Source organism: Nicotiana sylvestris, chromosome 8 (assembly GCF_000393655.2).
Source record: "Nicotiana sylvestris chromosome 8, ASM39365v2, whole genome shotgun sequence".
In the NCBI taxonomy this organism is placed as follows: domain Eukaryota; kingdom Viridiplantae; phylum Streptophyta; class Magnoliopsida; order Solanales; family Solanaceae; genus Nicotiana; species Nicotiana sylvestris.
In genome coordinates, this window is record NC_091064.1 from 20,115,514 (window position 1) to 20,187,602 (window position 72,089).

At 34.6% G+C, this 72,089-nt stretch overlaps 5 protein-coding genes and 1 non-coding gene across 9 annotated transcripts in view; 2 read left to right on the forward strand and 4 right to left on the reverse strand.

Moving 5' to 3' along the window:
• The first annotated feature begins 161 nt into the window (after positions 1-161).
• Positions 162-5,280, forward strand: LOC104225430 (uncharacterized). Of its 3 annotated transcripts, none has more exons than XM_070153158.1 (5): positions 162-341; positions 545-754; positions 1,228-1,336; positions 4,244-4,472; positions 4,747-5,280. In XM_070153158.1, the coding sequence occupies exons 1-5, from the start codon at positions 252-254 to the stop codon at positions 4,826-4,828; spliced, it is 720 nt and encodes a 239-aa protein (XP_070009259.1). In that variant the 5' UTR covers positions 162-251; the 3' UTR covers positions 4,829-5,280. The 3 variants fall into 3 exon arrangements, with proteins under 3 accessions (XP_070009259.1, XP_070009258.1, XP_070009257.1); XM_070153157.1 differs by having other exon boundaries at positions 170-341; positions 1,234-1,336; positions 4,229-4,472; XM_070153156.1 differs by having other exon boundaries at positions 173-341; positions 4,229-4,472.
• A 4,867-nt stretch (positions 5,281-10,147) lies between these two features.
• Positions 10,148-18,580, reverse strand: LOC104225429 (probable pyruvate, phosphate dikinase regulatory protein, chloroplastic). The gene is made up of 3 exons (XM_009777213.2): positions 18,083-18,580; positions 10,676-11,315; positions 10,148-10,554 (listed from the first exon to the last, which is right to left on the reverse strand). The coding sequence occupies exons 1-3, from the start codon at positions 18,503-18,505 to the stop codon at positions 10,451-10,453; spliced, it is 1,167 nt and encodes a 388-aa protein (XP_009775515.1). The 5' UTR covers positions 18,506-18,580; the 3' UTR covers positions 10,148-10,450.
• A 2,911-nt stretch (positions 18,581-21,491) lies between these two features.
• On the reverse strand, positions 21,492-30,399 carry LOC138874762 (uncharacterized). Its single transcript, XM_070153543.1, has 10 exons — positions 29,737-30,399; positions 29,481-29,636; positions 29,080-29,358; positions 28,860-28,941; positions 28,257-28,349; positions 27,614-27,926; positions 27,002-27,281; positions 26,698-26,866; positions 26,300-26,358; positions 21,492-21,794 (listed from the first exon to the last, which is right to left on the reverse strand). The coding sequence occupies exons 1-10, from the start codon at positions 30,397-30,399 to the stop codon at positions 21,492-21,494; spliced, it is 2,397 nt and encodes a 798-aa protein (XP_070009644.1).
• Positions 30,400-30,922: 523 nt separating this feature from the next.
• LOC138876698 (small nucleolar RNA U31b) lies at positions 30,923-31,016 on the reverse strand. The gene has a single exon (XR_011402037.1). It is a non-coding gene; the product is annotated as a small nucleolar RNA U31b (small nucleolar RNA).
• A 31,534-nt stretch (positions 31,017-62,550) lies between these two features.
• On the forward strand, positions 62,551-70,019 carry LOC104225428 (gibberellin 2-beta-dioxygenase 8-like). 2 transcript variants are annotated; one of them, XM_009777212.2, is made up of 5 exons: positions 62,551-62,661; positions 63,120-63,211; positions 65,227-65,693; positions 68,635-68,956; positions 69,747-70,019. In XM_009777212.2, exons 2-5 carry the CDS (start codon positions 63,173-63,175, stop codon positions 69,984-69,986), a joined length of 1,068 nt encoding a protein of 355 aa, XP_009775514.1. In that variant the 5' UTR covers positions 62,551-62,661; positions 63,120-63,172; the 3' UTR covers positions 69,987-70,019. The 2 variants fall into 2 exon arrangements, with proteins under 2 accessions (XP_009775514.1, XP_070009456.1); XM_070153355.1 differs by having other exon boundaries at positions 62,586-62,661; positions 63,128-63,211.
• Positions 70,020-70,973: 954 nt separating this feature from the next.
• The window catches only part of LOC104225427 (probable xyloglucan endotransglucosylase/hydrolase protein 8), a 2,528-nt gene continuing 1,412 nt past the window's right edge, over positions 70,974-72,089 (reverse strand). Inside the window, exons 3-4 of the mRNA XM_009777210.2 lie at positions 71,940-72,089; positions 70,974-71,468 (exon numbers count right to left, since the gene is read on the reverse strand). The exon at positions 71,940-72,089 is cut by the window's right edge and continues 53 nt beyond it. Coding sequence (XP_009775512.1) covers positions 71,066-71,468; positions 71,940-72,089 — 553 coding nt within the window. The 3' untranslated portion in view covers positions 70,974-71,065. The remainder of the gene's footprint in view (positions 71,469-71,939) is intronic.

Consider the following 72,089-nt stretch of genomic DNA (forward strand, 5'->3'; position numbering starts at 1 on the left):
AATCAAATCATCACATAAAATGGAACAAGTAATACAATAAACTCTAAAACAATAATTTCAAAAGTGCTATGCATTCAGTGGTAAGAACTTAAAAGTATAGGCGCACGTACCTTACCCAATGGGAGTCAATTTATATTCCTGCACTAGAAAATTATATTGTATAGATAGATCAATACTTTTTATGAATATGATTATACCTGGAATCCCTTAACTTATTGATATATTTATTTCTTTATATTCGACACCCCTCAATGAAAATAGTTAAATTTAAATCTGGAACTCGACTCAAACTTCCAAACAGCTCCTTTATATCAGCCCTTGTTCCTTCAACTCCCCATTCAGTTAATATGCCTTGTTTTCTGGGTCAATCCTATTTTTCTTTTACAGGGATCAATTTGCTTTAAATTTTTTAATCCCTCTCAAAGTTTTGCTTTGACAACTGTTTTATTGAACTCCTAGAACTTTATTGTTAAATGTGGTTTCTGTTTTCTCTTTGGTAATATTCAATTTCCAACTAATTAGGACCAACCCTCCTCTTGTTTAGGCTGTGCATATTGAATTGCAAGAAAATATGGGTGCTGAAAACCAAAGCTTAAATAGAGAATTTGGAGAAAAGGGTGTTGAAAAGATCTCTATTTCTGATCATATTAATGGATTAAAGTGCACAAGCACAAAATCAGAGAGCTTTGTTGTGAATATGGAAAGCATATCTCATCTTGTGGAGAAAGAAATCAATGGAAATTCAAGAATTACTGTAAGTTAATTTCATCTTCCTTTCTCCTTTTAATGTTTTCATCTTCAGAACATCGAAGGGTGAGCGTTTGAGCAACGGTAAAGTTGTTTGACCTCTAAGTTACGAGCTAGAACGGTGGAATCAGCTACATCTCACCCCTCAGTGCGGCACTTTCTTGAACCCTGCGGGAACGCGAGATACTTCATGCACGAGTATTTTAAAAACATTATGTCAATACAAATTTTTCTTAACTACTAGATTCCTTTGACAATATTAAGGAAAGAACTCATTAGTTTTCCAACTTCGATCTTGGTCTAATTCCAAAATGAATTTCTTTTTTAAGCAAGAAAACTTGCAGAGGGAAAAAGGGTATTCTTCATTAATAAAGCGGTCATATTGCAAAAGCCAGAATTACTTGTTTGCTTTTTTTGTGTGTGTGTGGTTTTTTTTCTCTTTTTTCTTCTTCTTTAAACTAATGGTTTGAATGAAAAAAGTTGCAGAGAAACTTATCAAGAAAGGGTTCATTGCGAGGCGGCGAGAAAAGAACAAACTTCAACGCTATGAATGAGAAAGACACTAACCTAATGGCGATTTCACCAAGAGGTAATAGATTTTTTTCGTTTTCACTTTCTTCGAGTTGAAATATTTAACAATAGTTTGCTAAATTAATTACTCCCCTTTCCAAGTTATGTGAATTTTTTCGCTTTTAGGGAGTTAATTTGATTAATTTTTAAAGTTAAATTAAATTAGATTAACTTAATATCTTAAAATTAAAATTTAAATATTCAGAAACTAAATAGAAAGTACGATCGTTCTTGCAAATTTGAGTCCTAAATATAGCAATTTAATCTCCTCGTTGAAAATCTTGGTTTCATGGAAAAGAAGCACAATCGTTGCATCACTTTAATGTACCCTCCAACAAGCAGGAATGGTTCAACTTTTAAGATTTTCAGTATTGAACTAATTGTACTGTTAAAATTAGGGGTGTACAAACCTAACAGGAAAACCGCACCAAACCGAAAAGTCAAACTAAACCGATTAAAAAATCCGACTAGGTTTGATTTGGTTTGGTATTGAGTAAAAAAATCTGAACCAAACCGACATATAAATATATAATTTTTATATATACTTTTAAGATTTTTTATAGAAATTTCTTTAAAAATGTCTAGAAATATTTGAGACCAGCTTGCGGGATATAATATTTAATAGTATATAAAGTGCTTCGTATTTATTAACCTTAAAAATGGTTTATATGATCACTTTCTCATCAAGTGTTACTGAAATGCGTTAATCTCTTTGTTCTTCCATATTCATATCATATGTTAAGATCTACTAAATTGTTATATATTTTTCGAATGTGAAGTGGTTATTATTATTTAGGTATCATATTGATTTTTATATTTAATTACTAAATCCGGTTAGCCTTGAAAGTGTACATCAACGAAACATTATTATCAGACGACTAAAAAAATAATTATTATGTGTTACTAAGAAAATTCTCTCATAAGAATATTTTAATAGATAATATGTTTGTAAATTTTTTATATTTTTACTAAACATATATTTACTTATCAAAAGTTTAACAAAGTAAGATTGAAATAATATTTAAGTAACAAAAAATTCGAAAAACCCGAAAAATTCGACAAAACCAAACCAATCCAAACCGATATAGTTGGTTTGCTTTGATTTTGATAAAAATCGAACCAATCCGGTCCATGTACACCCCTAATTAAAATTATGGGTTCGAATCTAATATTTATTAAAATTTTAGTATATTTTAACATAAATATCTATACTCCGCGCGAAAGTTATGGGTTCAGATGAACCCATTGCAAAAAGGTTACATCCGCCCTGCCTCCGAGGAGAGATATAAATTAGAAGGATTGAGATTAATCTTTGTCAAGTTTAGCAGTTTTTGTCTATATTTCGTAATCACCGCTGTAGTTTTATTTAGTATCTTTTAATAAATATATGTACAGACGAGATAGAGGTCAATTACCTACCAAGCTAGGATAAAAAAACAACTGCATCATTTAATGATTGTTTGAATTTAATCAACCATCTTAATTTAATTCTATCAATGCTAAAATCACACACTGCAGAATGCATCCTGTTTTCAGAGTTTTGAGGTTTATTTATTCAGATTTTTTTCTCTGACGTAGATCCTAAATTTGCTTCTTTAATCGTAATATTCAGAGGCGGACCTGCCAACTTCGGAAAAATGTATGTCCATATGTGTATATATTTTAAATAACAAGTACTATATATTTTAATTAGCACCTTAAGATTCAAATCTTCAACAACTTCATTGGCCGATTTAAAGGGGCACACCTTGATTTTTAGTGAGCTACTTGGGTTCGATTCTGATTCCGACATTCGCTCAAATTTTTATTCGATAGTGGTGTTCTCCGCCACTTTCAAATGTTGGGTCCACCTCTGTATAATAATATACACAATTATGATAATAGCAACAATGATAATTATTATGAAGGATTTAGTTTGACCATCATAGATAGAGTTATTAAGTGACAATCGTGCCTAACCATGCACCATGCACTTGCACGACAAACATAGTTTCACTAAACAACTCACATCTTAAGTATTCCACGGTCTCGTTATTTTCATATGGTAGTACTTTACACGATCAAAACTATGTTTAAGTATTATTATTGTACTTAGCTCAGTTGTCTTGTAGTTTGTTTAAGGCAGTCCGGTGCAGGAATCATCCTGCATTCACACAGGATTCGGAGAAGGACCGCATCTCAAGAGGTGTGATGTAGACATCCTATATAACCTGATGCAATCATCACTGATATAAGCAATAGCAGTTGATTCCACGACTCGAATCTGTAACTTATAGGTTATACGAAAATAATTTTACCGTTGCTCTAAGACTCTCCTTCTTTGCCGTGTAGTTAGGTTAATTCCATTAAAAATCATGTTAGTGGATGAGGTGAATTACTCTGATCTTCAATCCTAGATATGCCAATTACGTACGCCATTAGTTTGTAATTTATATAATATAGGTGCACGTGAGCCCTCCTGTTTTAGAGACTACTAATCTTTTAATTATCTTATTAGATATTGTCCCTTTGTTAATGTTTTCTTTAAAGATTGCCAAGATTTTCTTGGTGAGCTATGATTTGATGACATGACTATGCCACTAACATTTTTTGGAATCAAAATGGATACAACCGAAAAATTACATTATCCAAGCTGTCCACTCAATAACATCCAAAAATGTTGAAGATAATAATGATTATAATATATATATAATATGCCAATGGGTTGGAATTTACAGAATGCATTCCTTTTTTATTCCCCTAATTTAGAAAAAAAGCACCACATTGCATTAGAATTATTAAGTGAAGCATAGTAAGCTAAGACATAATTATGGTGTAATCTTAATGGTATTAAATTTACGATTTAAGTTATATACAATGGCAATTTCTTTTATAAGTACAATTTTGTTTAAACTTATTTTTATAAGTGCAGCATCTTTGCTAGCAGCTAACACTCCTGAAAAGACGGCGGCAGTAACGGTGGGGACAGCCGATCACAGGACACCAGACATACATAATCAGATCACAGCAGCGGCCGCCACCAGCAGTGTGGTGGCCGCCAACGGTGTTACAGCCAACGAGAGCAAAGTTGGTGGCAGGAGATTCAGTTTCAGACGATCTTCTTCCCCTTCTTGGACCATTGATCCTAGGAGGATACTAATTTTCTTTGCCACCTTGTAAGTTCTTTTAGCCCTGTTAAACAATGTTCTAATTTATTATTCTCTTCGTTTCAATTTAGATGAGGTATTTTGACTCGGTACGGAGCCATGATATTTGTGTGGTTATAAAAGCTTCTCATTAAGGATAATTGAATAAAATGAAGAGTTTAAAGTTATTATTTTCAATTGTAGAAATATGTTATTCTATTTGGAATGGACTAGAGGGAGTAGTAGTCTTGTACAAACCAGTGGGCATTGTAAAAACAGCTGACTTTTGTTTTTTAATTGACAGGTCAAGTATTGGAACAATACTATTGATCTATTTCACTCTATCCATGACCAAAGTTACTGGAGAAGACAAAGCTTCTTATTGATCTATTTCATACTATCCATTGCCAGGCAAAATGGAGAAGACAACGTTTTCGTTAACAGAAGAGATGTGAGGAACTGTTTGTTCTCTTAAATAACAAAGTGATAAAGAGGTCAACCAACTAATTGTGTAAATTCCAACTCAGAAGTCTGATATAGAAGCAGAAGAGATATGGAGCATCATTAGTTTTTGAATAACAGATTTTTTGGTACAAAGAAAGGAGTTAGATGAATGGAGCCAAAAGAGATGGTAAAATTACAGCTTGGCCTAACAGTTGAAAGAATTCAAAGATATCATTTCAATCAGCTGCCTCTTGTTGTATGACTTTTAGGAGAAGAAAATAATAGAAATATTCAAATAATGAGTGGCAGGGTTTGGAATACATGTATATCTTCTTCTTTTTTTAATGTGTTTTTTGTTTTGGTATTAATTTATATAGACGTTTTTTGAGAACCAGGAGTAATATATTGCGATCCCATGCCATTTTCTTTTGTTGTTTGCAGCTTTAATGATGGCAAACAACAAAGCAACCAAAACTATGACCTTGATGTCCATGCCTGGAACTGTAAGCTCTTAATAGAATAAGACATACCTCTTTACTGAAGCATATAGGCACTAGTGGTTGTATAAACTTCTCAACTACAACGCAGCTATATGTGTAGTGCATATTTATCCAACTTACCCTGACATGATAAGCATAGCACTCCACATCGCAATAACTTGCCCATTTTGTCGCGCCATTGTATGAGCATGACCTGCGCGAGAGAGAGTCTTACGTGTGTGTGCGGGTAGCAACCGAACGAACTAGGTAGCACCACCCTTATCAGGGTGGGTTAGCACATGATAAAAGGGGCTACCAGCCATCACCCAATGATTGTGAAGGAGCAACACTGAGAGGAAAATCAGAACACCATACTACCAACATGGACCTATAAGCCAGTAACCACCACCCATAAGGACCGAGTAGCACGCAGGGAGTGTAACACAGTAACAGCCGATTATGGCACACACAACAGGAAGAAGCCATTCCAGCAGCGCGTATGGCCCTATTGTCCAACACAGCACTTGTACACATATGTGTCTTATGTAGTTTTGCTAGGAGTTGAGCATTGAATTGCAGAGCAAGTTTTGGCCTTAAAGGCACTGTATCAACCCTTTTGTCACAATATAGTTTATATTCCCCACACTGTCTCAACTTAGCTTCTTGCCTTTACATTGTGCTTAACACCCCAAAATCACCCACAAAGCAGCCAGCAACTTCAACTAGTAGGCCTCATATCTGCAGAACTTTTAGAGTGAAACCGAACTTGACATTGTCAAGGCGACATTTTGTGTCATGTGTCATACGTTGCTGCCTAGTTTGAGATAGGGCTATGACAATATTGATTGAAAAGAAGACAACTCGTTTGAGATTCAATCTCTGAAAGAGTATTACATGCTAATACATAACTTGATGCATCTGTGTACGATTCAACTCATGGTTGCAGGTAGTTCTTTGTTTATATGGACAACAATCTGCATTTTACTGGATCAGGACATATCGTCACACCAACTGAGAAAGAAAAAACAAGTACACCTTTGAATTGCATCAGACACAGAAAAGAGTTTTTTTATGGAGTGAGTCACAGGCAAAAATAGGCCACATCTGTCCACTCCATTCCCTGTAGGATCCAGTATCCACCCCAAAGCTACGTAGGCATAGAGACAGAATATCACTCATGTTGGGTTTTGTTAGTAATAACAAAAGAGGTATGAATGGAAAATGGTGGGAAAAGAAACGGAGGGAAATGAAATTTTGAACTAGTTCACTTTACTAATGCACTTTGTCCCTCATTGGAGGAATGACAAAAAATCTTTGTGCTTATATAAAGAAGCATATCTTCTAGCTCTTAAAGAGTTAAGAAGAAGTGGTGCATAATCTTATTAACGAACATGCACCTATGCACCTATTGGGACTATAGGTGTCTAACGGGCCGGGGTAGCCCGGTTCTGGACCGCCCTAGACCGGTTAAAATTGGAACCGGCCCGAACCGGTTTAACGGTAAAAAAAAAATTAAGGTGGGCTCAGATTTTGACCGTTGGCAACGGTCCATTTCACAATATGGTCGTTGCCCAACGGCTGAAAATGCATATTTAGCCCATTTTTGGGTTTTTTTTCTTTAAAATTAACCCCCTTTGAAAAACTATAGATACCCCCCCCCCTTCCTCATTTCTTCACTCATCTCTCAATTCTCATATTCTCTCATTCTTCAATCTTCATTCTTCACCTATTTAAGTGCAATCAACTATTTGGCTCTTTTTTTTTTGGAATTTAATTTATCGTAGTATTTATTATTTGAAGTTTGAACAATTGAACTTCAAAATTGGAACAATTGACGTTTCTTTGTGGTAACATTGGAGTTGAGAAATCATCAAGTGCTCAATTTATTGCCAAATTCGGTGCAATCCCTCCAAGTCTTTCTCTTATTTACTATTTTATTTGCATAATTATTTGTTGTTAGTAATTAAATTTTTACAATATGTTTAATGCTGCAAAAAGAGTTTGTAATAAGGTTACTAATCGGGGAAATAAAAAAAGAGGTAGTATTTTAGCTTCAGCATCTGGTAGTAATTTAAATATCTCTTCAAATATTCCTGAAACATTACCTGATAATAATATAGATTATGAACAATTCCAGGATGATTTTGGTATAGAAGATAATGAATTAGAAATGGAAGATGAGATACCACTTACACCTAGTAGTGTTGGACCTGCTAGCAGGGGTGGTGGTCGTGGTGCTAGTGGTAGACCACCTGTGGCCCCGACTAGTAATCGTAGAAAAAGAAGTAAGGTTTGAAATTTTTTTGAAGACATACCGAATAGTGATAGAGTTAAATGCAAATTTTGTAATGATACTTTTAAACATAAGACTAGAGGATAATTAGGGGGACTGGGACACTTAGTAGACATATGAGAATTGAGCATCCTATAGAATGGGGATCTGATGGAGATGGAAATCAATCAACTCTAAACCCTACTATTGGAGGTCTTGTGAAATATGATAAAATGAAGGATCGTGAGGAGTTAGCAAAAATGATTGCTTTGGGTTGTCTACCTTTTTCTTTTGCTTCTTCATCATATCTTATTATGTATATTAAAAGGATTTGCAATCCTTTATTTAAAGGTATCCCTAGAAGTACTTGTAGATCTGATAACTTTAGACTTCATGGACAATATCAAACATACATACGCTATTTGTTTAGCCACCTTCCTTGTACAGTTTCTCTAATTTCTGATATTGGTCATGCTGTTAATGGAAATGATTATTTGACAATTACATGTCATTGGATAAATGATACTACTTGTGTGCAAAAACGTATTATCGCTTTTAAATATGATAAAGATCAGAGTCATACTGCTGCGAATCTCAAGCAAAAAGTATTGTGTATGCCTTTTGATAATGCTTCTAACAATAATGCCGCAATTTCAATATTAAAACTGCATTTGAAATCACCTCTTGATGAATTTTTTCATGTTAGGTGTGCATGTCATGTTTAGAATTTAATTGTTAAAAGTGGCCTTGATTTATTTTCAACTGAGATTACTCATGTTAGAAGAGCAATTGGTGTTATTCAAGAAAATAACAGACAATCTAGAATAAAGGAATTTAAGAATAAGTGTGTCTAGTACAACCTTAAACCGAGATTCATGCCAGACGAAATTGTTACTAGATGGAATTATACATATATATATATTTAAAATGTTGCTACAAATATAGATTCACAATAAGTGAAGTTGCTAATGCGCATTGTATTGATCCAAACCGTATGTTAACAACTACTACTTGGGAGGTCATTAATGATAGTTGTTAATTTTCTACATAAATTTTATATAGCTACTGTTGAGTTTTCTGGAACATATTACCCTACTGTTACTATGGATTTAGTACATATAGCTGAAATTTCTTTTCTACTCTTTGAATTTAAGAAGAAAGAAAAATATAGGGATGTTGTTGAAAAAATGCAAGCAAAATTCAAAAAAATATTTCTTTCCAATTCCTCTGATTTACTTAATTGGTGCTGTTTTAAATCTTTCTATTAAGATGTCTGATTGTCACCAATTAATGAATGCTTTATATATTATATGGAGATTGGACCAACTAAAACCCCAGATTTATATACTTGTATGAACAAGCTAAATGAATATTTACAACAATTATATAATTATTATGCAAATGTAATTGATGATTCTGCTCTTAATGTAGGCAATGTTAATCCCACTATGTATTGTACCACTTCTGCTACTGTGGATGATAAAAAAGGCCTTGATAGTTTAATATTTTTTTCTATATTTTCTAACACTCAAACCAGTAGCAGGAACATTGATGAACTTCAATTCTACTTGCAGAAGCAAAAAGAGCCTCGCACAAAGGAATTTTCACCGTTGGGATGGTGGCATGAGAATGGAAAGCAATTTCCTGTTCTTTTCGCTATTGCTCGGGACGTGCTGAATGTGCCAATTTCAATTGTTGCATCAGAGAGTGCATTTAGCCAAGCAAGACAACAACTTGGAGACACTCGTCACTCATTGGGAAGCAATGGTTTGGAAGTTTTAATATGTTTCAGAGATTGGATTAGATCGGAACGAAGAAATCAAGGACGTGAAGATGTTGATAGCCTAGAAGACGAGGAACTTGGAGATATATTAACACATGGCAACCCATCCAAATTTAACACTCTAGAAGAAGGTCACTCAGTTCATATTGATTATGAAGAACTTACTAAGGCAATGCAAAACCTTTGAATTTACTCTTTTTTGGTTAATTTATTTGTTGTTAAATATAAACCTTTCAATTTGTAAGTTTGAATTTTGAAATAAATGTAGCACTTACAATTTATAAGTGTAATTTTTTCTCATCTTCCTTGTATTCTTTATATTTTTACTTTATATTAATATAACTTACAATAGTTATACAACATACAAAAAAAAAAATTAAAAGCTTAGCCTCATTTTCCACCACCGAAAAAATCAGAAATCGCTCCCCTCAATCTTCTGCATTCTGCATTGGTTTTCAAAAGCAAAACGTAAGCATTTTTTGTGTGATTTGCTCCACCATTTGAGTTCGCCGAAGTTTTGTGATTTGAAGTGCCGCTATCACAGAATAGTTATTCCGTTCTATCCTGGGAGGAATTAATCTGCAACTTTGGGCAACTGTGAGGGGATTAAATTACTTAAGGACACACAAGGAAGGAATTTTTTCTGTTTTGTTTTTTTAAACTAACGATTTTCTAGTTTTCTGATTTTGAATACAGTGTTCTAAGTTCCAACAACTCATTTACGAAATGTACATAAGATGCAACTGCATTAGCTATATTCAGAGTTCACATTGTTGCAATATTTACATGAGGTGCAACAGAGGTTTTATTGGAAGAGTTAACTTTTACCTATTAGCATATGAAAACTACGTAGAGCACTGTACGGTACATATAAAGCAAAACGTACGACACCTGTCATACAAAGTTGCTATCGTAGTAAGTTTATTGCTCCGGTGTTGCCAGCCAAAGATGATGTCTTGACTCTTGACTTTCAAGTATTGTCTTTTATTGAAACCCAAGATCTGATGCCTCAATGCTTGAGAACAATAGTTTAATAGCGTTTTGAAATTCTTGGCATTGAACACCTGTTCTTTCTGTCATGGTAAAGTCTTAGAACAATAACTGCCGTTTCTTCAATAGCTTTAGCTGTAACTTCTGCAACCAAATGGAAGAAAAAGAATCATCAAATTCTTGTGCTAATGTATCACACACAATATCAGAGTAACAGAAAACCTTCATCACATATATGCCATATGAAATTTGGGAGGCAAATTACCTATCACTGGCCAGACAGGGTTTTGCGCAAAAATCTTTCCAGCGAATTCCAAATCTTGTTTCACATAATCCATGTCACAATAGTTGGTCTTTATTTCTCCATTAAAACTGAGAGTCTTAGCTCTTGCTCTTCTGATGGATTGCAGAACAACAGGATTTATGGTCAAAGCAAAAACCTTTTCTGGATTAACTTCAAACAGAGTCTTGGGCAAGTCTACATTCATGACAATAGGCACATTAGCTACTTTATATCCTTTCTGTGCTAGATAAATAGACAGTGGTGTCTTCCCAGATCGTGAAACACCCGTTAGAATTATATCAGCCAAGTGCAGGTTTCGTGGCAAGGCGCCATCATCTTGCTTTATGGTAAATTCAATTGCTTCAATCCTTCGGAAGTATTCCTCGCTGAGAGCTTTTTCCCTCCCAGGAGCCCAGCGAGGGAGGCCAGAAGGTGAAACACCAAGATGGCCACCAATCGCCTCTGTAATTGGCCCCAGTACATCGGTAGACGCTACACCCCAGTGTTTACATGCTTGTCTGGCGGATTCAGACATAGAAGGATCAGCTAAAGTATAGACGACCATCGCCCCCTCTTTCGCTGCTTGTTTTATTATCTCCATTAATTGTTCAACATCATCAATCTAGAAGAACGTGATCCATCAAGCGAAAACAGTTCAACACAATAACCAGCAATCTATTTGTACTAGGAAATCTTATTCAACACTAAGCTTAACCATATCTGATGTCAGATCACATCAAATAGTTAGTTAGTCAAATACTTTCAGATAGTAAACATGTTCATTTAGATTTTAGATGGTACAAAAAGAAAACAAGATCATATTGCCTTTTTCACATGAATCTTTCATATCAAGTTTACTATTGTATAACTCAGGCAATACAAAAGAAAATACATATCAATAGCAGCTCCAAGAAAGAAAATAACTTGTATGCTCAAGTTGGGGTTGAGATCCCCTCCGGTAAAGTTTTGTCCAGTTTTTTTCAATAGGGCTTTAGATGGTTGCCATATGTACAATAAAAAATTTAATGGTGTTGATTTATTTAATCTACAATCAAAGAGACAAAGACTAACTAGAGTATAAGCCCTGGGTTAATTAGATACCGTCCCTGTCATTTTGAGTTCATGACCATTGTTTGTGTTGAAGTTTGGCAAAATGCCAAAGTCCCACATTGGTTGGGAGTTAAGTTTGGGGGGATTTTTCCCCTATAAAAGAAGGCCTAATGTTTAGGATTGAAATACACCTCTCATTTGCCTTCTCATCTGTTTAAGGCATTTGTATCTTCTCTCTTTAGTATTATTTCACTTGTATTTTTGGAGTGAAATAAAATATTGGTTGTGTCCGAGGAGTAGGCAAAATTAGCCGAACCTCGTAAATTCTGGTGTTCCCTTTATTGTTGTTTTATTGTCTTATTTATTATTTGGTGGCTGTCATAATTTTTGGTATAGTAGTTGTGACTTATTCACACTATATACATTTGGCTTCCGCAACAATTGGTATCAGAGCCAAGGTACTGTCTAAGTATGCTCTGTGGTTGCAGCATAGTCTGATCTTCCACATCAGAAAAGATTTATCTTGGTAACTGAGTCAAGGTTCTGTCTGAGTATGCTCTGTAGTTGCAGCTTAGTCTGATCTTCTACATCAGAAAGGAAATAATCTTGATTTGTGTCGTCAGCTATTAAATAATATTTGTGTCAAATATGGGGGACAATAAACAAGAAGAATCTACATCAAGTGTCAACAATACGTCATCATTGGCATCTTCGCTTATGACAAGAATTGTGTCAAATGCGAAATTTGCGGTAGAAATTTTTGACGGGTCCGGACATTTTGGGATGTGGCAAGGCGAGGTTCTAGATGTCCTTTTTCAACAAGGGCTAGATCTGGCCATTGAAGAAAAGAAACCAGATGTTATTGGAGAAGAAGATTGGAGAATTATCAACCGTGTTGCTTGCGGTACCATTCGATCCTACCTTGCTAGAGAGCAGAAATATCCATACACAAAGGAAACTTCTGCAAGTAAATTATGGAAAGCACTGGAGGATAAATTTTTGAAGAAAAACAGTCAAAATAAATTGTACATGAAGAAGAGACTGTTTCACTTCACCTATGTTCCTGGTACCACGATGAATGAACATATCACCAGTTTCAATAAGTTGGTCACAGATTTGCAAAATATGGATACAACTTATGATGATGGTGACTTGGCCTTAATGTTGTTGGCGTCACTTCCTGATGAGTACGAGCACCTTGAAACTACTCTACTCCATGGAAATGACGAAATTTCTCTCAGAGAAGTTTGTTCAGCTTTGTACAGCTATGAACAAAGAAAGCGAGAAAAACAGAAGGGCGGAGAAGGAGAAGCACTGTTTGTGAGGGGTCGTCCTCAAAATCAAACGAGGACAAAGAAGGGAAGATCCAAGTCAAGATCCAGACCCAGTAAAGATGAATGTGCCTTTTGTCGAGAAAAAGGGCACTGGAAGAAAGACTGTCCGAAGTTGAAGAATAAGGCCAAACATAACAATGGAAAGGCTATTATGGATTCAAATGTAGCTGATTGTGATGATTCAGACTTCTCATTAGTTACAACAGAGTCATCAACATCATCAGACATATGGTTGATGGACTCGGCTTGTAGCTATCATATGTGTCCCAACAGGGACTGGTTCATGGAATTTCAAGAAGGAGAATATGGAGTCATCCACACAGCGGATAACAGCCCTCTTACCTCATATGGCATTGGTTCAATACGATTAAGGAACCATGATGGAATGATCAGAACATTGATAGATGTTCGATATGTACCGGATTTGAAGAAGAATCTCATCTCTGTGGGAGCCCTAGAATCAAAAGGGTTCAAAATCATTGCAGAAAATGGAGTGATGAGAGTATGCTCCGGTGCACTAGTGGTAATGAAGGCTAATCGGAAGAATAATAATATGTACCGCTATCGTGGCAGTACAGTTATTGGGACAGCGACAGTAACATCCAGTGACGACAAAGAGGCAGAAGCAACCAAGCTATGGCACATGCGCTTGGGACATGCTGGAGGAAAATCCTTGAAAACTCTATCAGATCAAGGATTGTTAAAAGGAGTAAAGGCTTGCAACTTGGAGTTTTGTGAGCATTGTGTCAAAGGGAAACAGACAAGGGTTAAATTTGGTACAGCGATCCATAATACTAAAGGCATTTTGGATTATGTACACTCTGATGTTTGGGGTCCTTCCAAAACACCTTCATTGGGTGGGAAGCACTATTTTGTAACCTTTGTTGATGATTTTTCTCGAAGAGTGTGGGTGTATACAATGAAAAACAAGGATGAAGTGCTGGGAATTTTTCTCAAATGGAAGACGATGGTGGAGAATCAAACAGGCAGGAGGATCAAGTGTATTCGCACAGACAATGGAGGTGAATACAAAAATGATCATTTCAATAAGGTCTGTGAAAATGATGGCATCGTCCGACACTTCACTGTTAGACATACACCACAACAGAATGGAGTGGCAGAACGTATGAACCGGACCTTGCTGGAGAAGGTACGGTGTATGTTGTCCAATGCTGGCTTGGGCAAAGAATTTTGGGCTGAGGCAATTACATATGCATGTCACCTCATTAATCGTCTACCATCTGCTGCTATTGATGGCAAAACACCATTTGAAAAATGGTACGGAAAACCTGCTGTAGATTATAACTCTTTGCACGTGTTTGGCTCAACTGCATATTATCATGTGACGGAGTCAAAATTGGATCCAAGGGCAAAGAAGGCTATTTTTATGGGAATTACTTCTGGAGTCAAAGGATATCGCTTATGGTGCCCTATGACAAAGAAAGTAATATTCAGCAGAGATGTTACCTTTGATGAATTTGCTATGGTAAATAAGGTAACAGAAGATACCAAACAAAATGAAGGTGCTTCTAAGCAGGTGGAGTTTGAGGGAAAATTTATTTTTCCTACACAAGAAGCAGAGGAGGAAACAAATGAAGATTACCCTCTGGAAGGAGAGCCAGTAGAGGAGATTCCAACTCAGGAATCTCAACAACAACTTGAATCAATAGCAACCAGCAGGCCAAAAAGAACAATAACGAAACCTGTTCGTCTCATAGAGACGGTTGCTTGTGCAACCTCAATTGTAGCTGATGATGTTCCTACTACTTATAAAGACGCTGTCCAAAGTTCAGAAGAAGATAAGTGGAGGATTGCCATGAATGATGAAATACAGTCCCTTCATCAGAATCATACATGGAGATTGGCCAATCTCCCGAAGGGAAAGAAAGCAATTGGGTGCAAATGGGTATTTGCAAAGAAGGAAGGATTTCCTAACCAAGTAGATGTTCGCTACAAAGCAAGATTGGTGGCCAAAGGATATGCTCAAAAGGAGGGAATTGATTACAATGAAGTGTTTTCTCCAGTTGTAAAACATTCCTCCATTAGAATTATGTTGGCTTTGGTAGCACAATTGGATTTGGAACTAGTTCAGATGGATGTAAAAACTGCGTTTTTACATGGAAACTTGGAGGAGAAAATCTACATGACTCAGCCAGAAGGATTCAAAGTTGCTGGAAAAGAAAATATGGTGTGCAAACTTGAAAAATCGTTGTACGGATTGAAACAATCTTCTAGACAATGGTACAAGCGATTTGACGAGTTTATGTTGCGGCAAGGGTACAAGAGAAGCAAATACGATCATTGTGTGTATTTGCACAAGCTTAAAGATGGTTCCTTTGTATATCTTCTCCTATATGTTGATGATATGTTGATAGCTTCCAAGAATTCGGAAGAAATTGATAAGTTGAAGATTCAACTGAAGAAGGAGTTCGAGATGAAGGATTTGGGTGAGGCAAAGAAAATTCTTGGCATGGAGATAATTAGAGATAGACGTTCAAAAAAACTCTGTTTATCTCAAAAGGAATATTTGAAGAGAGTACTTCAACGTTTTGGCATAGATGACAAGACTAAGCCAGTTAGTACTCCACTTGCTTCCCATTTTAAGCTAAGTACTACTATGTCGCCAATGGATGAAGCTGAACGAGAGTATATGTCAAAGGTACCATACGCAAATGCTGTTGGTAGCTTGATGTATGCAATGGTTTGCACAAGGCCTGACATTTCACAAGCTGTTGGAGTTATTAGCAGATATATGCACAATCCAGGGCAGGAGCATTGGCAAGCTGTGAAGTGGATTCTACGGTATATTCATAATACTGTAGATGTCGGGTTAGTTTTTGAGCAGGAAGACAATCAGTTTGTAGTTGGATATTGTGACTCAGATTTTGCGGGTGATATGGACAAACGAAGATCAACTACTGGTTATGTGTTTACTTTTGCAAAGGCACCAGTTAGTTGGAAGTCTACTTTGCAGTCAACAGTTGCTTTGTCTACAACAGAGGCAGAGTACATGGCTATTACAGATGCTGTGAAAGAGGCAATTTGGCTTCAAGGATTGCTAAAGGAGCTTGGTGTTGAACAAAAAGGTATCACAATTTTTTGTGATAGTCAAAGTGCTATTCAATTAGCGAAGAACCAAGTTTATCATGCAAGGACGAAGCACATTGATGTTCGGTATCATTTCGTACGAGAAATCATAGAAGAAGGTGGAGTCACGGTGAAGAAAATTCATACTACAGAGAATCCTGCTGATATGCTGACAAAGGTGGTGACTGCGGTCAAGTTTCAACATTGTTTGGATTTGATCAACATTGTTGAACACTGAAGATTGAAGATGAAGACACAACCAAAATTTGTTATTGAGAGAGAATTGAAAATGTGGAATTTTGCCAAGGTGGAGATTTGTTGAAGTTTGGCAAAATGCCAAAGTCCCACATTGGTTGGGAGTTAAGTTTGGGGGGGATTTTTCCCCTATAAAAGAAGGCCTAATGTTTAGGATTGAAATACACCTCTCATTTGCCTTCTCATCTGTTTAAGGCATTTGTATCTTCTCTCTTTAGTATTATTTCACTTGTATTTTTGGAGTGAAATAAAATATTGGTTGTGTCCGAGGAGTAGGCAAAATTAGCCGAACCTCGTAAATTCTGGTGTTCCCTTTATTGTTGTTTTATTGTCTTATTTATTATTTGGTGGCTGTCATAATTTTTGGTATAGTAGTTGTGACTTATTCACACTATATACATTTGGCTTCCGCAACAGTTTGGCTCCCAGCTTTTTCCTTTTATTCTATTACGGGAACCCTCCAAAGACTCGCTATCACTTAAAAACAAAAGCTTGCAGTTCAAAAAAGTAATATAAGAAATGGGATTATACACCAGTGCTTGCAACCTAATCTTAGGTGTCGAATATCAACTTGTATCATCAGTTTGTCAACAAAGAATGCCAATTTATTGTGTTTTCAATTGCTTTCACTCAAAGAGGTCGCAACAAACCATACTTACCAAATACTCATTGCCAATTAAATTTATTAGTTGCAGAATTTTGATTTGCCACCTGAACTTGTAAATTTATGTGATATGTAGAAAGAAATTACTGACAGTTAATATATAAGTTCAGGAAAAAAGGAGAGGTATTAAGTGTGTCATTTTAGGTTTAGCAACCTTGCTAGAGTATTATAGTAGCTTGCTAATAAAGGAATACGTACAATAACATTTCTTGTGGAATGAAAGGTAGAAGCTGGGGGTTAGACAATGGTAACGATGATAGCTAGGCATTGTATATAATTGACCCACATCTTATACTCTAGTTACTCTTTGAGTAGGTTAAATAAATCAACACCATTAAAATTCTTATAGTACATGTGGCAACCATCTAAATCCCTATTGGAAAAAACTGGATAAAACTTTACTGGAGGGGATCTCAACCCCTCAAGTTGTAGCCATTCTCATGGAATCTTTCATATCAAGAGATATGCACCGATATTGAAAAGAGCAAAATTTTTGCTCTATCATTAAATCTTAACACGTGATAGTAGGTTAGTTATCATTTTTACCACACTACCAATTTATATTTGCCACTGTAATTACTTAATAAGTGACCTGATTATATAAGTATGTTGCACACCGTCATTACATAGATGTTAAGCTCTAATATAACGGATTTAAGTTATATGCATTGTCAGTGTAATGAGTAAATCTTAACCTGTCATATTAAGTTAGCTATTATTTTTACTAGATTACCAATAAATATTTATCAAGAGATTTACCTGTAATTACTTAATAAATTACTTGATTATATAAAATATTTTATTCAGTGCGTATAACTTATCGCTAATGCAAAATACAGAAGTATTTACGTTATACGCACGGATAATTACAGCGTAGTTTGCTTGTTTTCTTATTAAATAGAGTTACATGCAATATTCTTAACTGATGTAAATATTTTTTTACTCAATGCACAAAACTTAAAGTCAATTAATCCCAAGCAGATAAAAGGACAAACTTACCCCAGAGAACAAGTGAGTATTCACAGGACAAACCCGATCAACTAAGCAATAATCAAACTGTCCTAACGCCGCGTTAACGGCGTGTTCCGCCGTCCATCCAGTTCCATCAGACACCATAAATATCGACTTCCCTCCTCCGTTACCCTCCGTTTCACTCTCCGAACCGGACCCACTCCCACGTTTAGGAGACGTAGGCAACTCAAATTCCTCTTCACCCCGAACCGGCGAACCGGAGTTGGTGCGTAATTCAACAGACCGGTCTAATTTCCTTCCGGACCGGATGCTTCGAGCTCTGGACCACCGGTTTAGCTGAGGACTAGTTTTAAATTTTCGAACCTGTGGCTGAGTCAGTTCATCGGAAGCTTCAGAACTCGCCGGAGGAGATGGGCTACTGGACATGACTAAGCTAGAAGAACAAATCATTTTTTCGAATTTGATGTTTACTATCGCTGAATCTAAAGTCGGTGTTTTGTTGATCTTCTGATTCTGAATATGCAATATGAAAACGCCTTCACAGTTGAGATTTTTTTGGGGTTCCAGAAATCAAAATGGGCTGGGTCGGCCCAATATCTTTGCGATCTAACTATTCTAATTTGGCCCATGTTTTTATTTTATTTTCGTTTAGGAATTTTTACATTCCAATGTCATATAGTAAACTATATTACCCTCCATGCTTAATTTTTAATATAATTATCTTTTACATACCTAATTATCATATATGTACATTTTAGGGGATTTAATGGTATTAATTAATCTCCTAATTTAATTCTACCGTATATTCTCACTCCCCCCAAGTTTCTCTCCAAATCCCACCCCCTCACCCATGTATCAAACCACACCCCATAATTTCCTCTTCAATCACCCACTATTCCTCTTCTAAAACCAGCGAAACTCTGTAACATCTCCACCATTGACAACTATTAAAAAAATTTGAAATTTTGAATTCGAATTTGGGCTTTCAAAAGACATTGTTTGTTTGGATTGGATGTTGTTACAAAGAATTGAGAATTCTCTCTACGTCTCTCTCTATCTCTCAATCCCAAATTTCAGTAATATAAAGCAAAGGAAAAGAGAGCAGCAATTCCACCATTGACAACCATTAAAAAGCTTTGAAGATTTGAATTCGAATTTGGGTTATCAAAAATCATTATTTGTTTGGATTGGGTGTTGTTGCAAATAATTGGGAATATGGTTTGGAGTTTATAATCTTAATTTTGAGGGGTTTTGGTGAAGATTAGACTTAGTTTTGGCTTAATTTCAGATTGAAACTCGAAGAAGAAGAAGAAGAAGAAGAAGAAGAAGAAGAAGAAGAAGAAGAAGAAGAAGAAGAAGAAGAAGACATGACATACATTATATTGCAGAAATCATAGTAAAATTGTAGAAAAATTATAGAAAAATTGTATTCTATTGTTTATTTATTTTTCTTTTATTCATTTAACTATTGTATGAAAGTTGAACAACATTGTATAAAAATTATATTTAAGTTGTATAGTATTGTAGTTGTATATAACTGAGTAGAAATAATGTACGAAAATCGTAGATAAATTATATAATATATAATTAGTTGTATGAAATATGTTTTTACTATGTATAAATCAGATACAAAATATACAAAAGACATATTGTATAAAGTTTGTATTTAAGTTGTATGTTATTTGTAGTTGTATTTAACTGGGTAGAAATAATGTGTGAAAGTTGTAGATAAATTATATAATCTATAATTAGTTGTATGAAATTTATTTTTACTATGTATAAATTAGATACAAAAGACATATTGTATAAACTCTGTATAAAAATTGTATTTAAGTGGTATTATATTAGAGTTGTATATAACTGAGTAGAAATAATGTATGAAAATTGTAGATAAATTGTAGATAAGTGGTATAATATATAATTAGTTGTATGAAATTTATTTTTACTATGTATAAATCAGATACAAAATATACAAAAGACATATTATATAAATTTTGTATAAAATTTGTATTTAAGTTATATGTTATTATAGCCGTATTTAAATGGGTAGAAATACAGAATTCTAGTTGTTTGTATAATTTGTATTTAAGGGACAAGTTGTAACATGACAGACCGAGGGAGATGTGCACAAATAGCCACTAACATCACCTGTCTTTATTTAAAAACCAGTGTTTTAAATGTCTTTAGTCTTTATCCACTAGTTTAATAAACTTATACCTGACTGGACGAAAATACCCTTCTGCTATAACTTATACCTGTTTTTAGTCTTTGGTAGACACGGATATGGATGTCATAGTAGTTTGTGGGTAAATATGTCAGAGAAGGATGTGTAACTGGCGCGCTCTGAAGATTTATAGATTGTGAGGACTCAAAGTAATATAAACTACGTACAATTTATTTGAGCTTCTAAGGAGGAGGTTGTTAAAATGAGGTAACTTTAAACACAAAGTTAAGGACTCCCTGTCCTGAACTTTTGAACGTGCAATTCAAACTTAAGGACTGCCTGTCTTTAACTTTTGAACCTGCATTTCAAACTTAAGGACTCATGTTCTTAACGTTTGAACTTTGAACTCAAAGTTAAGAACTGCATGTCCTTAACTTTTGAACGTATTATTCAAACTTAAGGACTGTCTTTCCATAACTTTTTAACCTGCAAGTCAAACTTAAGGACTCTTGTCCTAAACTTTTGAACTTGAAACTCAAAGTTAAGGACAAACAATCCTTAAGTTTTGAACTTGAAACAATAACTTAAGGACTGACTGTCCTTAAGTTTTGAACTTGAAACTATAAGTTAAGGATTGCATGTCCTTAACTTTTGAACCAGCTGAAACTCAAAGTTAAGGACAGAAAGTCCTTAAGTTTTGAACTTGAAACAATAACTTAAGGACTGTCTGTCCTTAAGTTTTGAACTTGAAACTATAAGTTAAGGACTGTCTGTCCTTATCTTTTGAACCTGCGTGTCAAACTTAAGGACTCCTGTCCTTAACTTTTGTAAAGTTGAGGACAGACAGTCCTTAAGTTTTGAACTTTGAATTCAAAGTTAAGGACTGTCTGTCCTTAACTTTTGAACATGTAATTCAAAGTTAAGGACAGAAGTCCTTAGGTTTTGAACTTGAAACTATAAGTTAAGGACTGTCTGTCCTTAACTTTTGAACCTGCATATCAAACTTAAGGACTCATGTCCTTAAATTTTAATCTTTGAACTCAAAAGAAACAAAAACAAGGTAAGAAGAAAGAAATTTTGAAAATTCAGACATCTGCTCAAAAATTTGAACATACAGAATTTAGCAAATAAGTATTGAGGATGATGTCATTCATAAATATTTTTGTTAGTGTTAGTACAGTGTAAGGCTTACTTACCCAGTGACATCATATACTATATACCCAGTGACTGAAGCAACAAAGCCAAAGAAAAGCTCAACTACTACACTATATATTAATAGGGAAACCGAAATCCAGAAAATCCTTTTGAACTTTGACCACGAGCTAATTTAGCTGCAACTTCATCATTATGATAATTCTCTGTCTTTACATATTGTTGATGAAAATTGTACGATTTTGGAGGGCTTTTCCCACTGAGGTGTTGAACTATAGCTCGAAATTCAGAAGGGTTTTTCACATTTACCATTATTGCGCTTGATATATACTTCACCTTCATCACTTCTTTCTTTTTGCAGAAGGGTTTGGGAATATAACCATTGAAGAAAGGGTAAAACTGTCTTTTTCCTATTAATAGTGGCTATTTTTGCTGAGCATTATAATTAGTGAATAAAAATTAAAGATCCCCTTAATTAGTGGCTACTACACGCCATTTTTACACAGACCGAGGACGATGTCCGAGAAAGCATGTAAAACTAGCTATTTTGGGAACTTTTAGTTGGTTTAACAAAGGCCAAACCAAATTTCCATCAAGTGACCCTTTTTCTTTTAGTTTTAATCAGCTCCATCAAGTAGAGCTGTGGAGAACATAAGCAATTCCAAACAGCTTGACAATATTAAGCCCCGGTTTGGCCATACATTTTGGCAAGTTTTTTTCAAATTTTTTTGAAAACATTGTTTGTCCATAGATTAGTGATCTGTTTTTGAAAAATTTCTGAAAATATTTTTCAAGTTTTCAAAATCTAGTTTATGGTAGATTTTGGGTGAAAATCAAGTTCCTACTCACAAAACTTCAAAAAAAATTCAAATAAAATGCATGTCCAAACATAATTTCAACTTCCAAAAATTATTTTTCAAAACTACTTCAAAAATTATTTTTTCAAGTTTCAACTCAATCTATGTCCAAACGCTAGCTAAGATGCTGGAAGCAGAAATTTTGAAGTTGAAAATAAAACTGAAATAAGCAGCAGCTGGGTTTTTGACAAAACCTTCAATTGAAAAAATATTGGTAAAAGTTCACAAAAGTAAATTCTTATAATAAAATCACATTATATCTTGAATTAATAAACACGCCCAAACGACCAGAATTCTGATGTGTCTACCTCTTTGAAAATTAGAGAAAGAAAGATCCACGTTACATATGAGCGGAAACATAAGGAAAGAGAAGAGAATAAAAAAAGAAAAGGGTGTAACTAAATCCCTTAATTGAAGACACTAATAAGGGATTGAGAGTCTTTTAAGGTGGAATGTATATATTTTGTAAATAAAACTTATGTAAGCAGGGTAATTTATTAAACATGAACATTTATGGTAATAAATTTTCCAATAGTGTATAGGAATGAAAAATTCTCTTTTGTTTATCATTCGTCAAAATCCGCTATCTCAACTAAGGACTTTTTAGCTATCTGTACTACATTAATATAACCCTCATAGATATGTTATTACTTAATTATATTTGCATATACAATTTATTATGTATATGTAAAATAATAAATTAGACTCCAATCTTACTCATATTAGACTTCATTCTTCTCTGTTTTTCTTCTCTATAGTGATATTTCTCTCTTAGTTCCTCTTCGACTCGGCTTTTGTCGATCAACATGCTCGAGGCTTTGAAGATTGGTGAAAAAAATAATTTAACTGGTTAAATGTCATAGAAAACAAGCATGAAGCACCAATACAAATGGGTTGCCAGAACCTTTTTTTTAGATGAATCAAGATTACAAGACATTGTCAACAAGAGTGGTGTTTGGAACTAAATCGAAACTAATTGACCACGTATAATTGAAACTAAACTGAAGTTGATCGGGTATACATGAGCTTAATCCATTAAAAAACTTAGAAGCTTTGAATTCAAAAATCGAAATTTGCAAACTTATTATTTGTTTGGATTGAATGTTGTTGCAAATGACTGGGAATATTTTTTGGAGTTTATTCTCAATTTTGAGAGAATTTGGTGAAAATTCGAGGTGGTTTTGGTTGGAATTTTAGATAGAAACTCGAAAAAGAAGACATAAGTAAATTGTATATATTTTGTAGGTCGAGTATGGAATTGGTATATAAAATATCTACAGCTTACATAATTGTGTATTAGTTATATATAAATTGTAATATTTGATCGAATTATGTACAAAAAATTTGTATTTAAATTGTAGATTTTGACCGAATTCGCATATATTTCATTAAAAAAATTTAGTTACCTTCTGTAAATATGAAAACTTAGATAAAATTAGATAGATAAGCTTAAAATAAAGTTCCCTCAAGCGCTGCATAACCTTATCTATAAGGAAGCACATTCTATTAAGAATTTCTCCATTTGCTAAACTTAAATCCAGGGGGGCTTGACATAATATGGGGTCTAAGGCAAAAATAAAAAGTGAGGCCTAAAATTTTGTAACTTTTTTTTTACTCTTATAATTTATCAAAATCAAAAGAAGTTATAATCAATTTTAATTATTGCCAATGTTCAATCAATTTGTTTCATCTCTCTTATGTTATTATGTTGAACTTTATTGAATTAGTTTTGAAAAACTTTTTCAATCGAGGCAACTGATATAGAACACGGTAATTGAATTAACACTTTTTATCTGATTGAATTTGCCAATTTAGAATATTCTTCTACTTATATAGTTTCTGTTAACACTTTTAATTCTAAATATATGTTGAAACAAATAATATTGTAGTAACTATAATGTTTCAAGAGTCATTCAATGTTATGGACGAATTTTAATAGTTACTTATCAAAGTAGCTTGAAAATGTCTACAAAGACACTCAAAGAATTAAGAAAAATTATTCGAAACTAACATTATAAGAAGATCGATTTAAGTTAAGGTGAATTAAAGACATGAAACAAATAGCGATTACAATTTAAGATGTGTAAAACTTTTAGTTATAACTATTTTAATCAAATAATTTAAAAATCCTATTAGTAGTGCATAATTATTAAATAGTATATATATTGAGAGAGATTTTGGGGCCTGCTTAAATCCAAGACCTCGGTTAAGGATAGAGGGGTCCAATCCATTTCACCATTTGAGTAATGGTTTAGTAATGAAAGATTTATAGTATAAATATTTGTCCCTGTACTGAATAATAATGTATAACTTATTATGTAGCGGATATTAATGTGTAAATTACTACAAAGACACGTACATGAATATAAACGTATCTGTGAAGAAGCAGCTGTGGTTTTTTTTTCTCTTCTTCTATGAAGTTTTGGATTAACTTTAACTATTTTTAACTATAAAAAGTTGTAATTTAATTTGCTGTACTTCCTGTGTAGTTATATGTATTGCTTTTGTTTATGTTTATAAATATTCTCTGTTTGTTTCATGAGTCTGCATTTACAGACCTTTTAAGTTCGTAGATTCCGTTTTATTAGCTAAAATTGGGCATCAAAGTTTACTGTATTTACCATACCCTCCATGTAGGGTGGCGAACGGGCGAGTCAAATTGAATATGGACGGATAATAAATGAGTAATGCAAAAAACGGACAAATTATCCTATCCGACCCATATTTAATACGTATAGAAAACGAGTTAACTGGCGGATAATATGAATATCCATATTATCCATGGCTTCTTGAATATGATCACTTTCGGGAGAATTTCTAGTCTCCCAAACTTGAGAAACACCCAATTTGAGGCTTTACAAATGTAAAAGTTAAACCCATTAGTTATCCACTTGGTTATCCATTTTCTAAGTCAATAATATGGTTCTTATTCATATTTGACCCGTTTTTAAAAAGTTCATTATCTAACCCATTTTTTAATGGATAATATGGACGTATAACTGTTTTCTTTTAACCATTTTGTCACCACTACCTCCATGTATTATTAGTTGCTCCATCGTATTGCTGTTTAGATTATAATGTAATCTCATTTAGTACAAGACTGCTTAGGCTTGAGTAACTTAATCACGTCCAGACATATATGTGAGATCAAGACCATGCCTACTTATTAAGTACATCTATAAAACGGTATGCCAGTGCATTAAGCTTTTTGCTATGTGTGAGATTAGTAGAAAGGTTGATCAGATCATATAACACTTATTCACGCAGTCTTAGCAATTAGATTTCATGATATGTATCGCAATTATTGACACAATTTAATTTCAAAATTAGATTGCAATGTTGCTCTTACTTCTGATTGCAATAGATCGTTTTAAACATGATTTAGATTTATCTTGTCAAGATTATGAGCTCTGAGTGAGCTCTACTCCTCCTTCAGTGGAGGTTTCAGAACATTCTAGAATGCGTATTTCGAAAAGAGAGAAATGAGCAGTGAGGAGTCTCTGATTTGAAAAAATGAAACTCAAATCATCTATTACTAAGTATTATTCTCTTTATACACATAAGCAACAAAGAGTACAACTAAACTGATAGCTGGAACCTAACTAATGTTATGCTGACTCAGCAGTGTATATACAAGTGTAATACAAGTGTGTATAAATATAGAATATAATCTCACCCCCCCCCCCAAGTTGGAGGTGAAGTAATCACAGCCAACTTGCCAAGAACAGAGGAATGTTTCACCCTAGTGAGTGCTTTAGTGAGAACATCTGCCAGTTGCTCTATAGTGCCAATGTGATGCAGGGAAATGAGGCCCTCCTGAAGCTTGGTGCGCACAGAATGGCAATCCACTTCAATGTGTTTTGTTCGTTCATAGAATACAGGATTCCTCGCAATGTGTAGAGCAGACTGGCTATCGGAATGTATATATATAGGCAAGGAGACAGGAACAATGAGCTCTTCAAACAACTTGTGCAACCATACTAGCTCATGCACCACCTTCCTAAGTGCTCTGTACTCTACTTCTGCTGAGGACAAGGAAATGGTTTCCTATTTCTTAGACTTCCAACTCACAGGACTACCTCCTAGAAGGATTATGTAATCAGACACAGACCTCCTAGAATCAGGGCAAACTGCCCAGTCAGAATCACAGTAAGCAGTGATGGAAAGATCAAATGCATTGCTGAAGTACAGGCCCAATGTAGGATCTTTCTTTGAGGTACCTCAACATGTATAAGCTGCATGTAGATGAGGTTCCTGGGGTCTTGCATAAACTGACTCAAATGTTGGACCCTATAGGCTATATCCAATCTAGTGTTTGTAAGAAAATTCAACTTCCCAACCAATCTTCTATAGAAAGTAGGATCAGATAAAGGAGAGCCCTCAAGGAGAGATCAGGATGGTTGAGTGCAGGCAATCATATTCTTTCAGAAGGTCCAGAATAAATTTTCTCTGTGAGATAATAATAATACCATCTTCCTTGTAAAGGACCTCTAGTCCTAGAAAATAATGCAGTTGTCCCAAATTTTTTATTTTGAATATGTCATGTAGGAAAGCTTTGAGCTGACTAATTTCTTCTAAATCAATCCCTATGAGGAGAACATCATCAACATAAACTGCTACAAAAAAAGTTGAAGAACCCTGCTTTTTGAAGAACATGGAATAATCATGCATGGAATGTGTGTATCCTCTTGTGTACAAAGCCTCGGTCAATTTATCATACCACTTCCTACTGGCTTATTTTAGCCCATAGAGGGACTTGTTCATCTTGTAGACCAAGTTTGGGGACTTCAGCTTAAGCCCTGGTGGAGCATTCATGTAGACTTCCTCATGCAGATCTCCATGGAGAAAAGCATTATTTACATCTAATTGGTAAATCTGCCATCTCTTCTTAGCTGCAATGGCGATTAAGGATCTGAAAGTGGTCATCTTGACCACAGGAGAAAAGTTCTTGGTGTAACCTATTCCAGCTTGTTGTGTGTACCCCTTCACAACTAGTCTGGCTTTGTACCTTTCTATGCTACCATATGCTTTGTGTTTTACCTTGTACAACCACCTACAACCAATGACATGTTTACTCCTTTGGCAAAGGGACCAAGTCCCAGGTATTGTTGGCATATAAGGCCTCAAACTCTTGAGTCACGGGCTCACGGCACTCTGCCAAGCAGGATACATGGTTGCCTCTTCATATGAAGTTGGCTAATATTTCTTACAATATGCTAACTATTAGGGTGCAAGTCAGTAGGAATAACATGGTTATTTTTTGAAAACAAAGCATGGAGGCAAAAAATATAATTACATTTCAAATTGGGTAGATTACATACATAATTATTCAAATGAGAGGGGATTCTTGATGTGGGAAGATGGAAGTGTTCAGTGTGAGTTTACGATTCAGAGGAAGGGGATGTACTAGAAAGAGAAATGAGCGACATATCAGGTAGAGGAGTTGTGGTGCTGGAGGAAGAAAAGGGGGACTGATCTGTGTCCCTTTGATCAGTGGTAGAAGCTGCAGGAGAAATAATAGTGTAATTAGGTAGGTGATCTGTAGAAGAAAATGTAGGAAAGTATGGGGGTAGATTTTGTACATCTGAATTGAAAGTGAAAGGGAAAATGGTTTCATGAAATAAGACATCCCTGGAGACAAAGATTTTCTTAGTGGCTAGACTTAGTACTTTGTAACCTTTTGTCCCAAATGGATAACCTACAAATACATGTGGAGTGGCTCTTGGTTCAAATTTGTCCCTGAAGGGTTTGGGCATGGTATGATAACACAAACAACCAAAGCTTCTCAAGTGGGAGTAGGTTGGATTCTTGTCATACAAGAGTTCAAAATGACATTTATTCTTTAGAAGAATTGTTGGTAACCTATTGATTAGAAAGGTTGCTGTAAAGACACACTTTTCCCAATATTTTAGTGGTAATTTGGACTGAAAAAGAAGTGCCCAGGCAACTTCAAGAAGGTATTTGTGTTTTCTTTCCACCACCCCATTTTGTTGGGGTGTATAAGGACATGTTTTCTGGTGATTTATACCTTTTGATTGAAAGAAAGAAGAAGCTTCATTGCTAGTGAATTCTAGGCCATTATCTGTCCTTACATACTGAACATTGGTTTTGAATTGGTTCTCTACCATATTTACAAAAATTTATGATTTGAAGAGCATTGCTTTTACAGCTTAGAAGATATGTCCAAGTTGACCTACTGTAGTCATCCACTAAGGTGAAGAAATACTTGAAATTATTGTGTGTTGCTACATGATATGGGCCCCACAGGTCAACATGAAGAAGTTCAAAGATTTTTATAGTACTGGTTATTTTTTTGGGGAAAGGGAGTCAAGAGTGCCTGGCCATGGGACAAATGGAACAAATAAATGGTTGTCTAGGAGAGAAAGATGCATGTATAGTAGGAATGCCTTTCATTTTATTGAACGGTACATGACTAAATCTATAATATCACAGAAGATCCACATTATCCCTAAGATAGGTAGAAGAAAGCAGAGTAGAAGCACTATCTTTATTATTGCAAATGAAATTATTTACAGTAGGGTGGTCGGAATTGGATAGACAGTGTACTGCATTCATATCAATAGCATGACTGGACAAGCAAGAAAGTGCACACTTTTAAAATAGAAAAGACCTTTCTTGAGACATTGAGAACATAGAAAGTAATGTCCATCATACATCTTACCAATCTCTAGAGGCCTCTTCAATAAAAGGGCCTGCAGTAGACAAGAAGTATTAGAAAATGAAGCAACACATTTGAGATGCACTGCAAATGAACTAATGGAGACTAGATTAAACTTGAAGGATGGTATAAACATGACTTTATGTAAGATGATTTTGGGGGCTAGATGTACATTTCCTATGTGGGTTACTTTAACTTTGTAACCATTTGGCAATTTAACAAGCAAGGAATATGATAGATTTATAATATTTTGTAGGTGAGTTTTATCGAAAATCATGTAATGTGAAGCTCCTGAATCTAATATCCACAAGTCAGCTTTTGCATTGAAACATTTCCATGATGGATTATCAAAATCAATGAAAGAAGTGCAAGCAATCATACCTGCAAAATTCATAGAAGCTCCACTAGAAACACTTGAAGTGCCTTCTCCTCCATTTCCAACTTGAAAATGCTACAGTAAACTGAGAATTTGTCCATATTGTTCCTTTGAAAGGCTCATGTTCTGATTGTCTCCCTGATGTTCTGGTTCAACTACTTTAGTTGAAAACATGTCTGATGACAATCCCTGCACACTTGCAACTGCATTTGCCACAGTGCTCTTCCCCTTGTTGGAGTAGCATCTGTCTTTGGTATATCCTGGTTATCTGCAGTGGTCACAAAATGGCCTAGGCCAGTTGTTTGAAGTCTGATTCCCACCAGGTGAGTAATTTGTCTTAAAGGTTCTTCCCCCTACATTGAAATTCGACGCAGAAGAATCAAAAATCAATTGATTTCTAGGCTTGAATTATCTCTGCTTATCCTCTTGTATCAGCAAAGCAAATGCATGTGCCATATAAGGCAATCCGTTCATCATGAGAATGCTTCCCTGAATAACTGTGTAAATCTCGTTAAGTCCCATTAGAAACTGTATGAGTCTTCTATACTTCTCTGCCTTGTGCATGTTTTCCTTTGCTCCACAAGTACACACACAACTACAATGAGTTTTAGCACTTAATGTGTTCAACTCTTCCCAGAGTTTCTTCATTTTTGTATAATAACCTGCGATGTCAAGCACTCCCTGACTCAAATTGTTAATCTCCTTATGGATTTGATACAATTTAGCTCCATTCCTCTGATCATATCGATCCTCCAATTCCTTCCACAATTCAACAGAATTATTTACATATTCAACGATGTCTGCAATGTCCTTCGCTAAAGAGTTCAGAATCCATGAAGTAACCATGTCATCACACCTCTCCCACTGACGAAACTGTTGAGAGGTCACATAAGGCCTTACACACTCTCCATTCATAAAACCTAGCTTACTTTTCACTGAGAAGGACCCTAACACTACTTTTCTCCGGGAGCGATAACCAACTCCATCAAAAGGAACAGGTACTAAAGTAGAACCCCGACTGTCAGATGGATGAATATAGAGTGGATTAGTTGTATCAATTACCGTTTGTGTGGTCGCTGCCGTTGTCGCTTCGTCGATTTGATCCAGAATCGTCATGAGAATATTGAATCAGTTGGATTTCTGCTCACCTAACCGGAATTAAGCTCAGAAACCGCTATTCACTAACAATTGTTGGTGGATGTGTCGATTCAGAACTTTTCCCCAAATTGTTTGTTTGTTAAAAAAACCCTAGATTACTCTGTGATTGAAAACAGAAGAACAGAAAGTAGATTCAACGGCATGATCGATGAGGAAGACCTCCGTTCTGATATCGTGTCAAGATTATGAGCTTTGAGTGAGCTGTACTCCTCCTTCAATGGAGGATTCAGAACATTCTAGAATGCGTATTTCGAAGAGAGAGAAATGTGCAGTGAAGAGTATCTGATTTGAGAAAATGAAACTCAAATCATCTATTAGTGAGTATTGTCCTCTTTATACACATAAGCAATAAAGAGTATAACTAAACTAACTAAGCTGATAGCTGGAACCTAACCAATGTTTTGCTGACTCGGCAGTGTATATATAAGTATAATACAAGTGTGTATAAATATAGAATATAATCTCTATGTATCTTTTATTAAAATCAGATATAATGAGTCAATCACCGGTTTTGAATTTTCAGCCAAAGATGCAATGCAAGTAAAGATGGGTCGACAATAACTATCATTAGTTTCCCTCTCAGTAACAACACATTCAGCAAAAATCAACTAACAACAAAATATGGGAAAGTTGAAAAGGGAAGTGAAAAAATGGGATAAAACAGAAACAAATAGGGTTTTTACTGAACCGACGGCCTCTCTCTTAGTGTGACTCTCTTGTATCTAATCATTACTAAGTTTATGGATGCGTGATTATTAAGTTTATGGATGCGTTTTTCAATAACTCAATCATAGTCCGTACAATGACATGCAAGTATTTTTTTTAAAAATTTTGAAGTTTCAAGTCGTTTTTTTTTTTACCCTTCATGTAGCTCTTGTTACGATTTGTTATAAGTTTAAAATTCAAAATCCAAACTTGCAAATTGTAATGTAACGTATTAAAAATTTACAAAATTTAAAATTTATACTTAATAAAGTTTGTGGCTTTGAGCTTTTATGATTCTTGTCTTTAATTTAAACTTTGTCTCCAAATCACACTTTATTATTTTGTATATTTAAATTTACATAAGCAATTTCACCACAAAAAAAACATTGGAATTTTTTCCTATAGATACATACATAATAGTATAATTGTTTACTTGCTTTAGCTAGATATTCGGGTTATCAAAAATTAGTGAAATCTTTTTTCACAAAATATATACAATCTGATAATGAAATACAACTTACATATAAATTGCATGCAACTTGCTACAAGACTGTTGTTGTATACAATCCGGTACAAATATACAACTTATATATTGCGACAATTATATAGATGTATTTATTAAGTATGTCGTATGTGTGTTATTATAGATGTCCAGTGATACAACTAACATACAACCAGTATACATTTAATATATAACTTATATACAAATTACATATAACTTGCACGCAAAGTTGTTGTTGTATTGTAACGACCCGACTAGTCGTTTTGAGCAATTGCGCCCAGTTCGGCAGTTTGAGGTCAAGAGCAGCTTCACATTATGTATATCGACTTGGGTGCATGGTTGGATTCAGTTTTCAGATGAATCGGAGTCGAATTGGAAAGAAGGAATATAGTTCTAGAAGTTTAAGCGGAGAGAATTGGACCGGAATTTGACTTTTGAGTAAACGGCTCCGGAATAAGTTTTGGATGATGTCAGTAGCTTCGTATGGTGATTTTGGACTTGGGCGTGTGTTCGAATTTGGGTTTGGAGGCCCGTAGGGTAATTTGTCGCATTCTGGTTAAAGTTGGAAAAGTTGAAGTTTGGAAAATGGAGAGGTTTGACCCATAGTTGACTTTTATGTTATCGAGGTTGGAATGTGATCCAAAAGTTCGAACAGCTCTGTTATGTCATTTGGGACTTGCCTGCAAAATTTGGTGTCGTTTGGAGTTGATTTGATATGGTTCGAACGTTTGGTTACAATTCTAGAGGTTTTTGAAGTTCATAGTGATTTTCATGCGTTTGGGCATGTGATTCGTGGTCTTAGCGATGTTTGAAGTGATTTGAGAGTGGGGCTAAGTTCGTATGATGTTATGGGATGCGTTGGTACATTTGGTTGAGGTTCCGGGGGCCCAGATGAGTTTCGGGGTAAATTTTGAGCGAGTCCGGGCATTTCGGTACACTGAGATGGTTCTGGCACTTTTGGAAGCGCGGACCGCACCAAAAATATGCGGACCGCACTAAATTTTTGCGGACCTCAGTGCGGATCGCACAATTTGGTGTGAGGCCGCACATCAAGATGTTCTGCAGGATTGCTGGTCCGAATTTGGAAGGTTATATCTTTTGATCTATAAGGAATTTTGAAATGATTTAAAAACGAAAGTTGTAGCTCTTCGTAAAAGTAAAGAAATTGCAATTTTGACATTTGTAGAGAAAGTTATGGCCAAAATACTAAAGCTTGTCGCTACAGTCAACATTCTCCGCGGTCAACGGTGATGGACCTGGACCGCGGTCAGCGATGGTTTTTGTGCGGTGAGCAGTGATGGAAATCTGTGAGGTGCACTATAAATACGAGGTTTAGAGTTTCATTTCATATTTTGACCTAGAGAGCTCGGATCTTGGCGATTTTTCGAAGGATTTTCAAGAAATTCATTGGGGTAACTGATTCTAACTCGGATTTAGCTAGAATATATGAATCTATCATTGAATTCACATTTGATTCGTGATTTGGGATGGAATTTGAGAAAAATTGTGAAATCTTTCAAAAATGTAAAATGATGATTTGAAGGACCAAATGGTATCGGAATTGAATAATTTTTGTATTGGTGAACTCGTATCGAAATGAGTATTTGATTTTTGTAAATTTTGTCGGGTTCCGAGGTGCGGGTCCGAGGAGTTGACTTTTGTTGACTTTTTACAAATTGTATAAGAATCAAATTTTTGTTAATTGGAATTATTTTCTCTTGCATTGTTAGATGTATTCAAGTCATTTTTGGCTAGATTGAGCTGAGCATTGATGAATTGGTAAAGGAAAAGCTAAATTGAGTATTGAATTGGCCGGATTGAGGTAAGTATCTTGCCTAACCTTGTGTGGGGGACTTCTCCTTAGGAATTGAGTCTTCTATGCTAATTGTAGTCCATGCATGCGAGGTGACGAGTGTGTGCTCAGACTTATTTGTAAAAAATTTGCTTCTAGGGTTTTTAGGTCCTTATGTGGAAAGTATCTCGTTATGATTGGGTTTCCTAATTGCTTAAATTACCTCTATATGCTTCATATGGCGTTATTAGCTCTCCTTTAATTCTTACGTGTTACATAGACCCTTAATTGCCTTAATTGAAGTGATTGTCTTCCTTATTGTTTTGATACTTCTTGATTGTGAGTTTATCTATGACTTCGTGCAAATATGTTACATGTCCAATTGTTGTGGTTACCGGTGTAGTTATCACATGCTTATTATGTCTTGTTGTTTGTTGAGGTTATCGTGCTTCTTGGTTTTTCTGTGACTCTTATTATGTACATATTGTTTCCCTTGCTGGGATATTGTTGTTATACTATTGTTCCCTTGTCGGGATGTTATTATTTACGATATTGTCTCTCTTGCCGGGATGTTGTTGTTATACTCTTGTTCCCTTGCCGGGATTCTTTTATGATTGATGATGATTTGTAAATGGGAGCGGATTGCACGCCTGCAACAAGATATGTGAAATGGGATCGGGTTGCACGCCTGCAACGAGATATATGAAATGAGATCGGGTTGCACGCCTGCAACGAGATATATGAAATGGGATCGGGTTGCACTCCTGCAACGAGATATATGATATGGGAGCGGGTTGCACACCTGCAACGAGACATGAGAAATGGGATCAGGTTGCACGCCTGCAACGAGATATGAAATGAAAGTGAAATTTTGTGTTTGTTTTCCTTATCCTTGTTAGTAATTGGATTTTGGTGTCGTGCACCTTCGGTTTGCTATGTTTATTTGTTGTTAACAATTCAAGTGTTCTAACTATTCAGATTCCTTTACCGATGTGATCCTTTGTGAAGGAACCCCACCATGTTTTCAATACTCTGCCATATTTATTTACATATTTTTTAATACTTCAAATTTCAATAATTGTTTCATCTTCAATTCATTTAGTTACTCAATTAAATTTCCTTAAACCGTCTGAGGTTGTATTTTACTTAAAAATGAAATTTCTACTAAGATAATTATTAAATTTCTTGTTAAAGGTAATATTTCATTCGATGTTGTACTTTAATTGAAAACAGTACTTTCTTTATCTAAATGATTTCAAAAAAATATTTTCATCTTTTCTTGCTGAGTTCCTAATTGGTTAGAAGTTGTACTCCACTTATGTTATGTAAATCAGGCTCCTTGAACACCTTAATTGTGTTGGTTATAGACCCTATTAACTGAGTAACATGAGAACGTTGTTGTGTAAAGTGAGATGGAAATATGTTGGCACAAGGTGCCAGGTGTGCTAAAAGTTTGGTAATTGAAGTTATGATATGAGACATCGATCTTTGAGATGGCTGGGAATTTTGCATCAGAAACGATATGAGCAATTGAGCTGACATCGTCTTCCTTGTTTGAGTACATTTTCCTTTACTTGTTAGTGTTCCAGCTATGTTGGTGTTAATTTATTTGGTTATCTTCATTTCCACCCGTGTTTCTCTTTATTGTTTTTACTAATTGTAGTTCGCTATTTCCCTGCTGTTGATATTACTATGTCATTTTTAGATTGATAGTTTATTATCAAATCCTGTTCAATTTATTTGACCAGCAGGTGTCTGAACTATTCCTCGTCACTACCCCACCGAGGATAGTCTTGATACTTACTGAGCACCGCCGTGGTATGCTCATACTACACTTTTGTATATTTTTGTGTACAGATCCAGGTATTTGATCGGTAGTAGCTGTGTGGTTCGTTGCGGTGGAGACTCAAGGTCAACCTACTACAACGTTCGCAGGCCTCAGAGTCACCTTCACTTGTACTTATTTCCATTTGTTCCTTTTTGTTTTGGAGCAGTGATCTGTTTATTTTGTATAACTACTCTTAGAAAGGCTTGTGACTTGTACCACCGGTTTTGGGAATTATAATTTGTTCAGAGTAATTTAATTTAAAGTTAGTAAATATCAACGTTATTTCAATTTATGTTAGGTTTACCTAGTTTTGAGACTAGGTGTCATCACGACTACTTCGGAGGGATTTTTGGGTCGTAACATGTATAGAATCTGGTAAACACATATTGCAACTTGCGTATAACTTACATACACTTATATTATGGTATATATTTTGTATTATCGTATGTATGTTATTGTATATCAAATGATACAATACACATACAATTAACATACAACAAACATACATCCAACATACAACTTATTTATACATTGGAACTATATATTCTCTAGTTTAAAAATTAATAAAAATAAATATTTATATGAAGTTTATATACACTATCACAAACAAGTAGTGGCGTAGCCACGAATTGCGTTAAGGGTGTTCAAATTTTAAACAAGTCAATAATTTTTTTTTAATCGATGAATGGTGTACTAAATTTTTTTATCAAACTACGCAACATTTAGCTAAACAATAAGAAAACTTTTAATACAACTATAATTTTATAAATTAAACTTAAAATAACAAAAACAACATTAAAATATTTACTAATAAAAGTAAGCATAAAACCAAAGGAAAGAGAGAATCGGGAGGATTTGTAGTTTGAAGAGAGCTTTTGTTGAAATTGTTTTTGTAGAGCTTGACTTTTAAATTATAAAATATATTTAAGAAATAACTTTTAGTTAAAAAATTACTTTTAAGATTAGTTATTTATTTTTACACAAATTTTAAGTTCTAAGCGGTATTTTATTAGAAATTATTTTAGATTGAAAAAGAATCAAATAGACAAAGCGCATGTGGTCTCTGTTTAGTTTGGCAAATAAAATGAGCAAAAATTTGAACCCGTGAATAATACACATCCTGAATCACTGGACTGCCTCACTCAACAGTGTTAAAGGTGTTCAAAATATAATATATAACAATATAAATGAATATTATTAACTTATATATATAGTATAATTTTTCGACGAAGGGTGTGCGCTTAACCACCTTGGCATAAAGTGGCTACGCCACTGCAAGCAAGTCATGGTGCAGTGTACTTAGGTTTGCAATATTAAATTGGTATTTGTTTACATGTGGACGTGGATTCAGGTATTTGAAGGAGCACGTTGCTAATAGAGCACGTTGCCGATCAGATATTAGTCAAATACCTGAACGATGTCAGACAACGTGCTCCTTCAAGTGGTTCAAAAATAATGTCCACGCCTCTTGGCTTTCATTGGCACAAATAGCAAATTCTAGGGGAAATATACTTTCATTAACATCTACTACAATGGCGATCAACATCTTAATATCATACTTTCCATAGATATGAGTGTCGTCTATGGATATTACCGGCCGACAATGCACAAAATCATTAATGGCTAGTTTAAATGCCCAGAACACATATCTGAATATATTTTCTGGTATTCCGAAACTCCGCTCAAGCTTCCATTCAACAACAGTCCCTGGATTAAAGTGTTGCAATGCAGCCATGTACCTGGGTAGAGCGGCAAAGGACTTATCCTAGTTACCATAAATAATTTCAAATATACGCCCGAGAAATGCTTTTCTTTTGGTAATGGTACATCCATATACCAGGTGGACAGATGTTATACACTCTTTGATCTTGTACCTTATGGATGCTTCAATGTATGGAATTAACACTAAAGAAATCAAGTCAACATTCATGTTAAAATGATTCCCACTGAATGTGTCCATTTCACAATTGTGGGTGCCATTGTATTTCCCTACAATTCACATATTTGTTTTCAACTTTCTCACATGGAACATCCAATTACAACCTTGAAGCCATCTACGATAAATAACCTTGTATACATCCGGATTTGACTCATGAACCACGATCTCACGACACTCTTTTATGTTGTACATTTGCACCACCCTGCTTAGGTGCACGTTATCAGCAAAAAGTATGCCCTTTCACAATATCGTTGCTCTAGATTCGTCTCATATTGCTATACGAATTTCATCAAGATCCCTTGTAAGGGCATCAACATCCTGCATACTTGGAAACTGATCAAGGTAGGGAATCTTCCTTGAATGAAACGACACATGAGACTCGTACAATCTTGGTTCAACGGGAGGTGGAGCATGCTCCTCGCCAAATCAGGTTCATCATTCCCGTCCTCATCATCATCACCCTCATCAGGGAAAGGTGTCTCATCTCCAGACTCATTAACATTGTTGTTATAATCACTATCATCTTCCTGACTCTGTGCATTTTCCACATCCCAATTAAACATGTCGTCTTGGGGAAATTGAGTAAGGACATGACCTTCAAGTTGCTCATTGTCACACCTCCTTTTTCTCCCGCGCCGCCCGCGAAGGGGCGCGGAAGGGAGTTTTTTCAATTAAAGGACAATCGAAATGGGATTTGTTTATTTATTTTAGAGTCGCCACTTGGGAGATTTAGGGTGTCCCAAGTCACCAATTTTAATCCCGAATCGAGGAAAAGAATGACTCTGTATTACAGCCTGCGAACCAGAAATCCGGATAAGGAATTCTGTTAACCCGGGAAAAGGTGTTAGGCATTCCCGAGTTCCGTGGTTCTAGCACGATCGCTCAACTGTCATATTTGGCTTAAATATCTGATTTTTATACAATTATGAGCTCATCTGCAAATTTTTAACTCTTTACCGCTTTTATTATTATATTTTTAAAAGAATACGAACATCATTTAAAAACATGTCTTTGAATTGCGCACATGAAATGCACCCGCGATCCGGAACGCTTTTTTATTCAATGTTTTGGGATTTGGATTTGGGTCGCATAAATGCGCACCCGAGTTTAGGGATGTATTATTATTAAAATCGTGCCTAAATCGATTAGCGTATTATTATTTTTGGGTAAGACCGTGGAATTTTGCCAAACAGTCCATCCCGAAGTCTAAGCAATTTTAAAACAAATATTTACCGAGGAACCCGCAATTTTTATATTTTTATTCGGCGAGGCTCATCTCAGTCTTATTTTTAAGGAATTTGCAACGTCATGGACATGCATCTCGGACTACGTCACAATCAATGTACCCGTGATTGGAGACACATTTCGATTCCGTTGAGATTTGGATTTGGGTCACATAAATGTGCACCCGAGTTTTAAGAAGGTAAGATTAATTAAATCGCGCCTAAAGAGTCTAACGTGTTATTATCTTTCGGGAAGGCAGTGAAATTCACTAAACAGTCCATCCCGAATTCTAAATATTCAATTAAACATTTATTGAGGGCCCCGCAATTGGTGCGTTTTATTGGGCGAGACTCATCTCATTTATTTTTAAAGGACAGTCCTAAAATGCCTACATTTTTCTCTATTAAATTTGTCTCTACAAAATAAAAGAGAAAATGTCTTAATTTATTTACATGCTTGAGTTGTTATAGATGGGTTTCGAATATGATTCATAAAATCTGAAAATGATGCAAACAGGACAGTCCGTTGCCACTGCGGGCCCAGGCCCAACGTGTATGGCATAAAACTAGACCTGGGTCGTCTTATTCACATGTTACTACCTAGTTACATTATACTAGGCATGTTCTCAGTTTGTCAAATTAAAAAAAAAACTTAGCAATCTAATTTTAATCCTAGACCATTTACATGCTGAAATTAACCAATACTATTTAACTAAACAATATTCCTACAAGTTCTGAAATGGTCTATTCGTTTGATTTTTAACTAGACGGAGTTACTACACCATTTATTTATTTTTAGGCAATATATAGATAGTTCATCTGTTAAGCTATCGTCAGATGTTCCACTATATATATTAAATAGTTACATGATTCTGATTTTTGTAAGCTAAATAATTTATATATACAAATAAAATTCAGAATATAATTAAAATAAATTTAGAACTTCAACTCTTCATTTTCGTATTCATGCTTCATATTTCAGTTACAGTAACCAGCGTGTCAGTTGTGTACCTGATATTGGAAGCAAAAGAAAAGGGAGATCAGCAGAAATTCAGTAGCATACAACAACAGCAACCCCAACAACCAGTAACGACCAGCAACGAGAAACCAGTGACAAATTTTAAAATCGAGATAAAAATCCCGAAACACCAACAACAATCAACGGTCAGAAGCCAAGGGAATCTTTTCAGAGTTGAAAAACTAATTAATGTTTAACCCTTAATTTCTGAATCCGTATATCAGAATATTTAAATTGTATATCAGATGTATACTATTCTTCTCTTGAATTTCCAGAATGTTTTTCTTTTTATTTTTGGAGTCTTAGTATTTTCGGAATTTTTCTCTCTCTTAAAATTCAGCTCCCTTTTTTATTTCTCCCCTCCTTCTTTTTTCTGTCCTCCTCTTTATTACCATCTTTCATCATTTTTAAACATAAAACTCACTATCTTCTCACTCATCCCCCTTTTAATCCCACTACCTAATATTTTGTCATCCACTACATTAAACAAATACCCCATTATATCTTGTCCATCATGCTTATATTAAATAATTGCATTATTCCCCACCATTATATCTTGTCCCCCCATTATTGATTATTTTAATATTATTTTAATCCTAATTGACAGAGCACTCAAAATAAATAATTGTTCAGAATTTTAATTCCAAAAATACCCCTCTGACCTTACTGAAATTACCATTTTGACCCTGAAAATATTGTAATTTACCAATCTACCCCGTCAGCTATAATAAGTTCAACTAATCAATTCTAACCAAAATATAGCAGCTATCACCAATTCCTAATCAGATTTTATGAACAAACTCAAACTATATGATGAACAACAAAGAAACAACTTGAATTATTTTGACTGAACAATGTTTTTATACAACAAACTTATTTTCAGATTCACCAACAATGACAAACAAATATATTCAAAGCATGAGCTCAAATTCAAATTAAACTTTAAACAAAATAAATAAACAGATTCAAATCACTAAACTCAAATAATCAATTGATCTTCAAATTAAATTCAACAAAATTACAACAAAGATACATGATTCAAACTAAATCAAAAATTAAAAACCAAAACATAAACTCACATTAAATCATTGAATTAAAAACGAACTTCAAACAAAATGAACACGAATTAAATCTATATTAAACAACAAACATGACGGATTCAAATGATTTAAACTGACACTTTTCTATATTAAAACTAAATCCTTTTAAATTAATAAAATAAACTGAAGAAATAATTAATTGGACTTCAATTTAAATCTAACAATATTATAGTTAAACTAACAATTTCTTTCTAAAAATAAACAAGAAAAATGAATGAAACAAACTGAAAGATAAAAAAAATGATGAACATGAAATTAATATCAAACATATTTGATTTCAAATTCGAAAAATATCAAACAAATTACGGACAGAAACTAAATTTAAACCTACTAACCGGATCGGAACGACGAAGAACTTTGAATGAAAACAAATCTGTCCGGAAGCGATTATCGCACCAAAACAATTCGACGACGAAGACGATCCGAATAAGAGAGAAAACACACAAACACAAGCAGCTCTTTTTACTCATCATGGGAAATTATAGGTTTGGATTATCAGATATGATGCCAAATGCTTGGTTTTACAAGCTCAAGGACATGAGCAAAATCAGCAGCATGAAAACGAAGCAGAAGGCAGCATGTTTGGATGGTGAAACAGCATCGAGGGCAGCCATGGAATGGCGATGTCATTCATGGTGGTTCGACGTGAAGGAGGAGAAGCAGCAACGGGCAGCAATGGTGGCGGAGCAGCACGACGGGCAGCAGCACCATGGACACGGCAGCAACTTAACGGAGAAGAAACAACAACGCAGCAATGAAGCTAGAAGAAGAAGGAGACGCGACCATGGCAGAAGGAAGAGAAGCATCAGCGTCGGGGTGGAGCTGCAACGTCGAGCAGCAGCACCATGGACACGGCCATGGCAGCAACAACTTGAAGGAGAAGAAGCAGCAACGCGACGGGGGGGCTGGACTCGGAGCAGCTGCTCGACGAACTTGAAGACACAGCCATGGAAGCGAGGGGACGTCGTGGGGGGTGAGGGTGGTTGTGTTGTGTGTGGTGTGTGTTGAAGGTGAAGGATGGGGGGGAGGGCAGCAACCATGGTTGCTTGGGGTGTTTGGGAGCCATGGTTGCTTGGGGTGTTTGGGATTTTGGAGAAGAAGAAGAGGGAGGGGGCGGGTAGTTTTAGGTGTTAGGGTTTTTTGGAGTGGAAAATGAAAAATGGGAAGATGGGGGTGGGTCTTTGGGGTTATGGACTGGGTTGACCCGGTTTGAAATGGACCGGGTCGTAGGGAAGGTTGGGTATTTTTTGGGCCTGTGGCTTGAATTTGAAGAAGAGCCCAATTCCGATTTTCTTTATATTTTTGCTCTATTTTCTTCTACTTTCTAATTAATAAAACTAAAATTCTAAATTAAGTTATAAACTAAATTAACTTATCAAAAATACTAAATAATTCCCAATAACTATTATCGCACATTTAAATAACAATTAACGATAAAATCACACAATTTAGACGTTAATGCTAAAATGCAACATACATTATTTTTTTATTATTTTCTCATTTTTTGTAAAACAAACTTAAATAAATACTAAATGAAAATGCGACATATTTTATTTTTTTATATTTTTTAAACAAATAAACATGCACAGACAAAAATACAAATAATTATACAAAAATACCACAAAAATTCAAAAATTTCACACTAAGGAAAAATCGTTTTATTTTGAATTTTTTTGGGAGTAATTCTTTCATAGGGCAAAAATCACGTGCTTACACTCGTTTCACTGCACAATCAATAAAATAATGAGTTTCTCAAATTCATCCAAACATTACATATAAACTTTATTACTTCACTTACAAACATAATGTGTTGATATCCCATGATGCACATTATCCTATTGATGATGACTCCCGGATAGACCACCATGATCCAACACACCAAAACTAGGCATATTCCAACTGTCCGTTGGTTTATAACTTGTAAAATTCATATATGGTCGGTACCCCCTATGAAATATATGATTGTTAATACAAATTCAATACATAAAAAATAAAACGTAACACAAAGGAAAATTGAAGTTTACCACTTAGCTTGTGAATTACGTAAACTTGGGGAGAAATTATGTCATCGCTCCGAATTCGCCCATGGAGATAAGTTTAAATATGGCCAAACCCTTTAACCCGGAACCTGTTTGGATAAAACTGGTCCAAAAAAACTACCCGATGATTGAGGGATATCCCTATTTTACGAAACCTCATTATTACGAACATCTTCAGCCTTGACGAACATTTCCAACATTTTTATCATAAGTTCCCAGTATTCACCCGGAGTCCTCAAAAAATCTTTTAGAATTTCCTCATCTTCGATGTTAAACCCAACATAACAAGCAACCCCTTGCGGAGTAACAGAATACGGATATCTCCCCGTTACTCTAATATTCACTAAACGTTTGCTCACACTCATTTTTTTACATAACAACGATACCAATCTATCGTACTCCATTCTAAGTGGTAACTTAACATGATATTGTGGAGATTAAATATAGCGTACTGTCATGCCCCAAACTAAGGGAGGCACGACTGGCACTCGATACTGTATTCGATCGAGTTATCCACTAAACATACTAGCTAATTAAATTGGGGGCCCTACAGATCGGGCAGCACAACATCTGAAATACTAAGCCTGGACCATTAAGGTCATGACCTGAATAACAATAAGCCATATAAACAAAAGGTAGACGAGCCAAAATAATAAAGTACTAGCTGGCCGACGAGGCCGCGATTGGAGACATACATGCCTACACACATATATATACATGCCAAGCTTATGGGCTGGAGATTGAAAGCTACAAAAAGAAACCCAGAATATTGTGTCCACAATAGTCTCTAAGAGTGTCATAAGCACTGTCGGAACAAGGCCCCGACTATACCCAAACTGTACACAAAAGTAACCATCCTATGAAAGCTCCAGGAAGAGGTGGAGCTTACCAACTCACAGCTGAACCCCAAAATCCTAGCGGAGGGGTCGATCAGAGTCCCTACCTAGACCTGCACGCACGAAACAAAAATGCAGTGTCCCCAGGCAACGAGACATCAGTACGAATAAAAATGTACTGGTATGTAAGGCAAAAAGTAGAATCATACATAGCTGATGTAAAAAAAAATAGTGAAACCACCTGACACTGAAACTCTTATAGACTCCATGACCGACATCCGACCTCATAGTAATCAATTATGCATGGTATGCTCGTGTATGCGTATGTCGTGAATACATGTATATTGATGCAAATACATGACATACCCAACCAAATGCTAGCAATGTCGGTCTCTCCGGGTAGCTAACCGGTATCATATTACCAACATGTGGCCATTTGTATAATATATATAATTTTTCGGGAAAATAGGCCCCTTACCTCCGATTATAGCTCGAAGTCCATGCATAATATGTCATGTATGATATGAACTTTGAATGCACATAATATGCCATAACAAGAACTTAGCCAATCTTGGCTCATAGATACTCTTATCCTCATGATCTCATAATCACCTTCGTATCGCATACAATTGTCTCGTGGACTTTTCTTTTGAATTAGCTTGAAAACTTAACTCAACTTTTTGAAAGATAACTTAACTCTGAAGATGTTCATAAAAAGCTTAAGGTGCTTCACTTAGTCCTTATACCTGATTTTTTGATAATAGTTTAGAGACAAGTGTTTTAATAGTTTAAACGTAAAATTTATATTTGAGATTTTTGGAAATCGATGTGTCACTTTAGAGATTTTAAAATATACTTTAACAAGGAAGAAGGACAGATCGTAAATACTACATGCCTTTATTTTGTTTAGTCACACAACCCAAAGACGAATAAGAATTCATATATATAAACATATGGATAATAAAACCGACAAAATGACATATATAGATGTCGAATACCCTAATTAACCGAACGAGTGGAATATCAACCTAATAGCATCATGAAAATACTTCAGCTACGATCCCAATACCTTTCACAGAAGGTCTTTCTAGCAATAGAATAGTAAAATATCACATTTGATGTCCTAGGAATTTCCAAGAATTCGTGCAAAAAGGAAGGACGGAGCTTAGCCTTAATATACCTTTCCAACGAACGTCTGAATGCCTGTAGTTCCTTCACGAAAGTTGTTCCTTACATCCTAAGCTTCGTGAACACTATATATATGCAGCTTATATGCACCTATAAATAGTTCATAATTGAGTTTAAATCGGCAGATTTGCCATATGACCCTAACTTGACGAAACGTCCGTAGAACTTTGTAAAAACGATCATAAAAGAGTCCTAAGATGATTACCTTGGAAAATCAAGTATAAATCCTGAAGAACCAGCAAGAACAACAAATTCCTATCTTCCAAAAATAGCTCCAAACACAGCTAATAGAAGGGGGAAACGATTGCAAAGCGTAGAGATTGAGTTTCTAGGCACGGGGACAAACTTTAACAGTTGAAATCGTTAAAAACGTACCTTAATCACTTAAGAACAGCGTGGAATCCTCTCTTCAGCTCCCTCACTGTTTTGGGACGAAAATGAAATGTTTTGGGGTCTTACAAGTCGGATTTGCCGACTTATACCACTTGTTTGACCCGACGCGGTTCGCGACCCAGTTTCAACCTGGACAGTCCGGGGTAAAAAAGTCATAACTTTTTACTCCAATGTCCGTTTGATGTGAGGATTTTTTGGTTGTGAACTAGACTTGTAGACCTTCAATTTGATAGGTTCTGGGTCCCATAACTCATTATATATTGGGAGAAATGATCTGATACATTTGACCCAAGTTTAGAAAAATTAGTAGAGAAATTTACGATAACCTTTGCCGACCTTTATTTCGCAACTTGCTTGACTCCAAAACTTAACATGTGACCTGTGTGATATTATAATATCTCATAATACTCTATTCTTAGCATATTAGACACTCTTAGTCTTATCCCACTGGTGCAAGTTAACTTAAACCTTCAGAACGCGTGGGGTGCTACCCGAGCCATTTCTTTAACCACGAACCTTTGTTTAAGGGATTTCATTGACCTAAAGCTTTAGTTAGTTCCTTGATATTACCACACATTTTCAGTCTTATTCTCCCAATGTACTATACCCAATCGTATATACCTAATATAACCACGCCACATTACGTATATTACGTAAGAGAAGAGAAAAAACACATGGGGTCTCACACGTACTGAATTATCATCCACCACAACCTTACTCCCTATCCTCCAATATAATGAAACCCTACATTTTTGCTCTTCCGACATTATGACAAAATGCAAAATAACTTAACGAACAAATATTTTGGAAGACCTAAAGGATCCAAAATGAATTTTTACCTAATTCTGAAACTCCTTAAATAAGAAAAAATCAGTCGGGAGGTTTCAATAATTGAGGTATAGTGCATGCATAATAGGCACTATACCCATATGAATTATTGATGGGTCAGTTAAGTGCAGATGAATTAATATAATCTTTTGATATATAAATTTATATGCAAAAGAATATATTTCAATATCAAAATGGTTGCCTATAGCTAATGTAAATATTAATTTTAATAATAGGATAAAAATAAAAATTAATATTACTTGGGCCCACCAATTTCTCTAACGGGGTATGGTGGCTAGGTCGGACAACCTTTTCCGTAAACAAGTCCGGCCCCCAACCCCGCTCCCAAGGGAAGCCCGAACTTGGGATTCAATAGGGCTCACCCTTAGGAGGGACATATGATATTTTATTTCACAGGGTAGCTCATCTATATAGCATAATTGAAAGCGGTCAAAAAAGGTTGTTTCCATAGCGTTACGTAGGCTTAGCGGCTGAGTTAAACCGACCCAACCCACATAATATGCTTATTATAGTCTTATATTTCGTGTAGGAAATCACATTCAATGACCTTGAAAACGGACGGTCTTGATTTTTTGACCCCCATTTATCTTATAAACAAATATTTAAGGTCAAAAGTCAAAAACGTTACCTATAGGACAAACACGGAACAGCATTTGTTATACTTAAAATTTTACCCATAAAGCAAGCGGGATCACAAATTTAATAATGGTACCGAAGTGTCGTACAAATTATCCTATTTCATGCTCAACCAAATTAAGGGGGAGGGGGTTAGTAAGCTAGACAGTACGTCGGCCAACCAGAACAGTGGGCCATTACAATTAAACAGTGGAAATAAAAACATATGCTTATCCGATAGTTAATTTAAGGACCCATATACTATTAAGATAACGTTACTTTAAATATCATAGTCCCCCAACTGGAGAACTGATTTTTCCTTTGATTGGAGGACTGTGACAGTTACGAAAAAGAAAGCTTTTGGCAATGATGTCTCACTTTTTCTTCTTTAAGGCTTCAAACTGACACATTAACTTTATGATATCTTGTTGGGAGGAAGATATTAAGTGAAGAATTTTCAAACATAATTCGTGGTTATATCTATTTTCCCATATAATATCAATGAATAGCTGATTCTTGAATTTCCTTCATTTACCTAAGTTTTATCACGTCTGGCTAACGTTAAACTGACATCATTAATGTTGATGACGAAAATTGCTGATTAGACTAAGTGGTCAATAAAAAAAATCAAGAAATCTCTTGCTAATTCCATTTTACGGGGGAAAGATATACGTAAATACTTCCATTTTCATCTAGAGATTGGCTATATCTCATCCGTTCAACTAGATATTATGACCACGGGGTGGTTCCAGGATCTAATATTAACGTGTTAATTCGACCCCTAAGATTTTTATTGAAAATTATGACGAGCTATGAAAAGGTTATGACGACCTCTAATATTAAGACGAGCTATGAGAAGATTAGGAACTTGATATCATATCAGGCGTGATAATTTGCTCATCGGCAAGCCCCAAACTTATATTAGTCTTGGAGTAGATGTAGTGGAAATCGCTTTCACTAATGAAAATGCATGATCTTTTTTATCAATTTTTTATTTCACTCCGTCATATATACATAAAGTTCCTTTCATACACCGTTACGAGGATGGTATATGAAAGGAATGATAAGTCATTTTGTTATGTCGAGAAAGAGGCAAACCCGAAAATAAAGAAGATAAAGAACATTAAATTTTAACGTGGAAAACCCTTCAAATCGAATGTAAAAACCCCGGGATCACAAAGATCCAAAAAAGCTTCATTATAACAATAAGAGGGTTACAAAAATTCTTCAAATTGGCTACACAACAAGTGCCAAATACGGAGTAACAGTAGCAACAAGAGCAGCAACTAATCAATTGAAGAAAGAGTATAATCCACAAAAACGAAATTGGTGTTCGAGGCACAAAATCAGATTCTACGAGTTTCGAAATCCAATCTTCACCGTTCAAATTCAAGACCAAGATGTTAAGAGCATTAAATCAAAATTTCAGCCAGATCCAATGGTTAACAAATCAGAAAATGTGATTTGAATGTTGGCTGGTCGGAATAAGATCTGCAGCAAAACAAATATTTTTCCTCTCTTCTCTCTTGACGAAAACTCTCTCAAAAACCACTCTTATGTGCTTAAGTCTTTCAAAGACTTGTATCAATGAGCATAGAATAATTTTTCAAGGTTGTCCTATTTATAGATCATGAGTGGTGCTTTCTCTTAAAGCCAAAACCAACTCTAAATAGGAACAAAAACCGAATCCAATTCCGAATAGGAATGGAAACCAAAAGAGAATAGGATTAGGCCATTGGACCTTTGGCTGGACAACATGGATATGTGCCCAACAAACTCCCCCTCCAGCCAAGGGGCCAAATGTGTCTTCAAGTAGAGGAACTATTGACAGGCTTCATGCCTGCCAATTTTCTACAAAATTCATGTTTATCTGCAACCACCGCCTTTGTCAGCATATCCGAAGGATTTTCATCTGTGTGCATCTTCTCAACCTCAAATAATTTCTCTTTCACGGCCATTCTTATCCAATGATACTTTCTATTTAAATGTTTGGTCTTAGAATGAAAAGTGGAGTGCTTGTTGAGACAGATAACACTCTGATTATCACAAAATGAGATGTACCTTGGCTGCTCAAAGCCAAGATCATTAATAAACTCCTCCATCCATAACAGTTCTTTGGCACCTTCTGTGACAACAATATATTCGGCTTCTGTGGTGCATAGAGCTATGCACTTCTGTAGTCAAGATTGCCAAGAAACAGCTCCCCCTGCAAAAGTGATCAAATAACCGGAAGTGGATCTTGAATTATCAAGATTGCCTCATAAGTCAGAGTTTGCGTAACAAACAAGTTCAGGCTTGTCATTGCCAAAGCACAACTTCAAATATGCAGTACCTTTCAAATACCTTAATATCTATTTTACTGCATCCCAATGTTCTTTTCTAGGATTCGAAAGGAATCTACTAACAGTACTAACGGCATGTGCAATATCTGGTCTAATGCAAACCATAGCATACATCAAGCTACCAACGACAAAAGAGTAAGGAATACGAGACATCTCCTTTTTCTCTTCATCAGTAGATGGACTCTGACTAATACACAATTTGAAGTATTTAGCAAGAGGTGTACTAACCACTTTTGCATCTGTCATATTGAACCTCTTGAGTACCTTCTCAATGTATTGCTTTTGGGACAGAAATAACTCATTTCTATCTCTGTGTCGGTGGATTTGAATGCCTAAGATTTTCTTTGCTGGCCCCAAGTCCTTCATCGCAAACGATTTGCTCAACTGTTTCTTAAGGACTACAATTCTGGATTTATTCTTGCCAACAATAAGCATGTCATCCACATAGAGCAATAAAATAATAAAATCATCATCAGAGAACTTTTTGACTTTTTTAAATTTTCGAAATTCAATTTCAAGTGAAGTTTAAATTTTTTATGGACAACTACTGATTCCAAAAAAAAGTAAAGCAATTTCTTAGGGCCAAATGGGGCCTTAATTTTCTCATAAATTCAAGCAAACAAATTCCCCCAAAACTCAACATTCTAATAAGCAAATTCCTATATTCTCCTCTTATGTGCCACGTGCCAAGTATATAGTAGTCTTCTAAGGCATGCTATATATGAAGATGTGATTGTGACACGATTGTACTTTTTTGTTATGAAAAGACTAACTGAGCAAAAGCACGATAAAAAGGTTCAACAAAGTCTGCCGTCTGCCAAAAAGTTTACTATTCAGCTGACATCTTAGATGTTGTTCTTCATGTTAGAAAAAAATATTTGACTGAAATAAGATAATCGTTGAGCTAAAAAGAGGTCCCTTTTTTCACAAATTGCAGTTTCATTAACTTATAGTGCAATTATTGAAGATCCTTCTAACATGTGATTTGAAATATTTGGTCACTGTAGGTCTCTTCTTGTACGAGGGATAATGAATAATTAATTTCGAAATTAAATTTGAGATGATCTCGTCTCACGTTGGAATTGGAATAAAATTACGATATAACAAATATCAAAATTAATTATTCTAGGTTTATAATATTATTTTTATCTTTATAAGAAGATAGAGTAATAATCTCAAAATAATTAATTTTAGAATAATTTATTTTTCAATCAAACGGACCCCTAAATGTATTCTTTCGAAAGTCGAAACGTGACCAGAAATATTGGGACCCCTCGACCCTATGGTTGCGCTAAGTCTATTAGTCAAATAAAGCAAACAGGAGAAAGAAATTGACCTCGAAACTATACATTACTACTCCTTTCGTTTTAATTTTATTTGGCGTGATTTTTTTTTGGTACAAAATTTTAAATTTTTTTGTAAAACCTATGATCTTAAAAGTTAAAGGGTATAAGCTTGTGGGGTTTGTGACTATAAAAATTTTTCATTAAAAATAAAAATAAAAAATAAAAAGTTTAAAATTAAAATATTTCTAAATATAAATATATATTATTTATTTTTGAACGAACTAATAAAAAACGTATATCATATAAATTAAAACGGAGAAGATATTAGTCAATGGAAAGCTAAATACATATTACATAGTAGTAGAATTAGACTCTTAGTTTGTAGGTTGAAATTATCCCGCACTATTTAAAATATAGTGGTTGAGACCGTGTACGAAGTATACTGTATGTGGTGGACATCTATAACAAAAAAACCTTTTGAATGGAAAATCGAACATCAAAAAATGAAAAAAGTAAAGTGCTATATAAGACGAGAACGATTCATTAATTCTACTGGCCATGGCATATATATATAAGAAGATTATAAATGAACATGTTGGCACAATTATTTCAACTTATAAGAAAGACCTTTTAAGTGTTGTAATGAATCCTAAGGAATCGTTTGATTGTTGGTTAGAGTTATGCAAGCATTAATAATATAGGAATTAGTTATGCAAGTACTACTTATGCATGAATGAGTGAACATGTTGGCACAATTATGTCAACTTATAAGAAAGACCTTTTAAGTGTTGTAATGAATCCTAAGGAATCGTTTGATTGTTGGTTAGAGTTATGCAAGCATTAATAATATAGGAATCAGTTATGCAAGTACTACTTATGAATGAATGAGTGAACATGTTGGCACAATTATGTCAACTTATAAGAAAGACCTTTTAAGTGTTGTAATGAATCCTAAGGAATCGTTTGATTGTTGGTTAAAGTTATGCAAGCATTAATAATATAGGAATCAGTTATGCAAGTACTACTTATGCATGAATTAGTTACGTGGGGAACTTAGTTATTTAGAAATTAGTTATACGGTAGTTATGTAAGGATTACAACAATAACAACAACAACAACAAAAAAGCCTATAAAATTTTACAAGTGGGATCTGAGGATAGTGGTGTATATGAAGATCTTATCCCTACCTTATTAACGTAGAGAGACTATTTTCGATAGACACTCGGCACAAAGAAAGATGCAAAAGGAAACAATAACATAAGTAGTAACAACAACAAGACAGATGATAAGATAGCCAAGGATAAGAGAAACAACATATAGTGGTAAAATCTAGAAATAAGAAAATATGAGAATAATACTAATAATATAGATATGTATATATCACACCCCAAACCTGGGGATGCGTGGCTGGCACCCAGTGTCGTACTGGCCCGAGCGAACCACTCTGTAGTTTTTTTGTAACTATCATGGGTCAACATGGCCAAACTCGTAATGTATAACTACAAGTGGGACACAACTCGTAATGTATAACTATAAGTGGAAAAACACTGTATCAATGAACCAACTTTCTTAAAACATAAACATATATAGATTGTCAAGGCCTATGACATACTGTACAAAATGAACATCTGTCTACAAAGCCTCTTAGATTATTCGACATCAAATGGGACAGGGTACGAGCCTACCCATAAGTCTGTAGCAAAAACTCTGACATGATGACTTATAGACTCGGTTGCACTCCGAATGAGGTGGAGTCTTACTGACCCTTCGTTGAATACCAACCTCGTCTACTATGAGGGCTTGTCAAACTAATTATCTATACTTGCAGGCATGAATGCAGCGTCCCCAACAAAAGGGCGTCACTACGGATAATGTATCGAGTATGTAAGGCGGAACTGAAACATAACAATAAGTCGACATTAACTAAAGACATATAAGAATCAACCTGAATCTCTGAAGTGCCACCATATATATATATATATATAATACTTTTCTTTGAGACTATTATCCATATCTTATAATACATGAATGCCCAACTGATCAGTGGTAACTGCCCAACCAGCCATATCGCAGTGGTATATAAAATGCTTCTCTTTGAGACTATTATCCATATCTTATAATGCATGACTGCCCTGATCAGTGGTAACTGCCCGACCAGCCGTAGCGCAGTAGTAAATGCATGACTGTTCGACCGGCCGTAGCTCGGTGGTAAATATGTAACTGCCCAACCGGCCGTAGCTCGGTGGTAAATACATGACTGCCCGACCGGCCGTAGTTCGGTAGTAAATAATGATGCATATAGTACCATTATGAACATTAACATCTTTATCAAATACCTCAATAGCGAACTAGATACATACTTAGACATGCTTGAATATTATTTTACGGGAATGAATAACATAGACATCCTTAACTGCTAAGAGTAGAATCACTTATGAAATAACATTATGTTTACGTATCGTTCCTTGGATCATGCCAAAAGAAGGAAGAATTAGCCTTAACATACCTGACAAGTCAATCTCAAGCTCAAATATCCCAAGATTTTGGCTTTGCTCATCTTCGTGGATTAAGATAAATTGAGTTAACCAGAAGGGTTGCACTTCTTGTAGTTTGAATAGGAAATGAAACGTCCATAAGGGTTCTCCAGGGAACACTAATTCTATATACAATCAACAATCATCCTAAAATACAATCAATAGCAACAATCATTAAATTTATTCATCCAAAGAATATTTCACGTGTAAACAAGGCACCTTATGTGTTATGACTCATCATGCACATTGGTGCCACCTTGGCCTAGCTTAGTGCCATGTGGCAACCCATAGAAAAAATATTTATCCACTTAATTACTTAAAATACTACTTACTTTTAACATACTTTATACACCTTGCTATTATAGTCATGTGGTACCATATAAAATCAATACATACACTATTGTTTTATTAAAATAATCATATAAAAATACATATATTTTCTCAACTTCTAATTTTTCTAATCTCATATAAAGATTACAAATTTTCGTACGCTTAGTTCTTAAAATAGTAAAAAGATAACCTTCTTTTCTTGTGAAAAAAAATAATTTCTATCTTTACAATAAAGAAAATCTCATAAACTTTCTCATATTACGTGTATAATTTAAAGCATATTCGAAAGTAGTAATATTAATAACTGAAGTATATAAAATCATATTTTTCAAACTTTTGTTAAAAAAATGCTCCACTCAAATTACCATATCAAATGTATATAACAGCATCAAAGTTGTTAAACTTACGGAATTTTACAATAACATAGTAACAATTCCTCTATAATCTCATGAATGGTCTTAATCCCTTCAATCTCATATGAATTACTACGACTCATCCTAATATTAAAGTACGGGATATAACAGTACAAAAGACATGCTCAATTTTACCTACTAACCTTCTACCCTAATTCTTGAACTTAATATCCTCCTAACAAGGCTCATGTTCTCTGAAAGATGAAGCAGCACGCCTAATCACCTCTCCCCTATATTTCTTTAGTCTATGATGTACTTTCAAGGTTTTGCGCCTCTCAAGCACAACGAAAAGAGGAAAACAAAAGCACCCCGCTAAAGTTTTTTACAAAACTAACGAAAGCGGTCTTCAAACTCACATTAGAAGAATGTTAGATGAAAAGAAACCTCACTCACACGTTCTTCAATCCCGCAAGATTGCAAGAAGCGTTGAATAAGCGAAGAAGAGGAAACAAAAGAGTAAATCACTTTTTTGAAGCAAGAGCTTAGAAAAACTAATCAACCATCTTTATTTTCAGCATATTGAGTCCTTTAAATAGGTCTTACAATGAGCAAAATTGATAAGGTTAAGAAAAATTAATGCTAATTAAACTAGAATAAGAATAAGGCAAAGAAAACCTATCCTAACAAAAATAGGAAAAAAAATTCTAGTAGGAATGGACTACCAACTAACAATCCTAGTTTGACTGAACTATAAATTTGATCCTACTAAAACAAGAATCAAATTACTAGGAAATAAGAAATAAGAAATCCTAATCTTTATGGAAAAGAAATTCTAATCTTGAATGGATTCTTGTATTTCTTGGATTTTTGACCTTCTTGATCTGGCATTATTCTCCCCTAGTTAAAAAAGACTCATCCTCGAGTCTAACAACTTCCATAGATGGTACAGATTTGCTATAGTAAGAATGGAGACCCAAGGTGGGGAAAAAATGGGACCCAATGCTCATCAGGTTTTAAGTTACATTATGCTTGTTTATCATAGAGGTTCTTCACGTTATAAGCAAACTTAGCATGTGGTCTAACTAAATTCCACTTTTCGAGTTTCAACTTTCTACCAAGTCTTCTCCATGTAATCTTTCTATGTTGACTCTCAAACTTCAACATACGATATGAAGTTATTGGTGTTAGAACTTTATGAAACCTAGCCAACTCCATGTCTATATTTGACTTAAGCATGGAGATCAACGCTCTTCTTGGGAATGCATCAATTGCGTCGCTTATACACCAACAGTACCTTTGATGATAGCCATATATATATTTATGACGTTAAGACATCCTATTTCTCCAATATATGGACTCAAACTCTCTATTATCCACTCTTTTATAGGTAATCCTTCCTCTTATTCATGTATATTTTTATGAAATTTAGGATTAACTCAATATGCTAACTTGTTAGGGATGAGAGAGTCAACAATCAAGTTAATATTGTGTTGAGCATCTCTAAAAGGTGAAAAGTCAATGATACACATGGCTGGATATAATTTTTGAATTTTTAATTGAAAATCCATTGAAGAGGTCACGAACTTGCTATTCTTGTTTGGTGACACGATGATTAAGATATCAAGTCAAGAATATGAACCCGGAACCTATGCTCTGATACCAGATTGATGTACTTTCAAGGTTTTGCACCTCTCAAGTACAAAGAAAAGAGGAAAATAAAAGTATCACGCCAAAGTTTTTTACAAAATTAGCGAAAGCATTCTTTAAAATCACATTAGAAGAATGTAAGATGAAAAGAAACCTTATTCATACGTTCCTCAACCCCGCAAGATTGCAAGAACCGTTGAATAAGCGAAGAAGAGGAAACAAAAGAGTAAATCACGATTTTTAAGTAAGAGCTTAGAAAAACTAATCATGCATCTTTATTTTCAGCATATTGAGCTCTTTAAATAGGCCTTACAATGAGTAAAATTGATAAGGTTAAGAAAAACTAATCCTAATTAAACTAGAATAAGGCTAAGAAAACCTATCCTAACCAAAATAAAAAAACGAATTCTAGTAGAAATGGACTACCAACTAATAATCTTAGTTTGACTATAACAATAAATATAATTCTACTAATATAAGAATCAAATTACTAGGAAACAAGAAACAAGAAATATTAATCTTTATGGAAAAGAAATTCTAGTCTTGAATGGATTCTTAGACTGCTTGAATTTCTTGGATTCTTGACATTCTTGATCTTGCATCAATCCACCTATACCTCTCCTCAAACTCCCCATGGAAATCTACTCACACCTCCTTGCTGGGACATTTATGCTTATCCTCTTCACATGTCCGTACCATTTCAGACTCGCTTCTCGCAACTTGTTTGCCACGGAAGCCACTCCCACGTTATTCTGAATATCTTCATTCCTAGTCTTACTCTCTTAACATGCCCACACATGCACCTCAACATCCTCATTTCTTCTGCTTTAAACTTCTGAATATAGGAGTTCTTGATTGGCCAATACTTAGCCTTATACAATATAGTCGGTCTAACTACTATTCTATAGTAAGTATCAGTGGTGTATACTCATCACACAAAATACCACAAATAGGCCTCCATTTTATCTACTCCGCACTTATATGATGCGTGACATCATCGTCAATCTCCCCATTGCCTTGGATGACTGACCCCAAGTACTTGAAACTTCCTCCCACAGTGATAAGTTGCGTATCGAGGCTTATTTCCACGTTCATTTCATGATTCACGTTACTACATTTGCACTCCAAGAATTTTATTTTGGTCCTGCTTAACTTGAAACTTTTTGACTCCAGGTCTGTCTCCAAATCTCTAGCCTGTCATTAACTCCACCTCGCATCTCGTCGGCCAGTACTATATCATCTGCAAATAACATAAACCAAGGGACCTCCCCCCTGAATGTGATGCATCAGCACGTCCATCGCTAAGTCAAATGAAATGGACTAAGAGCTGATTTCTAATGCAAAATCATGACTATAAAGTGCTCTGAGTCTCCTTCTACTATCCTAACCCCGGTCTGAGCTCTATCTTGCATGTCCTTAATAAACCCTAGTATATGCTATAGGCACACCACTCGCCTCCAAACATCTTCATAAGACCTCTATTAGGACATTGTCATATGCTTTTCTATGTCAATAAACACCATATACAAATCTCTCTTTCACTTTCTATACTGCTCTACCAATCTTCTAGCAAGGTGAATGGCCTCAGTAGTCGGTCACCATGGTATGAAATCGAACTGGTTCCCAAAAATAGAAGAGGCATATTTTATTTGCCTTAGCGATGAACATGTTGACGTGGTACATTTAGGGGGAGGTCATTTGGTTTATGTTATTTGCAAATGACATAGTATTGATAGACGAGATGGGAGGGTGGATATTTGGAGACACACCTTGGAGTTAAAAGGTTTCAAATTGAGTAACATCAAAATAGATTACTTGGAGTGCAAATTCAATATCGTGGAGCATGAAATGGACGGGGAAGTGAGGCTCGATACGCAAGTTATAGCTAGGAGAGGTAGTTGTCAAGTATCTGGGGGCATTCATCTAATGCAATGGGAGATTGATGATGATGTCACATATCGTGTATGAGCCGTGTGGATAAAATAGAGGCTCGCTTCTGGTATTTTGTATGATAAGAATGTACTACCGAGACCTAAAGTAAGTTCTACAGAGTGGTAGTTAGATCGAATATATTGTATGGGTGGAGCGTTGGCTAGTCAAGAACTCCCATATCCAGAAGTTGAAAGTAGTAGAAATAAGGATGATTAGCACACATATTAGGAGAGATAAGATTAGGAATGAAGATATTTGAGACTAGATTAGTAATATAAAAATATAATTTAAGTATTGTTTATTTTTGTTCTAGCTTATTCTATTAAAATCAATAGTATATTTTAAATGTATTGTTTAAACAAAAAATACAAGTTTGAATAGAGAGTATTCTTGTTATTTTAGGTGTCACGACCCAAAATCCCACCTTAAGGATCGTAATGACACTTAGTCTCTAAAATTAGGTAAGTCGATCACTTACGACAATTAAACTAATAAGACATGGTATTATGAAGCAGATTATAAATGCGAAAATAAAGGTGATACAAACCAACACGACGATAATCACCAAAAATTCCCAATACTAGGTAGTATAGAGTCACCAGCTCTAGCCGAATACATAAAAATATCTCAAAAATTACAATATTGTTCAAATAGAGAATTGACAGTATAAATGTAAGGAAAGGATTCTAAGGGACTGTGACGAACTAAACAGCTCTACCTTGAATCCTTACGATCAAAGAAGCTCTCACAGCTTGGGTCCGCTACCTCCAACACTTGGATCTGCACAAAAATATGCCAAAATATAGTATGAGTACACCATAATCGGTATTCAGTAAGTATCAAGACTAACATCGATGAAGTAGTGACTGGGTTAAAGGCATTTGATACTTACTAGACAAATAACCTATGCAATGAATTTATCAAAGAAAACTGATAATAGGAATATAATGAAAAATAGTAACAACAACCCTTTAGAACATGTGCGATAACAACTCAAAATAATAAGCGCATGTTTGATCCCAAAACATCCAATAGAGGTAAGGCATGTGATGAAATGTCAAATACAACCATTAACTCAGGTAAGTGCAAAACACAATCTTTCATTCATTATCATTAGTTCAGCGTGAAACTAAGAAGAGAGATGTGCATAAGGCTACGATTGAAGAATGAGCGTGTTCTTGGGCCATCATAGAAACATAGATAGGGTCGACGGCGGAACGAAGAACAAAACTTTACGACAGCTTTTTCATAACATTCACTTGCATCACATACACAAGTGCTTATGAGAATGAAATATCAACCCCGCCTCAACACAATCACAACAACAAGAAGACACCCCGAAATATCATATAACATCATCAAAATGCCACCCTTATTATGCCGCATGTGCACATAAAAATAATATGCCACCCTTATTTCGCAACATGCACATATAGCTATCTTTATTTTGCCACCTGGGCAACCCAAAATAACGCCAACATTCTTTTGCCTCATGCACACAATAATAGATTAAATCACATAGCCAAAAATCTCGTGATGATACCCCCAATCAATCTGCTCAATATGTCCATAAGTTTCACGGTACCACAAAAATAATAATGCCAAGTACCACAATATCACAATAACGGTACCAATGTTTCATCAAAGTATAAGTTCACAACTTTCAACCAGTGCACGAGGACATAATAAATAATCATAGAAGTGGAAGGGTGTTCAATAAATAAAGCATGATTATGGCTAAGTCAATGAAATGATCATGATCAAATAGTCATAAAGTAGTCTCACAAGTTTCTATAAAGTTCATTATTACATTAAGGTATATTAATAGCATACGGTCTATTCCATTCAAAACAACACATAGTACCTGTATACACGCTCGTCATATCATGTAAACGTCACTTACCATATCATATAAATTAACAATTAGGACTAGCACCTAAGAGGTATTTTTCCCACACAATGTTAGGCAAAATACTTACCTCAATAAAGTTAAATCAATATTCTAAGAAGCCCTTCCCACATGAAACAGCCTCCGGACAGCTCGAATCTAGCTAAAATAACTTAATACCATAAATAAAAGCCATAGGAAATGATCCGAATAATAAAGCTTCAATTTTAACTAAAATCAAAAAGTCAACCCCAAGCACCACTCCAGAACCCAACAAACCTTACAAAGTTTGAATACTTATTCTGATACGAGTCTAACTATACCAATTTCATCCAATTCCGACCTCAAATCGGCCTTCAAATCATCAATTTATGATTTAGAAAAGTTTTTACTAAAACCCCCAATTTCTTCAATTCAATTCATCAATCAATTGCAAAATTCAAGGTTGGAATCATGAAATATAAACAAATTCGAGTCAAAAATGCTTACTCTAATCTAAGTAGTGAAAATCCCCTCCAAAATTGCCCAAAATCGAGCTCCAAAACCTTGTGAGAAAAAGTAACTAAATTCTGAAATAACTAAAAACGTAGCAGCTGTCCCAGTCCGAATCAGATCCTAGATGATCACAAAACTCGCGTTTGATAAGCCCAACATGATCCTTGCGAGATTACACCCAAGATAGCCTTTTGAACATGGGTGGATTTATAAGCAAATATATAGGGCACTTGAACCCATGGACTCTCCGCCAAACTAAGTTCTTTATGTACATATGTTTTAGAATTGGCTTAATACCATTTACTGGTACCCATGATACAAAGCGGCTAAATAGTGCACTTGGTTGAATGTTGAGTTATTACTTAAAGGAGCATGGATCAAGCCCAATTTAATACATTTCTATTTCTCCTTTTTAGTAGTGCACCTATGTAATAAAAATCCTAGATCTGCCTTTATTTTTGAATCACCCAATTTGGCCGTAAAATAAGGGATATATGGTTTTAAAGTTTTAAAGGAAGTCTGAAAATTTCAGGGATATAAATGGTATTTTCGTAATTATTTACATCAAAATAAAATCAGCAATAAAAAAATCTACATTTTAGCACCCAAAACTCATTCAGAACCTCCCAGACACAAACCATATATGTTTTTCAATCATAAAACACGCTACGAACCTGCTCGCGCACTCAAAGCACCAAAAAGAGGTCATCTTCATCCTATATTGACCATGGTCAAACTTCAAATCCTTAACTTAATTAGTTTTTCAACCAATGATGAAAAACACACCCGAGCCCCTCGGGACCCCGTCCAATCATACCAACAAGTACAAATACATTATCCAAACTTATTCAAAGCCTCAAAACACTCACAGAAACATCACAACAAAGAATCGGGGCTCAAATAGAATATAATTTCTCTTATGTTGTTAAATATTCATTCTTTCAAAAGAGTGTCCGAATTACACTTAAACACTTCATATTACTTCCAAACTTTGCACACAAGTTCATTTCAACTTCATAGACCTATCCAAAGTCTGAGAACACCAATTGGAGTCCAATAACATCAAAGTCAATTCTTGGTCAAACTTGTGAACTTTTAAGTTCTTCAAATTGCCAACTTTCGACAAATAGTGTCGAATTCTTCTATGAACCTCCAAAAGCAAATTCGAGCATACGTACAAGTCCAAAAATTATACGAACCTATTGGAACAATCAAATCCCGATTCCGAGTTCGTTTACCTAAAAGTCAAACCGTGGTTAGCTTTTCCAACTTAAAGCTTCCAAATCAAGATTCGTTCTTTCAAATCAATCCCGAACCACTCGAAAACAAAAAACGACCATACACTCAAGTCATAATACATTATATGAAACTAGTCAAAGACTCAAACTACCGAATGGAACGCTAAAGCTTAAAATGACCGGTCGAGTTGTTACATTAGGTTCTAATACAAGTATTACTAATATATGTATAAGTTGTTCCATTTTTTGCATGCATAAAATAATAAATAGATTCTCTCATAACTTATATATGTACTAATTATGCGAAAAAGAGAAATGTGAACCGAATATTGTATTAGCAATACTATATTTTATGTCGAAAGTTGAAAAAACTAATCAATCATTGTATAACTTATTCTAGATTCTACGTGGAGATTATTTTTTTCCATTTTTATAACCAAATAATATATAAAGTTATCATAATTTTAATACATGGATAACTCCTCTCTAACATACTACGAAACGACCCCTAAGAGTATGCGGTGTTGAAGCCACCTTTTTCCGAGGGATATTAATTAACTGACATTCTTTTATCGAAAAATTACATTATATAAGTAGGTAAAATATTATGTTTATGAGCCACGTTTTTAATTAAGGGGTGTCAAAATATAAAGAAGTAAACACATGGAGAAGTCAAGAGGAGTCAACCAATAGCATATATATATATATATATATATATATATATATATATATATATATATATATATATATATATTAGATCTCCTAAAAAAATTCATATATTTACTTTTCTATATTCTGCTTCTAAACCCCTTGGTAAAAAAATCCTTGTGTGTGGTACAATAAATAATTATCCATCATCAGTACTTGTATCCTGCATCAAAGCAGTGCACGTGGAAACCCTTCAATTCTCATACTGCAAACAAATTTCCTTTGCTGCAGTGGCGGACGTGGATTTCAGACGAAACATGAGACTTTGATTTATGCCACATGTGACGTGCCATTGCCGACATGGATTCTGATAAATGCTGTTGTTGCTGCTGAATTCTTAAAATACAGTGTCTTTTTCTTTTTATTTTCCCCCCCATGTTTTTTCATGTTTGGGACCGTTCCAGAAATTTATCATGTGTCCTGTTTCTCTCAGAAATATTGAATGATGAAGGGAGGCAAGACTTGGAGGAATGAGAACCAAATGAAACAATATTGTTTGTGATGTGAAATTAAGTTTAATTTTTCAACAACCATTTTGATATTATTGGTTCATGTTGTGTGTTATTAGTTTAAGTGACGGTATATCAAAAACAGTCTTATTTCCCCATACGAGGTAGGAATAAAGTCTGCACATACTCTATCTTTTCCAAATTTTATTTGTGGAATTACATTGGATTAATTATGTTATTATTATTGTTGACTCTCTATCTTAGACGAGATATAAATAAGGTCTGCGTATACTTTTCCTTTCCCGTACCTTATTTGTAGAATCACACTAGGTATGTTGTTATTGTCGTGTGTTATGAGTATTATGAGTACTTAGCATGGCAAAACTAAAATTTAATTTCTTCCCTTACCAACCAAACCCCAAAATTCAGATCATCCATTGTTCTTTTTCCTAATTAGCCAATGAAAATGTATCACTCTTTATCAATCTACAGCAATATATAGAGAAAAAATGGAAAACATCACAAGTAAAGATATTTGCTACAAAAGGCAGAAGAATTTCTCTGATTTCTTGATGAGCCGCGTGTTCTTCTTTCTATACATAAACACTCAATCCTAGGAGCATGTCATAGACGGAGTCAGGATTTTAAATTTATGGGTTTTCTGATCATTTTAAGTTATTGAGTTCTAAATTAATAATTTATATATATCCAATAGATTTTATTAAGATAAATACAGGGTTCAAACCAAAGTTACTGGGTTCAGCCAAACCCGCTCCCGGCATATATATTTTTCACATGTAATAACTACTGTTGATATTATTTTCCCTCTGCAGTACTCCTTTGCTTTCCCTATAAAAATATCGTCCAATCTTCATGGACTGCAAAACGATTAGCTAAGCAGCCCCATACACTAATTTCAAGAAGATCTTTTCTTTTCTTGCTTCTGCTGCCTCTTTAGAGCCTTCTCTTTCTGCTTAGTTTTATTCTCCAAGTAAGTAGTAGTGAGCCTTCTTTGTTTACTCGGTTTTATCTCCTTGTAAATTTAGTAGTAGTTCCTGCGTTGGTAGAATAATTAAAATACGTTTATTTACTTAATTATGTATTCAAGACGTTCCATCATACGGAGATTTTTTTTTATCATGGCCCAAACACATGAAAGTTATTTTAAAAATGGGTGACAAAATTATTCGGACCCAAAATTTCTTGTCTGGTCTGATATGTTAAATTGTGTGATCATTTAATCTAAAAACTTAATCTGTTCGTGAAATCACACTTTTATTTATTTTAATTATATCTTCGACAATAATCAGTTTTTTATACTTTTTTATACTTTTTTTTAGTATATATATTTTTAGCCATGCAAACGATTTAATCTCTTCTTCTTCATTTCTTTTGGGGTTTGAATTTGTATTATTACTGATCATATGTTTATTTGGATTCCTTCTTAAGTAAAACAGGCTGAGTGTAAGCTCAACATTTTTCTGCTCGTCTGAGGAAAAGTCATGACAAAGTCTTCAAAAGTCTCACAACAGGCAAACCAAGTAAGAATTATATATCTATTCCTATATACGTCATGCACCTCTATCTTTATATTATTAGTGTAGCTGCACTATTGATGATAGATTAGTTATTATTTTTGTCAGGTTAACAAGTATTCTTTCTGTTCCATTTTTATGTAAACTTATTATTATTTTTATTATTTTGGGAGTCAAATAATATTTCGTTGACCATATTTTATATAAAAAAATTTAAATTTTTTGAATTGTTCACTATTATGACTTATAGTACTTTTATGTAATTTCTAAATATATAAATTTTATTTCAAAAAATATAAAAAATTTATATTTAAATTTACATCGAAAATTAGTAAGTACCCTCGTACTTCAAAAAGATTTACATAAACTGAAACAGAGAGAGTGATACTTATCATAAAGATTTATTCGTAATTATTTTATGCTTTAATTGTATAAATATTTTAATCCAACCAATGCATAGAACTTAACACTTTGGATATCACTTCCTTCATCCCAATTTATGTGATGATGTTTAATTGAGTACATACAGAGTTTAAGAAAGAAAATAGATATTTGAAACTTGTCATCTAAAATAAGTCATAAATATTTGTATAGCTTTACATAATTTTATTAAGGGTAAAGAAATAACAATAACAACAACAACAAAAATAGTATACCTAGTGTATTCTCACAAATGAGTTATTGGGAGGGTAGTACGTACGCAGACCTTATATCCATCTTGTGAAGATAGAGAGTATATTTCCGATAGACCCTTAGTCGATTCTAAGGGTAACACAGGTATTTTAAAATTAAATTATTATTAAATTAAAAAATATAATATTATTTTAGGACTAACTATATAAAGGAAAGAGTGTTAAGGTAAAAGGTAAGCATAAACCCACCTAACCCCTTGGGGAAATTAGCGGGAACACGAAAATTAAATAATACACGAGGGTGGAGGCAGTCAATATTAATAAAAGCATGTGTACCATGATTTGTGATGGAGAACCATAGACTATCATCATACCATCTTTGACCAATTAAAGAAAGGGTATTTTCTTTTTTAACCAGCGCTAGAAATTATTTATATTTGGTAATCAAAAAAGTATATATATCGTCGGTTGTTTTAAGAGTAGCTATACATAATCATTTTCCGTTAAAGAAATGCAACACTTCAATTTTTAAATGCCAAATGGGTCCCTATTGGTCTGTGTTTGGGCGCACAAGGCTCCTTGCTCCCCTCACCACCTCCCTCTCAAGTAAAGGACATGCATCTTCTTTGTGTCCAATGCCTTTCAAATTAACCTGACCAAAAAACATAGAATCAGAAATTTCAGAAATATGGTCTTAATTTGATTCTCTTTTCTTCCTCATATTCGGTTGTGACATAACTTAAAAGGGAATTTTGTATGCCTTTTCCCCCTTACATTTTGGGTCAAGTTTCTTGCAGCTATTAGTAAAAGAGTTTATGTAATTTTATGCATACATGGTATAAAGAAATATTTGACAATCAGATTGCTTATAAGCTAAGGTATATTACAGGTAAAGGTAGTTGATAAACAATAAATATTGTTAACATGACAAAAATTACTCACTCCATTTTAATTTATGTAGCAATATCTCCTTTTTAATTTGTTCCGAAAAAGAATGACAACTAAATTAACTCAAACCTCTCATTTTACCTTAATGAATAGCTTTTATAATCACATAAATATCTATGACTTGTTTTAGATCATAAATTTCAAAAGTCATCATTTCTTTTTTAAACTTTGTCCCTAATTCAAACTTTGCCGCAAAAAGTAAAACGAAGGGAGTATAACCGACTGCTAGGATAGGCTAAACCAGAGGCGGTATGCAGCATTTCGTCAATGCTCAACTAGCCTACAATGCATATTAGGAAAGGACCAACCACCTCTAGGTTAAGTTACACTCATTGTATGAAAAATCTTTACCATATATATATAAACTTAAATTTATTCGAGAATTCCTCTATATATATTCTGCAGTTTTAACGTTATTCTCTGACACCACTTTCTTTTCAGACTATAAGCATGAAAGAATCACCTGATCCTCCATTTGAAGAGACATACAAGAATCTTTTTGACAACATTAGTAATGAAAAGGATTCAAACAATTACGAAAACCTCTTCTTAGTGGAGAAATGCGAGTTGCCTCTTGTCGATCTTTACCAACTAAATTATGGAGACGAATTCGAGAGAAGAGATTGCAAGAAAAAAATAGCCAAAGCTTCAAAAGAATGGGGTTTTTTCCAAGTGATAAACCATGGAGTTTCACATGATATTTTGGCCAAAATGAGAATGGAACAAGTCAAGCTTTTCAAGAAGCCATTCAATGAGAAAATGAATATTGACAAGAATCTTAACTTCTCCGAAGGAAGTTACCGTTGGGGAACGCCGACAGCTACTTGCCTTCGACAACTTTCTTGGTCGGAAGCTTTTCATGTTCCTCTCTCTGATGTTTCCAGTTCAAAGGGACTCAGCAGCCTCAGGTACTCGGAATTTTCACTCTTATGTTTTATTTAATGTGTGTGTATGTGTGTCCGAAGCCCCACTTGTGAGATTTCAGCGGATCTGCTGTTATTGTTGTTATTGTTTGCATGTTGGATTTAATAAATACACTAGTAGTGTATAATTTTTTTTTTTTTAGTATCAGTATAATTTAATATGTTGCGGAAGACCGTTACTTGTAACATATTAAGGACAATACGAGTAGTTACCTTTAGGTAATTTGGTTGCGTAAAAATCATTTACTCTTTCGATATATTGAAGTTACACTCGTGATACTCTATATCCAAATCTTCTTTGTCTTCCTTTCTACATCTCTCCCTATAGAAGGAGAGGTTCTTGTGTTTTGCACAATTTGACAAGTAGGAATAAAATGGTGAAATAACGAACTAAAATAAGCAAGTACTATTTGTATTGATTTACTTTTTTTGTGAAGAATCAACCTAAATAGCCGCCACTCAACTGCCTAAATTAGAAAAAGATTAATCCTACCGGCTATACATGTACAAAAATTTATTTTAATCAGATGATAAGAGAGATTTGTTTTCTGAAATCCGTATGTTTTGGAGGGATCAAACTAATGTGCCAATACGTAATAGACTAAATCCTTGCTCCTTTAGGCGATAAAACGGCATAAAACAACGCAATTGCATGTGCCATTAATTAAGCTATTTTAGTTTAATTAGCTCTTTGGGGTAAAACCCTCAGAAGCTCTCCTGCAATGTAGCCAGATTGCCAGAAGTGTGCTAGGGTTTTTAAATATTTAGGACAAAACAATTGTTTAGCCTATTACGAGAATCCATATGACAACAAGTTTTTCCTTTTTTATTTCTTCTGGGGTTGTGCTGAATCTTTGAATTATAAAATAATACTACGTCTTAGAAAAGAAAAGGGATAATTGCCTTAATTGTAAGATTATTTGTCTAAAATACCTTTTATTTTTCTCTTAAGGGTATCCCTTAATTTTAATTGTTTTTTTTTTAAATAGAAACAAAACAACAAAAAAACTAGCTAGAAATCAGTGAGGGAATGAATCCCCAATATGTCCCATGACCACCAAAAAATACTACTATGTAAGAATGTATCCTTTAAATAACGCTTTATTAATTGAAGCAGTAAGAATAAATCTGAAAAAGTAATAAATGTTTCTTGTTTATCTAAAATATTAAATATCTAAAATAAATTAAGTTTGCAAAATGATTCATAGTTAGAATCGAAGGAATAATTGATAAGAAATGAAATTTGGGCCTAAATCGACCCACACAAGTTAGCTCACACAACTGATGTTGATACTCAGACATCTGGAGGGTGAATGTAATATAATATGAGGGTCTAAATTTGTTAAACGAGAATTAAAATGGGTGAGACTCTAACGTGAAATAGATCTTGAGCCGAACACACATAAAAATTAACTCATTAGGCAAAAATTGTCCAAGATCAATTAATATACTCATGACCAATGCGGGACTCTGGAAATAGTGGGGATCAACTTGTCACTAATTATGTTTAGCAGCTTTTGATTCAAACTCTGTTCAATTTGTACGACAACATTTGGGTGCTGCTGATTTGGATAGGAAGGAATTCTTTCTCCTAAAAAGTGGAAGTAGTACATGAATTGCATTGCTGTTTTGATAATTTGATTTGATGGTTTATTGACGTTTTGGGTCTCCTCACTATTATAGTAAGATATGTCTCCCAAAAAAGTGAAAGTGTATCAATTGAAATTACTTTCTAATGCATGCATTGGCATGTTTTTTTGGGAGAATGTCTTATAGACCGTACTTTTAAAATCAGCTTATTCTAAAAAATATTGAAATGCTGGTTTGATAATTTGATATGATGGGTTTTTGACGTTGTGGGGCTTCTTACTTGAGGATCCAGTACTTTATTATTGTAAGATATGTCTCCGATAAAAGTGAAAGAGTGTATCAATTGAAAAATACTTTCTAATGCATGCATTTGCCATGTTTTTTCGGGAGATGTCTCATAACATGTTTGACCGTGCTTCTAAATTAGCTTATTATGAAAATATTTTTTTTCAAAAGTGTTTTTGAAAAAGGTATTTTCGGTGAGAAGCTGTTATATTTGGTTAATTAATTTGGAATTACTTTTGAGCAACAATTAGTATTTGATCAAGTTTTTAACAAGTAATTTGTATTTGGCTAATCAATTTGAAGATCACTTTTTAACAACAATTCGTATTTGACCAAACTTTTAAAATGTGTTTCTAAGCATATAAGGAGCCAGGTTGATTAGTTACTACAATAGTTTATGTTCTCCTTCTAAAAAAGTAGAGGATCAGGAGCTAATTAAAGGGAGAAATAAAAGATCACTAGCCCAGAATTAAAACTTATAACATCTTTTTAACTCAACAATCCACATCATTGTGGTGGGGTTAAGGCCAATATTAACCCCTACCTATATATTAAGATCCAAAAAATAAGATATAGACTATGAAGATGTAATGCCTAACCCATCCAGTTACATAATCTAAGTTATTAGACATACCTAATAACTTTGTACTATAGAATTTAGAAATATTTCTTTTATATATATTGATTTCATAAAGAATTTATACTGTACGGTTCAATGTAACTTAGCGCAAATAGCAAATGATTATGCTATTTGCCAATTTATGAAGGGGAACCTTAAAGCAAAGGTAAAGTTATCATCGTGTGACTTATAGGTCACGAGTTTGAGTTGTGAAATCAGCCACTAATATTTGCATTAGAGTATGTTATCTATATTACACTCTCTTAGGGGCGGCCCTACCCGTACCCTACGTGCACATGTGATACTTCATGCACCGAACTGTTTTTTTATTCGCTAATTTATCTTCTTAGAGTCCTATAAATAATAATTGCTTGGAATCTTAATCATGAGTATCTTTCTCTTTTTTTTTTGTGTGTGTATGGATATATTCAGCTCGACTATGGAACAATTTGCAACAACATTATCTGAATTAGCACAGCAATTAGCAAGATTATTAGCAGAGGAATTGGGACATGAGTCAAATTATTTCAAAGAAACATGTTTGCCAAACACTTGTTATATAAGAATGAACAGATATCCAGCTTGTCCTATTTCACCAGAAGTCTTTGGATTAATGCCACACACTGACAGTGATTTCCTCACAATATTACATCAAGATGAGATAGGAGGATTGCAATTACTGAGAGATGGGAAATGGATTTCTGTTAAGCCTAATCCTCAAGCACTTGTCATCAATGTAGGAGATTTGTTCCAGGTACTTGAACTACTATTTTCCTAAATTTTGACATTATTTTAGAGTAGCAAGTGGGCGGGGCGGGTCAAACTTGAGCGAATCTAAATGGGTCAAACTAATAAATAGATCATGATTCACCTTGCCCAATGTCCTTTATGAAGAATTAACTTAAATAGTCGCATACCCAAGTGCCGGATGTGTAATATATGTAAAATCTACGTATAATATATGTATAATTATATATAATTATTTTTTTAATCTATATATATTAACTAAAAAAAGTAAACAGACTGGCTATTTGTGTAAAGATCCCCAAGGTTTATTTGGATCAAAATGGATTGGATCACGATAAGTCAAATAACTGGTCCTAATCAAATCAACATGACCCAACCTCATCTCCTTTTTTTTTTTTCAAACAAAATGTGAAAGCTAATATAGCTTTTTTTGGTTAAATAATTAGTTTAAGTTCTTCCAAATTCGCTTATCCATATCTCCAAAATTCATTTTCTATATGTGTTTGGGTTCGAGTTGCATATTGATCCGTCATGTTACATTATTTGACTCATTTTGACTCAACAATTTGATGGATCATTTGGGGTCCAACCCATAGAGCCAAGTCAACAAATGGGTCATAAACCAACTTGTATAAACTTAGGCATTTTGGGGCGAGTTACTAAAAAAGATAGGATTAATTTCGTCACCTCTTGATTGTTTCAGTTTAAAGGGCGAAGATTTATCAATAATTACTTTTTCAGGGTAAAATTTCTCTAGTTCTACAAATTAATTAATGAAATAATGTTTGATGAGGCAGGCATGGAGCAATGGCGTATACAAAAGTGTGGAACACAGAGTTGTGACAAATAAAGTAAAAGAGAGGTTCTCAACTGCATTTTTCTTATGTCCATCTTATGACGCAGAAATACAGAGTTTTGTTGAACCTTCTGTTTATAGGAAGTTTTCGTTTAGAGAATTCAGACAACAAGTCCAAGAAGATGTTAAGAGGTTTGGTTATAAAATAGGTCTACCTAGGTTTCTTGTATCAAGCCACTAAGCACAAATATTTTGCAGTTAAATGCCTATATCATAATCACACTATCTGACTTTTAAATAGTTAACAAAGACAAGAGGCTTAGTTTTTTTTTTCCCTTTATTCCCCGTATGTGTCACAATGTTTAAAACGGGTTAATATCTATTCCTTTCGTTCAATTATATGTGGTATTATTTAGTTATTAATTAACCAGTTCCGAAAGAAAATGAGAAGTACTATAGTTTTACTTTAATTCCATACTTCATTTTCGTAATACACGAGCTCACATGTACTATTGTACACCACAGAATGAAAGGAAATTTCATTTTTGCACAAATTAGAACTCTGATTCCCAAATTCAAGTTTAAATATCAATACTTTATGAACTGTCCTTTCTATCCTTTTATTTCTTTTGTAGTTGTATGTTGCCTTCTATCCAATTTTCTCTCATCTCCCAATAATATGACCGAACAATAATAACAAATTCAGTGTAATCCCACAAAGTAGAATCTAGGAAGGGTAGAGTGTAAGTAGCCTTATCCTTAAAAAGATATAAAGGCCGTTTCGATAGACTCCCGGCACAAGTAAAGATAAAAAGAAGTAAAAAAAAAAAAAGGCAATAATAACAGTAAGATAAGATGAAAATTAGGGGTGTCATATGGGCAGGTTGAGCTGATTTTAGATGGTTTAATTACCAAATAAGATTTTTTTTTTTTCTTTTGTTATGGTCATATATAATATATCAAATAAAAAAGAATCATTTTAAAGATATTTGGACAAATTTGATCACGGATCAATATGGGCTAAAAATCTGTCCAACTTTAGATAAGCTGAGATAAGTTGGGGTCAAAATGGGTTGAGTTCAACAATATACGAGTCAATGAGTAACCCGACCTTGAACGGATTGAGCGAGTTGAATGGGTTTGGTCATAAATTGCCACCCCTAATGAAAATACAAGACTAATACTAAAGTTATCTTATGAAAGAGAGAACAACAAAAAACACATTGTTTCGACCCAAAATAAGGCTTTAATTAATGAAATAATTGATAATCAAATATGCATATACTGCATCTGCACTCAAAATCAAAATTGAAACAGTAATTAATCCCAGGGACTTAACCAACACTCCTCAGGCTTTTCTGGATATCTCTCTGTATCCTGACAATAATCATAAATCACAAGGTTTCTTTGTACCCAAGCATAATCCAATTTCTGGTCACTTGATAAATGCCAAGAATTGTATTGATCCCACCAGTTTTCAGTGGTGGTTGAAACACAAGAAGGAAAAGGATCTTCCCATTGGCAACCATCTACACTAAAATCTTTATATGTTGAAACAAATGGTGCATTTTTCCAATCTGTTTTCTCCAAACCACCCCTAGTAGCCCAATCATCTGCATTCCATATGCTCGAAAACAAGTACATTGGCTTCTCATTAGGGAAGAAATTGTTCGTATAATTCGTGTTTTTGTATACCCTTATCGGAACCTCATCCACGAAAAACCTGCACACACGAAAATTATGATGTTAATTAAGTCTAATTGTGAACAAGGGCAGACACACTTTGTTGGTAACACGTGCTATCGAATTGTATTTATATTATATGGTTGAACGACTGTAATGTTTTATAGGGATTTTTTTTATTTTTGGCCCAGCCGCCCAAATATACAAAATATATGCACTGATTATATATATGATATGTATATTATGTATATTGTATGCGTGTTGTATGTATATTTATATTTAATATACAAAACATATACATTTGCCCTCCATATTTTTCATCTTCTAATGTTTGTGATTTCTATTAAGACGAATCTATGTTATTCGGATTCTTCAAAAATATTATTGTATTATATCGTGTGCTCCAAAATTGTATTACTTTTAGATGATCTAACACACAATGTTACTGATATTTTTTAAGAGGCCGAACAATATAGTTGAGAATAATTTGAAAGTTGAAAGAGATACTTACACGAGTTGGTGAGAGTTCCAAAGAAGAGAATAGGAATGGAAGTCCTCAGTAGGGTCAAACCAGAGAACGTGCCTCATCTCACGCCCACCAGTGCCATTTTTGTACACATTGGTCTGAATAAGATAGGGTTCCCCTGTTCTATTTCCCAAA

Excerpts from the sequence above, each read along its gene's own strand:
- LOC104225428 (XM_009777212.2), top strand. The coding sequence starts at position 63,173 with ATGACAAAGTCTTCAAAAGTCTCACAACAGGCAAACCAA. Across the intron at positions 65,694-68,634 it reads AAGGGACTCAGCAGCCTCAG|CTCGACTATGGAACAATTTG; the intron begins GTACTCGGAATT and ends GGATATATTCAG. Across the intron at positions 68,957-69,746 it reads ATGTAGGAGATTTGTTCCAG|GCATGGAGCAATGGCGTATA; the intron begins GTACTTGAACTA and ends TTGATGAGGCAG.
- LOC104225429 (XM_009777213.2), bottom strand. The coding sequence starts at position 18,505 with ATGATTTGTTCTTCTAGCTTAGTCATGTCCAGTAGCCCATCTCCTCCG. Across the intron at positions 11,316-18,082 it reads ATACTCACTTGTTCTCTGGG|ATTGATGATGTTGAACAATT; the intron begins GTAAGTTTGTCC and ends ACGTTCTTCTAG. Across the intron at positions 10,555-10,675 it reads CCCTGTCTGGCCAGTGATAG|AAGTTACAGCTAAAGCTATT; the intron begins GTAATTTGCCTC and ends ATTTGGTTGCAG.
- LOC104225430 (XM_070153156.1), top strand. The coding sequence starts at position 252 with ATGAAAATAGTTAAATTTAAATCTGGAACTCGACTCAAACTTCCAAAC. Across the intron at positions 342-544 it reads TTCCTTCAACTCCCCATTCA|GCTGTGCATATTGAATTGCA; the intron begins GTTAATATGCCT and ends CCTCTTGTTTAG. Across the intron at positions 755-1,227 it reads ATGGAAATTCAAGAATTACT|TTGCAGAGAAACTTATCAAG; the intron begins GTAAGTTAATTT and ends GAATGAAAAAAG.
- LOC138874762 (XM_070153543.1), bottom strand. The coding sequence starts at position 30,399 with ATGACGATTCTGGATCAAATCGACGAAGCGACAACGGCAGCGACCACA. Across the intron at positions 28,942-29,079 it reads AAGTAACCCACATAGGAAAT|GCCCTTTTATTGAAGAGGCC; the intron begins GTACATCTAGCC and ends TGTCTACTGCAG. Across the intron at positions 26,359-26,697 it reads GGTCCTTTACAAGGAAGATG|TTTGCCCTGATTCTAGGAGG; the intron begins GTATTATTATTA and ends CTGACTGGGCAG.